Source organism: Magnolia sinica, chromosome 5, assembly GCF_029962835.1.
Source record: "Magnolia sinica isolate HGM2019 chromosome 5, MsV1, whole genome shotgun sequence".
In the NCBI taxonomy this organism is placed as follows: domain Eukaryota; kingdom Viridiplantae; phylum Streptophyta; class Magnoliopsida; order Magnoliales; family Magnoliaceae; genus Magnolia; species Magnolia sinica.
In genome coordinates, this window is record NC_080577.1 from 16,899,695 (window position 1) to 16,960,642 (window position 60,948).

General features: G+C 39.4%; 3 protein-coding genes across 4 annotated transcripts; 2 read left to right on the forward strand and 1 right to left on the reverse strand.

Annotated features, from left to right (window-relative positions):
• Positions 1–22,234: 22,234 nt before the first annotated feature.
• On the forward strand, positions 22,235–31,925 carry LOC131245584 (uncharacterized). The gene is made up of 2 exons (XM_058245140.1): positions 22,235–22,562; positions 31,347–31,925. Exons 1-2 carry the CDS (start codon positions 22,338–22,340, stop codon positions 31,767–31,769), a joined length of 648 nt encoding a protein of 215 aa, XP_058101123.1. The 5' UTR covers positions 22,235–22,337; the 3' UTR covers positions 31,770–31,925.
• A 290-nt stretch (positions 31,926–32,215) lies between these two features.
• On the forward strand, positions 32,216–57,847 carry LOC131245586 (3-ketoacyl-CoA thiolase 1, peroxisomal-like). Of its 2 annotated transcripts, XR_009170919.1 has the most exons (5): positions 32,216–35,129; positions 35,298–35,400; positions 35,758–36,002; positions 36,079–36,175; positions 37,218–37,382. XR_009170919.1 is itself a non-coding variant. In XM_058245142.1 (4 exons), the coding sequence occupies exons 1-4, from the start codon at positions 36,128–36,130 to the stop codon at positions 57,802–57,804; spliced, it is 264 nt and encodes an 87-aa protein (XP_058101125.1). In that variant the 5' UTR covers positions 36,014–36,127; the 3' UTR covers positions 57,805–57,847. The 2 variants fall into 2 exon arrangements, 1 of the variants encoding a protein (XP_058101125.1); XM_058245142.1 differs by lacking the exons at positions 32,216–35,129; positions 35,298–35,400; positions 35,758–36,002 and adding exons at positions 52,764–52,833; positions 57,716–57,847 and having other exon boundaries at positions 36,014–36,175; positions 37,218–37,274.
• On the reverse strand, positions 53,308–54,373 carry LOC131245585 (secreted RxLR effector protein 161-like). The gene has a single exon (XM_058245141.1). The coding sequence runs from the start codon at positions 54,302–54,304 to the stop codon at positions 53,546–53,548; it is 759 nt and encodes a 252-aa protein (XP_058101124.1). The 5' UTR covers positions 54,305–54,373; the 3' UTR covers positions 53,308–53,545.
• Positions 57,848–60,948: the final 3,101 nt, after the last annotated feature.

Below are 60,948 nucleotides of genomic sequence, written 5' to 3' on the forward strand. Positions count from 1 at the left end.
CTAAAAAAATTGCGCTCAATAATTTGGCTATATAATTGGTGGATTATTACTGGACCGTTAAGAATGAAAAATATCAATGGTCTGTTTCAAAAAACCATTGGCCTAGAATCAAAACTTAGGATTGTTGCTTAAACAGTCTGGTTTTAGGTTTTTGGGTTTTTTCTTATCATTTACCAACAGTGGATTTCACAGTTCAATCAATTTGATTTGAGTAAATGTATGCTATGTTTATAATTTTTTAGTGTTGCGTATCCGTGGAACTCAGTCCACACACGTGGGGGTGAAACGACTCACTGTGGCTCTTCCCTCGTTATGCTATCCAGCTTGGATTTGTGTTACTTGGGGTGGTAATGGTTATAAAATGATTAATTATTCATTTTGAAATCTTCTCTAAGTTAGATATCATAAAATCGCCCGCAAAATAAGAAATGCAAAAATCTTTAAATCCAATTGATTCATTAGTTGATTTGAGGACTTGCCAGCAAATATTCACTGCGCCAAAAATGCCGGGTCACTTGAGGTGGCTTCCAAGGTTTGCTAAGTCACGTGCCAAGGTAATTCATGCACGTGCCACGACATGTACAATGTGACAGCAGGCATACAGGCACAGGATTCAAGCAGTCCGTTAGGTGGGTCCCACCTGAAGTTCCTGTGAGCTTGAAATCAAGCCAATCCACCGATGATAGAAATAGGCCAAGGGCTTAAAAAAGCTTGCCTGATGGTTGTTCATATGTTGTAATTGGAAGCGGAAGCCTACTGAGTAATCTCTGTGGGGCTCACCGTGATGTAAGTCTCTAATCCACACCATCCATTCGTTTGATCATCTCATTTCATGGCATGAGCCCAAAAATAAATCATATACAAAGCTCAAGTGGACCACGTCATTGTCCCCATTGTTTCCAGTTGTGGGGTCCACTTGAGGTTTGGATAAGCTTTAATTTTGGGCTCAACCCTAAAATGAACTGATAAAAACGGATGGACCATGTGGATAAGATGTATACATCACGGTGGGGCCCCACAGAGTTTACTCAGCAAGCCATAGGCAGTCCGCTTTCCGTTGATTTCTTTTTCAAAATTTGAGAAACATGATGAGCTGATGGACGGATCAGAATGCAAGACCATACTTCAGGATTTCAGTATTAATCAACAAACAAAAGCTGTCAGTTCAATTATCTCTTCCCTTTGATGATTTCGCTGCTTTCCTTTGAACATGAACGGTCACGGAGAGTTTGTACAAGAAAAGGATTGAAATATTCAATGCTATGGATTTTTTGGGCATCCATCTATGGTGAACCCTATTAGAGTAATAAAAGTCTTTTGATGTACATTGATACACCACACTCTGATAACTTAAGCTTCTGGAGTAAATGGTTGTTTGACATGATATCAGAATGTAAGGTCGTATATTCGAATCTTGAGAACAGTAAATATGCTTTACTAATATTTTATTCTCCCATGAAATTAGGAAAAATCAAACCCGGCCTATTTATGGTGTAAGTGTCCCTCCACCCTCGTCAGTATATTCCCATGCGGAATTCCCACCCCATACTTGTAGGAGATGTTAGAGTAAGAAAAGTCCCTCAATATACATTGATACACCACACTCTGACCGTTTAAGCTTCTAAAGTAAATAGTTATTTGTCAAACCCATCAGTTCCCACCCCGCACGTGCCTGTGTCAGCTCGTGTGCTCATGTGCATGTCACCGGAAGTGGCCGCATAACTGACCGGTGCAATATACAAGCCGTCCATCAGGTGAGGCAGATGGTATAGATGTCACCCAAAAATAAATCTGGTCCATTCATAAGGTTAACACGATGTTACGATCGTTAAGACTGGTAGGCCAAGTTCTTTAAGCGGCACGTGTACATAAACTTTGTACACGGGTGTGGGGTTGAACTGGCGATTGAACCAAAAGTGGGCTCTGGGTTTTCTTACAGTATTTTGGATAACTGAATTTCAGCCACTAAATCAGGACCATTAACACGTCTTTCTGACCGTCCATTTGATTGGGCGCACTTTTCTCGTACCCCCTAACACGTGCCAATTCATCATGCGTGTCCATGATCCAAGCCCCTTATCAGGTGAGACCCACTATATAGATGCCGTCTGTAAAAAAGCACGCCAGCATGCTTCTCTAATGGGCCACACCTGAGCAATGAATATGGACCACTAGTCAATTTCTTTCACCCATCCAACTATTTCCTACACATCTCCCACATGATGAGCGGACCTGCCTGATCGTAGGGTAAAAGTATCTACGCGATAGGGTCCAACTGATGAATTACTTCCATCTCACAGCCGTGCCACGTGACACTTGAGGAGAGTGACAGAATCACTTCCAAATCCAAACGGAAGCGGATGGGCTGGTGTAACACACACCACTAACCTAGATGGTGTGTTGACGTCACCAAGTTCTATGGGTCCCATCATGATGTAGGTTTTATATCCAAACCGTCCGTCCATTTGGAGATCTCGTCCTAAGGATTGAGCCAAAAAATAAGACAGATAGAAAGATCAAGTGGACCACACTTTAAAAAGTAGTGGGGGATTGAACATATACCATTGAGACCCATTTAGGGATCACAGAAATTTTGGATCAATATGATATTTACTACTCCTCTTCATTCAGCTATTTATGACCTTATGAATAGATTGGATGGAAAATAAACGTTATGGTGGGCCTACAAATATTTTAACGGTGAGAATCACTGGCTCCACTGCTTTTGTAGTGTGGTCAAGTTGAGCTTTGGATATGAATTATTTTTGGGCTCGTGGTAGAAAATCATCTCGCCAAATGGATGAACGGTATGGATATCACAAATACATCATTGTGATGCACATATAACTTTTATTTCCTTTGAACGTTCGTACAACTTGAAGCTCGAGGAGTGTCAGCGCTCTTCCCATCCAAACCAGGTTAGGGTGGGGTCCACGAGAAGAAGTGTTGGATAATTTGATAAGCTGTTTTTCCAGTACCAAGTAGAAGTAGAGAACCGTGGAAACATACGGTTTTAGCAAATGGGTCTGGCAACTAAATTTTAGGCCCAGATCATGTTATCAATTACATGGACGGTTGTGATGAATGATTATTACCGTTTGTGGTCTGCATATGCTAGGGTCTCCATTAAAGACTACAGCTACAACATGAAATTGGTTCTAGGCCCAGTATCTAACTTAAAATTTAAAAGGGCTAGGCCCAAAACACTTAATGCAAACCCAGTTTTTTCACTTGAGAAGCCCACACAATCTGAAAGGTTTTAATTGGGAGTGTCATTATCCCAACCGTTCCTTGTGGTGTGGTCCACCTGACCTACTTTTGGATCGACTTGAACTTTGGGTGCCAAGGATAACACGAAGGATGAATTGGTTGTGTTACAACATCAAAGTGTACTATTCACATGTTTCTGAGTAAACCGTACTGTAATTAGATGATCAAAAGGGAATGATCACATGCACCAAAATCCTGTTTTAATTAGCTTTAATCGTGTGGGACCCACCGTTTTAGTCCATCCAACCGTCCATTAACCTCACCTGACTTTTGGATTGGCCTGATCTTTGGGCACTAAGGTTAACACTTTAGATGAATTGGTAATTAGAGCATTAATTAAGGTGTGTGTTCACACGTTTTAGAGTGAATCGACATTAAGGACTAATCACACACATCTGATTAATTTGTATGTAATTAGATGATCCAAGGGAATGATCACATGCATCCAAATCCTATTGTAATTAGCTTTAATCGTGTGGGACCCACCGTGTAAGTCCAGCCAACCGTTCATTAACCTGACCTGAATTTAATTTGGAACAGCTTGATCTTTGGGCACTATGGTTAACACGATGGATGAATTGGTAGTTAGAACATGAAGGTGTGTTCACACGTTTCAGAGTAAATCGTATTAGGGAATAATAACATGCATAGGAATCGAATATAATAAATTGATTTAAGGGAATACGATCACATGCATCCTAATCTTATTGTAATTACCTACAATTTTGTGGGACCCACTATGTGTAAGTCTATTTACCCGTCCATTAGATGTACAACAGAACAAAATTCAAGTTGTTCAAAAGCTCTAGTGGGCCGCAACAGGTGATGTACAAGTTTTGGAGGTGAATATATAATGCTCCATATGATATCTACAAATTGCCTGAAAAGAGGCCTTCCCAATGAGTCCCTGCGCTTGGAAGCTATGAGGGGCTTATGTGTGTGTTTGTGAGGAATCCACTCCGTCCATCCATTTTTTAAAGATCATTTTAAGACTTGAGAGAAAAAAAAAAACCGAAAGCGGACTAATGTTGCTGCCAATTCAATTAAATAAGGCCACATGTGTAAGTGAGAGATTGGATTGGTTGTTTGTGTGAGGATAAGATGCACATGTGTGCTAAAGTTTATTCCACTTGAAGGTTTTGATTGAATCACTGGTGTCCATGCATCGAGATGGACAAATTGGAAACTAGAATAGGATTCAATTATGCTCTCAACTACTGGTTTGCGATCCATTCAGTCAATTTGTAAAAGGATACAGATTAGTCATTCTTAATAAGCTTGTTTTGCTTTGTGATAATAGACATTACGATTTTTTGCTTTCACCCTTTTTTAGGTTTATATGTCTTTCAAATGAACAATAATATAAAAATAAACAAAATAAGGCTAAGCAATGCCGATCTTTATTAATATTTAAATGTATGTTCATTACAATCGACATAGTAACAATCAACCAAAGAAACAAACGAAAAGAAAAATAAATACTTGATGTGTTTATTAGAACAAATGATCAAGGCGGGCGGGCGGTTAGCGGGATATGACTAGAATGGTATGATCAATCAAATCGAAACTCAATTGATTATGATTCTACAACTTAATGTTGAAGATATTTAAAATTGTATAGATTGTCTACCACGGTACACGGAGATTACAATTACGGCTAAGTCCTGTAGGGAGAACGAAAAGAGGGGGTTTAATATGACCACTTAAAAATCTTTACCTAATTAAACTAATTTACCAATTAAATGCAATTATGACATAAGAGTCCAATTTTCCTATACTATAAAAGATTCAACTAATTGAGATATTAGTATATGGGTTAGAGATATTGATCTTTTGTATGCTTAAAGTGTCTAGCATACAATTCAATTCAAGCATTCATATAATTTAACTAATTAAACACAGAAGTATAAATAGAATTGCAAACATTAACAATCGCAAACGTAAGGATGTATAGTAGTTCGGTTAATTGCCTACTCTACTCTCAACGGACACACTCTACTCGAGTTTACTAAATTTCAATATATTAAAAGTTTTCAATGGGTTCACTTCTAACCTTTACAACCCTACACCAGGACTTATAATGGAACATGTTAATCAATAACCCTAGGCCTAATCCAATGACCTACATTTTACTGTCATCGGAGGCTCCCATGGATACTAACACGTATGCACCTGTGTCGAGTGAATACGGTCCTATATAAGAACCTATTCAAGTTTAAATCTCAAACCCTATACTCAATCCTACATAAGGAATGCGTATACATAGACTCTAGAAAATGACCCTTACTTGGTGGTCGAATTGAGTTCATTGTTACATCTTTTTGAGATGCTTCTTCAAAGCTCTCCCCTACTTGAATCAATTTCTCATTTGCTCTTACGATCATTGATACAGATGGTTCATCTCCACGATCAAACACCTTGCATACAGTATACCTATAAGATGACCAAGGTAATGAGAGTTAGGTTGAATATTCTACAACTAATGGTTTCAGTTGATTCCTAGTATGGATTCTTCTAAATGGGTGTTCTAGAGAATTTAAACAATGATTTCTATATAGGGAGAGTTCATCCACATCTTCAAATGGAGCTTATAATGCTTATTAGAGTGATTAATCACAAGAAGATTGTCATGAAACTCTTTGATATAAAGTCTAGAAGAGATATTAAGAGTGAGCAATCACCTATGCTTTATTTGCACAAAAAATTCATCAAAAAGCCTAAATAACAAATGCCATTTATAAAAGAGGTGAGTTCCAACAGCTATAAAACGGGTAAATAATGGCTACTGTCAATCAATCAATTGAAAGTAATTCTACATTTTCTTGCTTAGCTCGTTGAATGCTTTTGAGCGATCTTGATCGATTGAAGATTCACTCAATTGATCGAGGATCAACCGAACTCACCCAGAGTTTTGCTGTTTTTAGGCTATATGATTTACAACAGCTTTGAACCTTCATAGCTTATTTAAGCATATTCCAATGAAGCTCTTAAGGTTAAAAGATGGTTAATCTCTTAGACATTAGCCAAGCTCTTGGTGTTCGGAACCTTCTTGAATGTCGCTGGTTCTTCGAACGTATCTAAAAAGATCTCAAATTTTGGAAGGATTGTGAGAGACGACATCACTGAGAATATCGTAGCCAGATACATTATTATATTCATTCTCTCGACGAGTCTTTTATAGTTATGCCGAATACACTGCCTCATTAATTAGGCACGATAAACATGGCCACGTGGCATGCGACAATTCATTTCCTTAATAGCATATGATAATTTAGTTCCTTAATAGCATATGTAAGGGTTGGTGACATCACATTAATAACGAAATGCGTAACGTCATAAGAAGATCAACCAAAGATCTCTTCAGGTATAAGTATGACTTTCGTGTGTGTCAAACATGTAATGTTACCACACGACTGTTTTCTATTGGACCACGTCAGGACACCAAAAATGAGTGTAAAGACCTAAAACTCAAGTGGCTACATGAGACGAATAGTGGAGAAAGAAATGACTATAGTTAAAACCTTCCTAAAGTTCATTTGAATGTTTATATGCCATCCAAACTATTTATAAGCTTAGATACAAAACTTTTTATGGCCATAAGAATGTTTCAACGTTGGTTGTCTCATGTGGCTCACTTGAGTTTTGAATTGGTCACAATTTTTTGTCTCATATTTTAAAATGATCTGACGAAACGAATAGATGGGTGGATACGCGACATATATCATTTAGGCCCCACCTAGCTTACTAGTGCAGTGCGGGGACTTCTTGTGAACTCCTTTTGCAGGCAATCCACGTCCCTGAGTTTTGGATCAAAGTGATTGTTGGGACTTCCTAAAACGCGTGGAGGGGGGTGCAGATTGGCTAGTCCCCCCACCAGTAGCTCCTGGGCTATGTTCCTACCTGGCGCGATAGCATTAGTGCGTCAGAGTGGGTCTCATCACGCCTACCGAGATAAGTGAAATGATGTAAAGCAAAAAGGGCAAATGGCGTTAGAGACCATTTCACCGAAGTAATTACTCGATACTAGAAAAACCCATCCGAATTCTCTCTCGCTCTCCCTCTCTTAAATCCAACAAAAACTGGTATGTCTTTGCCGCATCTCACGGCGTGCTAACTCTTACGCATGAATCAGAGATCGAATCCAAAGCCTCTCTCAAGCATACCATAGGAGCCCTCCATTGTTTGAGAGAAACTCAAACCCTCCATATCAGGTCTGTCTGATTCTCTTTATCTCTCTCAATCTTATTTGCAACAGCCCGGGGATTTTGGAGATTTCTCATTTTTAAGTGTGGATTTGGTCATTTTTTAGCTTTGTATGTGGATTTTTAGGATTTGGAGATTTTTCAACTTCAGAATTACATTTTAGAATTTGGAGATTTTCCAACTTGAATGTGAAAATTGATGTGAGGAATTTAGTATCTTCTTCTTTTTTCTTTTTTTTTTCTTTTTTTTCCTTTTTCTTTCCATTTTTTTTTTCAAATTGAATTTTGGAGGGCTGTTCAAAGTGGCACCTACCTGATGAGTAGCCTGGATTTTGGGGCTTGGGAGCATAATGTTATCATAAAATTCGGGTAGGGAAGGGGTTCAAAACATGTGACATGTTGGTGGGAAGGAGAAGGCTGCACATGAATTTTCATTTGCATGGTATGATGTGATAGGTTTTCATGTGTGAATATTTACCGATTTTTTTTTTTTGGACTATTTTATTATATGAGATTGAAGTGTTGTAACTAATCTCTCATTTTTATCTACAGTACATGTGAAGGAACTCGAGATAACAAAAATGAACAAGGCATCGTGCCCCTTTCCCAAACTAAAAATTACATGGGGAAGGGAAATTCAACAAGAATGGGCAATTGTATAGTTCTACAATACCAATGAGGTGGTAAGTTTCATTTTCCTCTGTAAAATCTTCTTCCTTTTCTTTTCCCTTCTTTTAAGGTGCATTTGGTAGTAAAAAAAAGCTAGAGATGATATTGATTTGTAAAAAATGTAGGAACAAAAAATAAGGTATAAAATGTTCCCATTTGCTTGCTTGTGATATATAACCATAAATAACAAGCTTATTTCTATTAGATAGATGAAATAGAGAGCAAGAGAGATGTTACTGTTGTTTTTCCTTTTCTTTTTCTTTTTCCTCCCCTCTCTCCCTTTCCCCCCTCTATAGATAGATGAACATTTATAAAAATGTTGAGGCTTGCCAGTTCCTACAATGCAATCATTTAGAATTCCCCACTGTATGTAGGTCACATGGCAAAACTTTTATCCCAGTTTGTGAGACTCAATGCAGAAGTTGGTTAGAAATGTTAGAATTACATATGAGCAATTCTTTTGAATGGTTAACATCTTTACTCGTTGAGATTCCTTCACAATGGTAAAGAAGAAACTGGTTAAGGAAGAACATGAACTGGGGCATAAGGTTTCTGCACCTACTCTCAGTGGTAAAGAACGAATTCACTTGCCATTGTTTTTCTTGCTTTTTTTTTTTTTTTTTTTCAAGAACAGGATTTCACTTCTCTCTCTCTCTCTCTCTCTCTCTCTCTCTCACACACACACACACACACACACACATGCACACATATATATATATATGAATGGGAATATTTATTTCTTACAAGTTTGCTCATTTGATGATCACAACTGTCTCAATTTTCTTTTTCTTCTTCTTACAAGTTTGCTTATCAATAGTTGTTATTATATTCACGAGTTTACTATTTTACTATTGTAGATCATTTGAAAGAGACACTAGAACATCTTAACATGATGTAAAAAGTGAGAATTCAACCCAACAAGATGATCTTTTTTTTTTTTTTTTTTTGTGGAAATATATATGTAACAAGCGATGATCCACAAATTCAAGCTTGGTGAATGTCTTTTTTTACTTTGAAGGTTGATTGGTAAAATGGATGGTAATTCATTGGAGAGTCAAGCATTTGATAAACCACGTCGAAGGTTAGATTTTGACACCGAAATAGGTGTTCAAAAAGTAAGCCAATAAATAGACGACCAAGAAACAAGTCAACATGTATTGGTCAATGTAGATGAGAATTTGGATGAAGAGCCAAAACTAGGTATAAAGTTTACTTCTGACGAGAGTGCATTTCAGTTTTACAATCGGTATGCTAAGAATACAAGGTTTAGTACTTATGGAAAAAGTGAATGAAAGCGATGGAAAACAGTAATGCAGAGACTGTTTTACAATACTTTCAAAAAATGCAAGTGGATAATCTATCTTTTTTTTATGCAATACAAGTGGATGAAAATGATCAGATCACGAATATATTCTAAGCAGATGCGATGTTAATAATAGACTGTAGTGTTTTTAGAGACGTAGTTTACTTTAATACCACGTACATAATAAATATTTATGGACGACCATTTGCCCCATTTATTGGGGTAAATCATCATAAGTGAACTATAATATTTGGTGGGGCCTTGCTATATAATGAAACGATTGAATCTTTCAAGTGGTTGTTCGAAATGTTTTTGAGTGCCATGTTTAGAAAACCACCAATGACAATATTTACCGACCAAGATGCTGTAATGGAAAATACAATAGCCTCAGTGATGTTAGAAATATATTATCGCCTATGTATTTAGTATATCTACCAGAATGCTGCTAAGCACCTTAGTCATGTATTTAAAGATTCAACAAGTTTCGAACATGATTTTAATAGATGCATATATGATTATGAGTACGAGGAAAAGTACTTTCTAACTGCATGGAATAACATGATTTTGAAGTATAATTTAATGGATAACAAGTAGTTACAAAATCTATTTAAGGAAAAAGAAATATGAACTTTAGTTTATGGAAGAAATAAATTTTTTGGTGGGGCCTTGCTATATGATGAAACGATTGAATCTTTCAAGTGATTATTTGAAATATTTTTGAGTGTTATCTCTGGAAAACAACCAATGACAATCCTTATCGACCAAGATGCTACAATGGCAAATGCAATAGCCTCAGTGATGCCAGGAACATATTATCGCCTATGTATTTAGCATATCTACCAGAATGCTGTTAAGCACCTTAGTCATGTATTTAAAGCTTAAACAAGTTTCAAATATGATTTTAATAGATGCATATATGATTATGAGTATAAGGAAGAGTACTTTTCAACTGCATGGAATAACATGATTTTGAAGTACAATTTAATAGATAACAAGTAGTTACAAAATCTATTTAAGGAAAAAGAAATATGGACTTTAGTTTATAGAAGAAATACATTTTTTTCAAACATAAAAAGCACACAACTGAGTGAAAGCATGCATAATTTATTGAAAAATTATTTAAACTCTAAATATGATCTTCTGCGTTTCTTCACCCATTATGAATGGGTAGTGGCTAATCGACGATACAAGGAATCTATGGATGATTTCAAAATGAGGCAAAGTACCCCAATAATGTTTTTCGATATGAAGATTTTAAATGAAATAGTAAATGCGTACACTCCAGAAGTATTTGAATGTTTTAAGAAGAGTATGGGAAACATCTTAGTTATTCAAATTCTAAATGTGGTGAATTTAGCACGGTTACAAAGTATCGTGTATATAATGATAAAGATGAACTACGTACTATTATATTCGACTTTTTAGATAGTACAGTGATGTGTAGTTGCAAGAAATTTGAGTTTGTGGGATCATATGTAGTCATGCATTGAAAGTTTTAGATTTTTATAATATAAAAGAGATTGATCTTCGATATATTATGAAAAGATGGAGAAGAGATGCAAAGGAAGGTTTTGATAGAGATCATACCAAGGTACCAACAAAAGGCGAGCGTAATATTGTTTCAGGTAAGTGGTTCAAATTTTGTGTAACAAGCTTCGTATAATTGCAGCAATGAGTAAGGAACATGATAGGTTGTTCAAATTTGCTGATAAATATACAAATAAATTTTACAATGAAATGATGGAATATATGAAATGGATAAAGGAAGCTCCACTAAAGTTGTCTAAATCTGTTGATGAAAGCATAGAGATTGAACATGCACACCATGAGCCGACTGAAAGTGAAGATACTAGATGTGTACACTCTAGACAAAATGAAAACGTTGATACTAAAGGTGCATAACATGAGCCAACTGAAAGCATGGATATAGAAACAACACACCTTGAGCCCACTGATGTTTATTTGAAGGTAAGTAGGATTGTCAGACATGTTATGGGTATGTTTATTGTTACACACGCTATGGTTATGTTCTCCCAATAAAAGGGGCCGAACTGCTCACCATATTTTGTAAGAACATTGGAATACATTCATCATTCAAGTATGCCCTACATCAACTTTGATAGTCACTGTAGAATATAGAACACTTTTGATGTGCAGCACTCTCTTCCTTAAGCTTATATTATGCACTCTCTTCCTTAAGCTTATATTATGGGACTATGTTTGGAATTCATCGATCTGGAGAATTTTTATGTACGTGCAATCTACAATAGGCCTAACATATTTGATAGTCTTTATCTTCTATCGGTCCTATTTATTAATGTATGCATTACATATTCAAACAAGTGATTTTGGAGAATCAAATGACAAAGGTCATTCCATCATCTGAAGGTTTGTTTGTTTTTTTTTTTTTTTTTTTCTTGTATAAATTTCTTCCATATTAACAAAGTTCAACTAGTGTGCTCCTCTACCTTTCCTTGAATAAAAAAAAAGACCAGCAACCAGAGTTTAAAATTGCAAAAGTCTTATTCCAAGTCCTCAACAACTACTTCACAGCTAATAAAATCAAGTTTCTCATCATGAGAGATGAACATAAAATCTTCAAACAATTCTCCATATCCATTGAAATTTGATTGTTAATCTCTACCAAATTCCAGGCATCTAAACTGCTACAGAACAGGCTCACCACAAAATATGACAAAACTTCATATTTTACCAAAAGGCCGCATTTGCCTGAATATTACATAAGATAAAATTCCCCATTAACCATAATAAATAAATCTTTTCTCAATCAATAGCATAAATAAATTGATTCTACTACTGCTAGCAAACCATGAACCTCAAAAGCGCACCCCAAAAATCAATATTTTTGAAGCCAAAATTACATTTATAGATTGTAGTTATAATGACATTGATCTAAACTATCGGACAGGTTGGAATATATCCACTTGTTCTAGGGTTGTATCATGTGATCCAAACTATTGATTAAGAATCCAAAATACAAGTGGACTAAATAAACAAAATGTTGTGCGAATCCAAGAAAATGAAACTTCCATTTCTATAATCAATCTCTGATGGCACACTCTTTCGTTAAAAAAAAGTTCAATATGTAGTTTTTTTTTTTTAACCAAGCTTGAATTTGTGGATCATCGCTTATTAAATATATATTCCCACAAAAAAAAAAAAAAAAGATCTTCATCTTGTTAGGTTGAATTTCTATTTTTTTCATCATGTTAAGACGTTCAAGTGCCTCTTTCAAATGACTTGCAACAGTAAAATAGTAAACTCATGAATATAATAACAACTATTGGATGAGCAGACTTGTAAGAAGAATTTTTTTAAAAAAAAAAAACCTGAGATGGCTGTGATCATCAAATGATCAAACCTGTAAGAAAGAAAGATTCTCATTCACACACACGTGCACGCGCACACACACACACACATATATATATATATATATATATATATATATATATATATATATGCGATTAAAGCGGTAACATATCAACTTTAGATTTCGTGCCATCCTTGATCCGAAGCCCAATTGGTGTTTTCATCTTTTAATAAAAAACGAAACAACCTACTTATTTCAGAAATGCTGAGGCTCTCCTAATTGGCCCACCATATGATGATCCGGATTCTAAAAGCTCACCCCATACATGGACCACATGGGAAGGAATCTTAACAAGCAAAGATGCTAACCATCTATAAGATCTGCTCATATGGAATTCCGACATTGCTAACCGACCTCTGTATTGAGTCTCATGGATTGAGATAAAAGTTTTGCCATGTGACCTACATATAGTGAGAAATTCTAAATGATTGCATTGTGGGAACTAGCAAGCCTCAACATCTTTATACCTGCTCATCTATCTATAGAGGGAGAAGAGGGAGGGAGGGGAGAAAAAAGAAAAAGAAAAATATAGCAGTAACCTCTCTCTCTCTCTCTCTCTCTCTCTCTCTCTCTCTCTCTCTCTTTCATCTATATAACAGAAATAGGCTTGCTATTTATGGTTATATATCATAAACAAGCAAGTGGGAAGGTTTTGCACCTTATTTTCTGTTCCTATATATTTTTTTTTACAAATCAATACCATCTCTAACTTTTGTGCTACCAAATGCACCCTAACAGAAAGGAAAGGAAAAAAGAAGAAGATTTTACAGAGGAAAATGAAACTTACCACTTCATTGGTATTGTAGAACTATACAATTGCCACTTCTTACTGAATTTTCCTTCCCCATGTAATTTTTAGTTTAGAAAGGGGGCACGATGCCTTGTTCATTTTTTCTATCTCGAGTTTTTTCACTTGTACTGCAGATAAAAACGAGAGATTGGTTACAACACTTCATTTTCATATAATAAAACAGCAAAAAAAAAAAAAAAAACAACTATAAATATTCACACATGAAAACCTATCGTATCATACCATGTAAGTGAAAATTCAAGTGCAGACTTCTCCTTTCTGCCAACATGTCACATGTTTTGAACCTCTTCTCTACCTGAATTTTATGATAACATTATGCTCCCCAGCCCCAAAATATAGGCTACTCATCAGGTAGGTGCCACTTTGAAAAGCCCTCCAACATTCAATTTGAAAAAAAAAAAAAAAAGTGGAAAGAAAAAGGAAAAAATAAAAAGAAGAAGATGTTAAATTCCCCACATCAATTTCCACATTCATGTTGAAAAATTCCCAAATTCTAAAATCTACTTCCAAAATTGAAAATTTTTCAAATCCTTAAAATCCACATAAAAAGCTGAAAAATGACCAAATCCACATTTGAAAAATGAGAAATCTCCAAATCCTCAAAATTCCTAAGCCGTTGCAAATAAAATTGAGAGAGATAGAGATAATTGGACAAACTTGATGTGGAGGGTTTGGGTTTCTCTCAAACAATGGAAGGCTCCTATGATGTGTTTGAGAGAGGCTTTGGATTCAAGCTCTGATTCATGCGTTAGGGTTAGCACACAGTGAAATGCAACAGAAACATATCAGTTTTTATTGGATTTGAGAGAGGGAGAGGGGGAGATAATTCAGATGGGATTTTCTAGTCTCGAGCAAATACTTGGGTGAAATCGGATTGCATATTAGTTACTCAGTATGCTCTTATCGTACTGAGTAAACTCAGTTGGGCCCACCTAGAATGTACATAGTCTATCCATGCTATCCATCTGTTTTTCCAAATAATTTATTAAAGAGTTAATCCTAAAATTGAAGCATATCCAAAGATCAACTAGATCATACCACAGGATAGAGTGAGAGTAATGATTTCCACCATTGAAACATTGCTAGGCCCCACTGGGATGTTTATTTGTCGTCAAACCTGTTCATAAGATCATCCTGACGTGGATGAATGGAAAACATAAAAATAAGCTTGATCCAAAACTTATGTGGCCCCAAGAATTTTTCAACGATAGATAATCAATTCACATTGTTTTCTATTCACAATGTTTTTTGCTGTGTGGTTTATTTGAGTGTTGAATATGCTTAATTTTTGGGTTCAAGCCCTGAAATTATCCGATAAAATGGATGGACGGAGTGGATCAAATACATAAATCATGGTGAAACTTATAAAGTTTACGCGGTACACAATCTACTTGCTTCACTTACCTCGATAGACGTGATAGAGCCCGATCTGAAACACCAATGCTATCGTTCGGAGTAGGAAAACCAGCGCAGGAGCTATGGGCGCGGATTACGTACTTCCCCCCCTGTTTTGAGCTCCGGACAGGCCGAGGCTCCGAGAGCAACTGAGGGTCCACCGGGATGTTTGAATTTTATCTAAACCGTTTATTTTTTTTTTTTTTCATACATTTTAAAATATTAAGAGAAAGATTGAGAAGATCAAAGGCTCAAATGGACCACAAGGTGGGGATTAGATTCCTACCATTGAAAATTTCCTGGGGACCACAAAAGTTTTGGATCAAGATGATATTTGTTTTTAAAATTCACCTAGGTGTATACGACCATATTGGATGGCAAATAAAAAATACGGTGGGCCCTAAGAAGGTTACAGTGGGCATCCTTAGAACCGCTGCTTCCTGTGGTATGATCCAATTGAGATTTGGATCTGTCTTATTTTTTATTTAGTACTTTGAAATGATATGGAAAAATGGATAGACGGTTTGGATAAAATTCAAACAACACGGTGGACCCTCAGCGGCCCTCGGAGCCTCCGCATATCGCGAGGTACCACCTAATCCGCGCACAGGAGCTACCGGGGGACTACCCAATCCGCGTCGGAAGCGGATTGTGCAGCGAGTAACTCACTAGGATTACCTTACTGAGTAAACTCTGTGAGGTCTACTATAATTAATGTGTTTTATCCGCTCCATCCATCCATTTTACCAGATAATTTTTGTCCTTTATCCCAAAAATGAATCCAATATAATGTTCAAATGAACCACATCATAGGAAACAGTTAAATTGAATTTCTACTGTTGAAAAATATTTTAGAGCCAAAGAAGTTTTGGACCAAGCTTATATATGTGTTTTCCTTTCATACATGTATGTATGATCTTATGAAAAAATTGGTTGATAGATAAACATCACTGTGAGGCCTGGAAAGGTTTCAAAGGTGGAAATCATTATCCCCATTGTTTTCTTTGGTATGATCCACTTGATCTTTGTATATGCTTCAATTTTAGGGTCAACCCCTTAAATTAGATCAAAAAATGGATGGACGGCGTGGATAGACCACATACATTTAAGGTGTGCACAACTGAGTTTACTGATACGCAGTCCGATTTCATCCGCGTCCCGTGGAGCCGTGGAGGTACCGGATGCACGGACGCGGATTTCCTGCCAAAGCCTTTCGCGTGATATTCCTGCGCAGGGATTCTATGTGGGTCCCACCGTTATTTTGTGATAAATCCACACCGTTCATCCGTTTTGGGAGGTCATTTTAGAATAATCGACCAAAACTAAGGTATAGCGTAAAGTCAAGTGGTCCGTACAAAAGGAAACAGTGTAGATTGAATGACCACTGTTTGAAACATTTGTCTGTATCCAAAGTTTTATATAAGGCGAAGTTTTTGGTGATTTAACTTCATCCGAGTGTGAATTACCTTATAAAAGGTTTGGATGGCATACAAATATCACGGTAGATCCCAGGAAGGTTTCAACGGTATGAAATTCTTTCCCGGTTTTTCCCCTAGTGCGGCCCAATTGAGTCTTGTAATTACCTAATTTTTGGTCTGATGGCCTAAAATGATCTCCCACATCGGATGAACGGTGTGGATTTGTAACACACATTCCTTTGGCCCCACCTAGAATCCCAGCGCAGGAACTTACTGCGGAAGGCTTTCCCATCACAAACATCAGTGTGGACGCCAATTGCCTTCCCCACCATTATTTTTTTGGGGGGTACCACAAATTTTTTGAATCAAGCTGGTATTTGTGCGTTCCAATCGTCCAGGTGTGTGACCTAATCCATAGGTTGGATGGCAAAGGAACATTAGGCCTTAAGAAGTTTTTAATGGTGTGAGTTCAATCACCACTGTTTATGGTGTGGTCTAGATAAGATTTTGATCTGCTTCATTTTTTGGATCATGCCCTAATATGATCTGGAAAAATGGATGGGCGGCATGGATTAAACGCACATATCATTCTGGGCCCACAGAGAACGCTACTGGCAGAGTCCGTATGTAATCTGCATCCCACGGTTTTGTAGGTGTACTCGTCCAGATTCACTGTGGCGTGGCCCACTTGAATTTTGGATTGGCCTGATATTTGGCAGCCAAGACAACATGATGGACGAGTATTAAGCATCACACTTCACCAGAGTATCAAATAACTCTTGCATCACATTTCAGAACGGCCGCGTATCAGGTATCACACTCTACCGGAGTATCAAGTAAGTCCGCATAAAAGGGGTGCTTGCGGCGTTCGTAGGGTTTTGGGTGGGTAGCGCGAAGTGAGAGACGTCGAAGCAGGTACGGCGAGCTGCGCAGGAAGATTTCCGGCCAGCTGCGCAGGTACGAACTCCATGGAGATCGAAAGCTCTTCCTCAGAGCTCAAATCCGGGCCTGGGCTTCCTCCATCGAAGCCCAAGTTCGAGCCTCTCAAAGCCCATGAGATGTCGGAAGGCCGAGTTCAGTTCCGGAAAGTCTCAGTCCCTCCGCACCGTTACGCGCCCCTGAAGAAAGCATGGATGGAAATCTACACGCCCATATACGAACAGATGAAGATCGACATCCGTATGAATCTCAAGGTACCGAAACACCTTGTCCTTTCCCCCCCTTCAATTCAGTTGCGTTTTCTTTGATTTGGAAATCAGTGTTTTTTAGATTTGGGAATTAGGGTTTGGCTTGATAGGATTTCGTTTCGAAAACTGAGAATTGGAATTTTTTTTTAATGATTTTTTATTATTATTTGGGGACTAGAGTTTTGATTGGTGTGTTTGGAAATTTTAAAAGCTGACATCTTTTACCTGAAAAATCTGGAAATTTGAGAATTAGTGCATGTATGTAGAGATTATGGATTGATTTTTGGAAAGTTGTTTATCTTATCTTGTGCACCCTGCATATTTCTACTTATAATCCTGTGCTTCAGCAATCAGCATAAAGCATAGATTTGACACCGCGATCCGATTATTCGGACCGTCCATCGAGGTCCATCGCGGGGGAAGCACTGTGGACTGGTATATCACACGAAACGATCGGTCATTGTCATCAGCGCAGCCTTTTTATCCTGTTCAATGGGAACAACTTTTGCTAGTACTTAGGGCCTGTTTGGATGCCTGTAACTTTTCTTAAATGTAACAAAGTTACAGGTGACTTTGTTACAGTTGGTGTTTGGGGGAGGAAAGTCACAGGTAACTTTCTCTCAACCTGTGACTTTCTTACAGGAGAAAGAGGCGAAAATCTTACAGGCGCTTGAGTCGTTTTTCAAGTTACCTGTATCTTTGATACAGGTAATGGTTGAAAATTTTGAAATGAAAATCGTTGGGAAGAATCACACATGCATTGAAGAAGCGTCCCTCTCTCAAGTCTCCTTCTCCCTCTCTCAGTCTACCTCTCCCTCTTCCATCAGCTTCTGCAAGTTAGGAAACCCCTTTTCTCTCTTTTTTCCTTTCTTTCCTTTCTTTCCTCTTTTTTTTTTTTTTTTTTGCTTCTGCGTTGACGGCAATGTTGTCAAATCGCATATGCGATTGCATGCGATCAGCATATGCAGCATATTTTTTTTCAAAAAAAAAAAAAACTAAAAATTCATCTAATTAGTACACATGATTGGATTGGATTATTTTACTTATTTCATTATAGTTTGAGTGTTTCATTAACTGATTTATTTAATTACTTATATTATATTATATAAATTTTAACAAAACAATCAACAAGCTACATTAAAAGATAACTAATTATTATAAACTTCAAACAAAGAAATTTTAATGATAATTGGATAACTTGAAACAACTTATAAGTTATAACTTACAACTTAATTTACAAAAAGTAAGCACAACTTATAAAATACAAAAAATAAACATAATTGAAATAATTGTAGAGAGATTAGAGTAAGAAAGAAAGAGGTGTAAGAGAGAAAGAGTAAGAGATTTAGAGCTTTGGAGTAAAGAATAGTGAAAATGGAGGGGATATGAGTGCCTAATTATAGGCAAAATTTCTCCAATTTGAAAAAATAAAAAATAAAAATAAAAATCTTCCGCTCTTGGCTATTGGGAAATATGCGATCGCATACTCGCATATGCGATCGCATGTTTATCGCATATAAAAGTATGCCATGGCATACTTGCCAGGATCGCATATGCCATCCTGGCACATGCGATTTGATCAACAGATCGCATATGCGCATATGCAATCGCATTTGATAACAATGGTTGACGAACTCAGCTTGGTGAGGTGGTGTGGATAATGGCTGATGATCTGTGGGGCCCACCATATTGTATTTGTTTTATCCATGCCTTCCATCCATTCTTTTGGATCGTTTTAGGGCTTGATTCCAAAAAGGAGGGATATCTAAATCTCAGGTGGACCAGTATGCTCTTATCGTACCGAGTAAACTCACTTAGGCCCACCTAGAATGTACGTAGTCTATCCATGCTATCCATCTGTTTTTCCAAATAATTTATTAAAGAGTTAATCCTAAAATTGAAGCATATCCAAAGATCAACTAGATCATACCACAGGATAGAGTGAGAGTAATGATTTCCACCGTTGAAACATTGCTAGGCCCCACTGGGATGTTTATTTGTCGTCAAACTGGTTCATAAGATCATCCTGACGTGGATGAATGGAAAACATAAAAATAAGCTTGATCCAAAACTTATGTGGCCCCAAGAATTTTTCAACGATAGATAATCAATTCACATTGTTTTCTATTCACAATGTTTTTTGCTGTGTGGTCTATTTGAGTGTTGGATATGCTTAATTTTTGGGTTCAAGCCCTAAAATTATCCAATAAAATGGATGGACGGAGTGGATCAAATACATAAATCATGGTGAAACTTGTAAAGTTTACGCGGTACGCAATCTACTTCCTTCACTTACCCGATAGACGTGATAGAACCCGATCTGATACACCAATGCTATCGCTCGGAGTAGGAAAACCAGCGCAGGAGCTACGGGCGCGGATTACGTACTTCCCCCCTGTTTTGAGCTCCGGACAGGCCGAGGCTCCGAGGGCAACTGAGGGTCCACCGTGATGTTTGAATTTTATCTAAACCGTTTATTCTTTTTTTTTTTTCATACATTTTAAAATATTAAGACAAAGATAGAGAAGATCAAAGGCTTAAATGGACCACAAGGTGGGGATTAGATTCCTACCATTGAAAATTTCCTGGGGACCACAAAAGTTTTTGGATCAAGATGATATTTGTTTTTAAAATTCACCTAGGTGTATATGACCGTATTGGATGGCAAATAAAAAATACGGTGGACCCTAAGAAGGTTACAATGGTGGGCATCCTTAGAACCGCTGCTTCCTGTGGTGTGATCCAATTGAGATTTGGATCTGTCTTATTTTTTATTTAGTACTTTAAAATGATATGGAAAAATGGATGGACGGTTTGGGTAAAATTCAAACAACACGGTGTACCCTCAGCGGCCCTCGGAGCCTCCGCATATCGCGAGGCGGGGTAAGTACCACCTAATCCGCGCACAGTAGCTGCCGGGGGACTACCCAATCCGCGTCGGAAGCGGATTGTGCAGCGAGAAACTCACTAGGCTTACCATACTGAGTAAACTCTGTGAGGTCTATTATAATTAATGTGTTTTATCCGCTCCATCCATCCATTTTAGCAGATAATTTTAGGGCTTTATGCCAAAAATGAATCATATACCATGTTCAAATGAACCACATCGTAGGAAACAGTTAAATTGAATTTCTACCGTTGGAAAATATCTTGGAGCCAAAGAAGTTTTGGATCAAGCTTATATCTGTGTTTTCCTTTCATCCATGTGTATATGATCTTATGAAAAGATTGGTTGATAGATAAACATTTCTATGGGGCCTAGAAAGGTTTCAAAAGTGGAAATCATTATCCCCACTGTTTTCTGTGGTATGATCCACTTGATCCTTGTATATGATTCAATTTTAGGGTCAACCCCTTAAATTAGATCAAAAAATGGATGGACGGCGTGGATAGACCACATACATTTAAGGTGGGCACAACTGAGTTTACTGATACGCAGTCCGATTTAATCCGCGTCCCGTGGAGCCGCGGAGGTACCGGATGCACGGACGCGGATTTCCTGCCAAAGCCTTTCGCATGATATTCCTGCGCAGGGATTCTATGTAGGTCCCACCGTGATTTTGTGATAAATCCACACCGTTCATCCGTTTTGGGAGGTCATTTTAGAATATTCGACCAAAACTAAGGTATAGCGTAAAGTCAGGTGTTCCGTACAAGAGGAAACAGTGTAGATTCAATGACCACCGTTTGAAACATTTATCTGTATCCAAATTTTTATATAAGGCGAAGTTTTTGGTGATTTAACTTCATCCGAGTGTGAATTACCTTACAAAAGGTTTGGATGGCATATAAATATCACGGTAGATCCTAGAAAGGTTTCATCGGTATGAAATTCTTTCCCCGGTTTTTCCCCTAGTGCGGCCCACTTGAGTCTTGTAATTACCTAATTTTTGGTCTGATATCCTAAAATGATCTCCCACATCGGATGAACGGTGTGGATTTCTAATAAACATTCCTTTGGCCCCACCTAGAATCCCAGCGCAAGAACTTACAGCGGAAGGCTTTCCCATCACAAACATCAGTGTGGACGCCAATTGCCATCCCCACCATTATTTTTTTTTTTGGAGGGACCACAAAATTTTTGAATCAAGCTGGTATTTGCGCTTTCCTATCGCCCAGGTGTGTGAGCTAATCCATAGGTTGGATGGCAAATGAACATTACACGGGCCTTAGGAAGTTTTTAATGGTGTGAGTTCAATCACCACTGTTTATGGTGTGGTCGAGAAGATTTTGATCTACTTCATTTTTTGGATCATGTCCTAATATGATCTAGAAAAATGTATGGACGGCATGGATTAAACGCACATATCATTCTGGGCCCACAGAGAACGCTACTGGCAGAGTCCGTATGTAATCCGCATCCCACGGTTTTGTAGGTGTACTCATCCAGATTCACTGTGGCGTGGCCCACTTGAATTTTGGATTGGCCTGATATTTGGCAGCCAAGACAACATGATGGACGAGTATTCAGCATCACACTTCACCAGAGTATCAAATAACTCTGGCATCACATTTCAGAGCGGCCGCGTATCAGGTATCAGACTCTGCCGGAGTATCTAGTAAGTCCGCATAAAAGGGGTGCTTGCGGCGTTCGTAGGGTTTTGGGTGGGTAGCGCGAAGTTAGAGACGTCGAAGCAGGTACGGCGAGCTGCGCAGGAAGATTTCCGGCCAGCTGCGCAGGTACGAACTCCATGGAGATCGAAAGCTCGTACTTAGAGCTCAAATCCGGGTCTGGGCTTCCTCCATCGAAGCCCAAGTTCCAACCTCTCAAAGCCCATGAGATGTCGGACGGCCGAGTTCAGTTCCGGAAAGTCTCAGTCCCTCCGCACCGTTACACGCCCCTGAAGAAAGCATGGATGGAAATCTACACGCCCATATACGAACAGATGAAGATCGACATCCGTATGAATCTCAAGGTACTGAAACATCTTGTCCTTTTTCCCTCCTTCAATTCAGTTGCGTTTTCTTTGATTTGGAAATCAGTGTTTTTTAGATTTGGGAATTAGGCTCTGGCTTGATAGGATTTCGTTTCGAAAACTGAGAATTGGAATTGTTTTAATGATTTTTTATTATTATTTGGGGACCAGAGTTTTGATTGGTGTGTTTGGAAATTTTAAAAGCTGACATCTTTTACCTGAAAAATCTGGAAATTTGAGAATTAGTGCATGTATGTAGAGATTATGGATTGATTTTTGGAAGGTAGTTTATCTTATCTTGTGCACCCTGCATATTTCTACTTCTAATCCTGTGCTTCAGCAATCAGCATAAGTCCTTACTCTTGCTCCGGTGGTAGACTCTCAGGAGTCTCAACACCGGGTCAAGGGTTCGAGTACCCATAGGTGGTGAAATCCCACTACGGCGTGAGTGTGTGGGGTGTGCGTGCGTGTAAATTTTTTTTTTAAAAGCAATCAGTATAAGTCATAGATTCGACACCACAATCGGATTATTCAGACCGTCCGTCAAGGTCCATCGCGGGGGAAGCACTGTGGACTGGTATATCACATGAAACGATCGGTCATTGTCATCAGCTCAGCCTTTTTATCCTGTTCAATGGGAACAACTTTTGCTAGTACTTATCTTTTACTGTCCATTGATTAAGTCATTGATCAATGGTTAAAATCATTCAATTGCTGACATTCTTAGGCCATGGTGGGGCCCACTAAATGAGCGTCATGATCGGAAAGCCCATCCACATACATTAGCCACCGCCGCCTCCAAGCACCTAAAAGGCAGGACTTCCAATTTACTGTTGAAACTTGAAAGAATTAAGAAAACGTCATGGTTGGAAAGCAAAATTACTTTCTCCTAATGGAAGACTTAACTCTATCAAAATCTATCTTGGGAGGAATCCCAACTTATGCCATGTCAATTTTCAACCTCCCAAATGCAACCGTTAGTTTTTCATTTCAGGAAAAAATAAGCAATCGTTGGTTCTCTTGAAAAAAAAATGGAATGCACTTATCTGTGGAATAGCTTCAACGAGAATCGCTGTAATGATGCTATTAAACAGATGCACATCTTTGCCAAACCTTGTACCTTTGGACCGGGTATGCACAACCTACCACATATACTAACAATGCCCTTAAATTGGTCTCGAAGATTCTCATGCAACCTGAAAATTTATGGGTACTTGTCCATACATCTGTCAGCAGGCAGCACAGCTGGCCAACCACCACACGTCCTACCTGTACTTCCAATACTTGGCACAAAATCTGCAAACTCCATTTCTTCTTAGAGAAGGGAATCTCTTGGGCTTGTAGGATACAGTGCCTCCATCAGTATCCTAAAGGACACATGGATAATTGATAAACTGCTGGAAACTCTCCCTCAAGACAATTCTTACCCATCAATACCGAGCGACACATCTCTCCTTCCTTATAAACCCACTTGCGCATACCTGCCGGAAAGACAGTCCTTAAAACTTTTGGAATGACCAATTGCTGTAGAAGTTCTCCAAACACCTCTTTCATTAAGCTCCACAGCAGACAAACTAATATGAAAGTTCCCTTGCTCTGGAGATTTCTCCATTAGATCTGTCCTAACTCCTAAATCAACCATCTTCCTATACCTCTAATCATCCTTTTTGTTAGAGAGAGAAAAAAGCCACTGCTCATGTGTTCCCAAACTCTAGTTCTTCCTTTGGACTACACTCCACAATATTTTATCAGCAAAGAAGAGACTCATACGACACATTTTCGACACCCCTCACATGTCCTACATTACAGTGCTATTGTAACCATCCTGCAACTCTTCTTTCAATGCCCTATTCCCTTACAATCTGGACCTTAGTTGCATGATCTTTCTAACTAGGTGCTGCTCCCGCTTCGAATCCCACTCCAACCACACTTCCTATCCATTTATTACATTCTGAAACAGATGCTTCCCTGCTCTTGCGCCTGATTCTGTTTACATTCTGCTCCTGCACCTGATTCTGTTTACATTCTGAAACAGATGCTTCCCTGCTTCTGCTTCAAATCCCGATCTTTCTAACAGATGCTTCCCTGCTCCTGCACACAATATGGAACATATGGGTTGAACGCAGTCACGAATCTACAATAATGTCCACAAAATACCAAAGTCTACTGTCCACCATATTGAACAGATGGTTACCAATGACTATGTCACATTCTCCCCAACAAAGTCTATTTTTGTCCTGAAACACCCACACAACCTTCTCGTGTTATCCCGCAATATCCCCTAATTTCCCCTAAAATATCTTCATCACGTGGAACCTAACCTCCCTTGGTATAAACTAAATATTGATGGCTCCTTATCATGACACTGTGGGTTGCTGGTGGCATCATTAGATGGTAGGGGCATTGCTGCCTTCTCTCAGCCTCCGCAGGAGTCTATGTTAACTATGCAGAAGCCACTGAGCTTTTCCTTGGCAGTTACTCTAGTCATAGAGCTTAACATTGAACAACTTGAAGTTGAGGAATATTCCCAACAAACAATTGATGGTCTCTTACATGATGACCATCAACCACACTCCAATAGAAGTTGAGTTCTTCAGCAAAATGGAAGAACCCTTCTGAGCAGAATTAGAGGATGCGTGCTCATTGTATTTACTGAGAAGCCAACATAGGAGTGGATATTTTGGCCAGGCAAGCTTCCTTGGTCTACAGGGAATTGATGTGTGATCTTCATGCTCTTTTAGGCACTTGTATATAAATAAAAATGCCAGCAGCAATGTACATATACACTTACCTTAATAAAATTTCCTTTTTTACTAAGAAAAAGAGCTGTCCTGATGACCAAAATTGGAAGTACATGATCACTAGAAATGTGTGGTTCAGAGGTTAGATTTTTCATCTGAAGTTGGGAGGTTTTGTTTTCTGTTTTCATTGGTTTCATTCCGAATGATATTGCAATTTCTTTCCAGTTTCATTTCATTGATTGATAATTCATATCATTCAATTGTTAGATTTTTTGTCCTGGACCCCCCCCCCCCCTATGGTGAGTCCTACGAAATAAGCAGTGCCAAAATTGTGGTTTTTTGTGGGGCATATAATAGGCAGCTTTCTGCATGCACGTATCAGATATCTTCTGTAGTTTCTTTTCTTCTTCTTCTTCTTCTTCTTCTTCTTCTTTTTTTAACAATATTTTGGGGATCTACATATGCGATCGCATGTTTATCGCATATAAAAGTATGCCATGGCATACTTGCCAGGATCGCATATGCCATCCTGGCACATGCGATTTGATCAACAGATCGCATATGCGCATATGCAATCGCATTTGATAACAATGGTTGACGAACTCAGCTTGGTGAGGTGGTGTGGATAATGGCTGATGATCTGTGGGGCCCACCATATTGTATTTGTTTTATCCATGCCTTCCATCCATTCTTTTGGATCGTTTTAGGGCTTGATTCCAAAAAGGAGGGATATCTAAATCTCAGGTGGACCACACCACTGAAAAAAATAATGATTGAAAGTCCACCATTAAAAAATTACTAGGGCCCACTGTAATGTTTGTTTCACATCCAAGTTGTTGATTAGGTCATAAAGACCTGGATGAAGGGAACAAAACAAATATCAGTTTGATCGAAAACATTGGTGGCCCACCAAAAGTTTTTAATGGTGGGTTTTCAGTCAACATTGTTTCCAGTGATGTGGTCCACCCGAAATTTTGATGTACCTTATTTTTGGGCTGATGACTTAAAATGATATGGAATGATGGATAGATGGTGTGGATGAAACAAATACATCATAGTGAGCCCACATAACACGTCACATAGCCTTCATGGCTTACTTATAGTGATAACATCATTTAAAAAATTTGCAAATCAAGTCACTGCTGGTTTATGGTTATACTTGTTGTATTTGGCTAGTCTCCTTTGTTAATGAAATCGTTACCCTGAGCTTTCCTAATCCCACATATGCAGCCATACATGCCAACCTGTCATGTATGGGAGAACCAGGCCGTGCATCAAGCGGGTGCCCTTGTGTAGATGTATTGGGCCAAACATAGGCCATTTTGCTCGGCAGATGGATTGTTTCAGTGGTCCACGTTCAGTGTACAAGTTGGCCTTCTGATAACTGGACCATTCTAATTTTATGGGCTAGTCATCGGACATAGTGGACCCATCTGATGGTCAGCTAGGATGTCAAACACACATGTAGCTCAAGTTTTTTGCCTACATTACTAGCATTTTGAAAACATGGGCCCACTTTTATGGCCCACCTGTTGATTAGGTTAGCCTAAGAATCGGCCAAACTATTCATTTACATGGGCTTAATAAAATGGAATAATTTTATCCCATCTTTTTTATGTGTCAATCTGATTTTTCAACGATTCCCTATTTCAACTCTATCTAGCATGAATATCCAACTTATTGCCTATAACAAAGTTACAGGTTATCCAAACACAAAAACAAAGTTACCTGTAAGTAAGTTACAACTTACATCCAAATAGGATTACATGTAACTTACTTACAACTTAAAAAAGTTACAGGCATCCACACAGGCCCTTATCTTTTACCGTCCATTGATTAAGTCATTGATTGCTGGTTAAAATCATTCGATTGCTGATCTTAGGCCATGGCGAGGCCCACTAAATGAGCTGTCATGATTGGAAAGCCCATCCACATACATTAGCCACCGCCGCCTCCAAGCACCCAAAAGGCAGGACTACCAATTTACTGTTGAAACTTGAAAGAATTAAGAGAACGTCACGGTTGGAAAGCAAAATTACTTTCTCCTAATGGAGACTTAACTCTATCAAAATCTATCTTGGCAGGAATCCCAACTTATGCCATGTCAATTTTCAAACTCCCAAATGCAACCATTAGTTTTTCATTTCAGGAAAAAATAAGCAATCGTTGGTTCTCTTGAAAAAAAAAAAAATGGAATGCACTTATCTGTGGAATAGCTTCAACGAGAATCGCTGTAATGATGCTATTAAACGGACGCACATCTCTGCCAAACCTTGTACCTTTGGACCGGGTATGCACAACCTACCACATACTAACAGTGCCCTTAAATTGGGCTAGAAGATTCTCATGCAACCTGAAAATTTATGGGTACTTGTCCATACATCTGTCAGCAGGCAGCACAGCTGGCCAACCACCACACGTCCTATCTGTACTTCCAATACTTGGCACAAAATCTGCAAACTCCATTTTTTCTTAGAGAAGGGAATCTCTTGGGCTTGTAGGATACAGTGCCTTCATCAGTATCCTAAAGGACACATGTATAATTGATAAACTGCTGGAAACTCTCCCTCAAGACAATTCTTACCCATCAATACCAAGTGGTACATTTCTCCTTCCTTATAAACCCACTTGCCCATGCCTGCCGGAAAGACAGTCCTTAAAACTTTGGGAATGACCAATTGCTGTAGAAGTTCTCCAAACACCTTCTTCTTCTTTTTTTGAACGATGACGATATTATATTAAGAAAAGAGAAAGATACAACGAGAAGAGAAGAGAATCCGCTGAGAGAGCAGACACAACTAGACTCGTAAAAAAAGAAAATCGCAATCCTTAAAGGAATCATCATTACAAGCCCATTCAATCAATAATCTCTTAGCCTTGGACGAAACAACCTCTGGGGAATTGGAAAATCCCTGAAACATCTGCCATTTCTTTCTTCCCAAACCGACCACCAAATCGCAAGGATGGCCATCCTCCAAAGCCTAGTCATAACCTTGCCAATATGAACCCCATGCCAAGCTTGAAGAAAATGATTCACCATACCAGGGACGCACCAACTAATGTTAAAGCAATAATAGAAATTAGACCAAATTGAGGAGATGAATGGGCAAAGCAGCAGCAGGTGGTCGACAGATTCTTCTTCCCGCATGCAACATAAGCTAATATTAGTAAGGATCATCCCCCATTTCCTCAAGTTATCTACTGTGAGGATTTTCTTTTTGCCAACTAACCAACCAAAGATAATATATTTAGGGGCAGCAGAATATTTCCAGATGGGATAGGATTGCTGAAAATCACTGACATCCAGATTGCAATGGAGCTGATTGTAAAGAGATCTAAGTGAGAACCTGCTGGACTTTTCCGGTCTCCAAAAAATACTAACTGAACACGACTGAGCAGGAATTGTGGCGTAAATGCACTAACAGATCCGCAAACTCGCCGATCTCCCAGTCTTGGAGATTTCTCCTGCAACCAATGTTCCACACTATCTTACCTTCTGACACGGAGTAACAATCAGCCACCGAGTTTTCTTTGATGGGAGCTAGGAGGAAGATGTTCGGAAATCTAGCTTTTAACGGAACGTCCCCCACCCAGATATCATCCCGAAAATGTATGTTCGCCCCATTGCCAAGGACAAAGCCCACACCTTTGAGCACCTCCTCTTTCATCTTCAAAATGCCCCTCCAAATAGCAGACGCCCTGTAGGAAGATGATTCTTTAGTCCACCACCCACTTGCTGATTTCCCATATTTGCTTTTAATAATAGTATTCCAAAGGTTCCCATCTTCTGACCCTAATCTCCGGATCCACTTCCCGAGGAGAGCTCGATTCATATTCTTTAGATCTTTGACCCCAGCTCCACCTAGTGAGGTATGCTTACACACCTCTTTCCAATCGAGAAGATGAAATTTCTTCTTGTCCTTCTTGCCATGCCAAAGAAAATCCCGCCTTAACTTTTCCAAGTCAGACAACACCGAACCCGGACATCTGAAAATCGACATGAAGTACAATGGGAGGTTGGAGAGGGCAGCCTTGATAAGAGTAAGACGCCCTCCCAGGGTTAAATAACGACATTTCCATCTAGCGAGATACCTCTCAAACCTGGAAGTAACCGTCTCCCAAAGGCTCTTAGGAGGAGAACCTATACACAAGGGAAGGCCAACGAAAGAGGTTGGAAGAGAACCCGAAGAACAATCAAAAACTTTCGCCAGCAAATCGATCTCCTCTTTCTCCATATTAACACCGAACATCTTGGATTTCGCCATATTGACTCTCAAACCTGAAACGGCCTTGAAACAACGGATTGTAGTACGCAGATCTTTTACCTTTATTTTCTCCAAACACCTCTTTCATTAAGCTCCACAACAGACAAACTAATATGAAAGCTCCCTTGCTTTGGAGATTTCTCCATTAGATCTGTCCTAACTCCTAAATCAACCATCCTCCCATACCTACATTCATCCTTTTGGTTAGAGAGAGAAAAAAGCGACTGCTCATGTGTTCCCAAACTCTAGTTCTTCCTTTGGACTACACTCCACAATCTTTTATCAGCAAAGAAGAGACTCATACGACACATTTTTGACACCCCTCACGTGTCCTACATTACAGTGCTATTGTAACCATCCTGCACCTCTTCTTTCAATGCCCTATTCCCTTACAATCTGGACCTTAGTAGCATGATCTTTCTAACTAGGTGCTGCTCCCGCTTCAAATCCCACTCCAACCACACTTCCTACCCATTTATACCTGTTTATATTCTGAAACAGATGCTTCCCTGCTCTTGCACCTGATTCTGTTTACATTCTGAAACAGATGCTTCCCTGCTCCTGCACCTGATTCTGTTAATGTTCTGAAACAGATGCTTCCCTGCTCCCGCTTCGAATCCTGATCTCTCTAACAGATGCTTCCCTGCTCCTGCACACAATATGGAACATATGGGTTGAACGCAGTCATGAATCTACAATAATGTCCACAAAATACCAAAATCTACCATCCACCATATTGAACAGATGGTTACCAATGACTATGTCACATTCTCCCCAACAAAGTCTTTTTTTGTCCTGAAACACCCACACAACCTATCTCGTGTTATCCCGCAATATCCCCTAATTTCCCCTAAAATATCTTCATCACGTGGAACCTAACCTCCCTTGGTATAAACTAAATATTGATGGCTCCTTATCATGACACTCTGTGGGTTGCTGGTGGCATCATTAGTTGGTAGGGGCATTGCTGCCTTCTCTCAGCCTCCGTAGGAGTCTGTTAACTTTGCAGAAGCCACTGAGCTTTTCCTTGGCAGTTACTCTAGTCATAGAGCTCAACATTGAACAACTCGAAGTTGAGGAATATTCCCAACAAACAATTGATGGTCTCTTACATGATGACCATCAACCACACTCCGATATCTTCGGCAAAAATCGAAGAACCCTTCTGAGCAGAATTAGAGGATGCGTGCTCATTGTATTTACCGAGAAGCCAACTAAGGAGTGGATATTTTGGCCAGGCAAGCTTCCTCGGTCCACAGGGAATTGATTTGTGATCTTCATGCTTTTTTAGGCACTTGTGTATAAATAAAAATGCCAGCAGCAATGTACATATACACTTACCTTAATAAAATTTCCTTTTTTACTAAGAAAAAGAGCTGTCCTGATGACCAAAATTAACCCAACCATGGTTCTTGTGGAAGTACATAATCACTAGAAATGTGCATTGTTCACAGGTGAGATTTTTCGTCTGAAGTTGGGAGGTTTTGTTTTCTGTTTTCATTGGTTTCATTTCGAATGATATTGCAATTTCTTATTCCATTTTCAGTTCATTGATTGATGATTGAAATCATTCAATTGTTAGATTCTTTGTCTGGGACCCTCCTATGGTGGGTCCCACCAAATAAGCAGTGCCAAAATTTGTGGTTTTTTGTGGGGCATATGACAGGCAGCTTTCTGTATGCACGTATCAGATATCTTCTGTGGATTCCTTTTCTTGTATTCATTTTTTTTTTTTTAAAAAACAATATTTTGGGGATCTAAATTTGTAAAATTTTCAGGCCCGGAAGGTGGAATTGAAGACAAGACAAGATACTCCAGATGTCAGCAACCTACAGAAGTGTGCAGATTTTGTCCATGCCTTCATGCTTGGATTTGATGTCATCGACGCAGTTGCACTTTTGCGTCTGGATGATCTCTATGTTGATTCTTTTGAGATCAAGGATGTCAAGACGCTTCGAGGTGAGCACCTCTCTCGCGCGATCGGGAGGCTATCTGGCAAAGGCGGTAAGACAAAGTTTGCGATTGAGAATTCCACCAGGACACGAATTGTGATTGCAGAAACAAAGATCCACATACTAGGATCCTTCTTGAACATTAAGGTTGCAAGAGATTCTCTATGTAGTCTGATATTGGGATCACCAGCAGGTAAGGTCTATTCCAAACTTCGGGCAGTTACTGCTAGATTGGCAGAGAAGTTTTGATTTTGCCATTTTCTTTCATCCACATTTTGTATCTGGTTAGTCCAATCGGATAATGTGTTGCTGTAAGATTGGAGGGCAGTTTTTTTTTTTTTGGGTCGAGGATTCCTAGGAATTTTGATACGATGTTTTGATAATATTAAAGAAGTGCTGGGGTGATATGAGTGTGTCGACCAATGAAGAAATTATATGATCTTTGGGCTTTCAGGGGGACCCATGCCGAAAAATCAGCCCGATTCACTCAGCATGTGGACGACATTACAGAGAACAGTCAAGTTGATAAGATTCAAAGTAAACGCGTGGTCTAGATGATTGGATTGGGCTGATTTTTGGGTTGGTTGGATGACATACTGGCTACTCGTGTGTTGGACAATCACTTAGCCATGCAATGAGAGACCTTGTTTATACAGCAAGGTCTCAGGTCCATTTATCAGATGTTAGCTAAGTTCCTGTGTATGATTTGCATTATGGAGGCGTGAAACTGTTTGGAGTTGCTCATCGGAAGAAAAAAACTATGGGGAATTGTTTTTAGAGTCTGGCAGAGTTTGATGGTTGATTCACATGCCAAAAACTCACAAATCGTGCCAAAGATTGATTAAAAGATCAGGACTTATTCGTTGAATCTGGACCATTGATGTTTCATTTCCACCATGCATTAAATATCCACCAATCTGCCACTAAGAAATTCAAATCCGTCTTCTGCTACGGCCACCTATGTTTCGACCTGATAGTCAGCGGTTTAAAAGTTGTAAAGAATCCGCCAGTCTATTATGGTTTTATGTTGATGATTTTGTTCATAGAGGCAGTTTGATCATTGGTGTGGATCAATTACCTAGTTGGTCTCTCAACTTGGATCGTCCATGGCTAATGCGAAATGGGGCTCACTTGAGTGCACTTGCCATTCTACAATATGGGTCAATTTATAGCTGTAGAACATCAAACTGTGGCCCTCCTACAGGGATTGGAAATAAATAGCGGAGTCCAGCTCCAGCCTAATGCAGTTACGACTCGTGCTCGGGCCTAGGCCTTCTAATACTCCAGGGTTTGGTTCCAGGCCCAAGCACATCCATTAACATCACATATGTGCCTGTTCGGATCTTGGGCTAGGCGTTGGCAAAAGGACTCTGCAAAGCGTAGACCCTGCCCAGACACGTTTGTTATTTGGGCCCGTGCTCAACCCACGGGAATCCCAGCTGTAGAAACAGTCCATCCGGCATTCGGCGAGATTCTCTTCAGCAGCATCGATTCTCCTATGGCGTGCGTGAGTTTTCTCCGCTCATCAAGTGGGACCATTCGCGGTTTGTTATTGTCCTAAAAGCCAGCCAACTCCGGTTCAGCCAACAAGCAATCAGGCCACACGTGTACATTTCATAGATGCAGCGAAAATCCTCTTCGGCCATGACGTCACGTCTGGCCAAAATAACATTGGTCCATTGCGATTTTTATGTGTGGAGAGCACAATCAATGAGGCCCACGAGATGAACGATCCAGGTCTCACGAACACTTCTCCCTTCCTGTAACTCGGATGCGGATTGGGTACTACGGACGGTCCGAGGAGAGCCCTTGTGGGACCCACCGTGATGTTTTTTTTTAAATCCACTCCGACCATCCACTTTGACAAATCAATTTTAGCTAATGATCCAAAAAATGAGGCAGATTGAAGGTTCAAGCAGACCACCTACCATTGAAACATTCATAGGGTCCATTGTGATGTTTATTTTTCATCCAACATGTTCATAAGGTCACGTAGACCTGGATGAAGTTATATGTGAAATTTTCAATGGTAAGCGATCTATCCCCCATTGTTTCCTGTGGTGTGGCCAACTTTAGCCTTCCATCTGCTTAATATTTGAGCTTATCATCTAAAATGTTCTTCCAAAATGAATGAATGGCGTGTATAAAATACATACATCACGGTGGACCCCAGAGAGTATAAAACACATGTTACAGGCTGTGTTGGAGAAGACCGGAGTGAGTTGTTGGAAATGTTATCGTGAAAGGCTCTATACGAGCAGTAGAGTGGTGCATAGCAGCCTTCTTTGCTGGTTTTCCAGTTCATTATATTCGATTGTTATAGAATAAAAGGACGTCTATATCATGTTTGATCAAAAGAAATGTTCTTCTCTTCATCCAACAAGTTGTATAAGTGAGGCCCATCCTTCGGTAATCTAAGCCTTTCATGTAGTTGGCTAATGGTGAAGCAACAACCACAATATCAACCCTATCATATGATCCTGGCCATCTGATAGTCAAATGATCCACTTGTAAGTACAAGTAGGGTCATATGATGGGGAAGATTTTTGGGTATCTTGTATACTCATCCACAATGGGGACCTACCTTGTGGATGGCTTGGGTCACCAAAAGGTCTGTCTAGTTGGGAAACCACACAAATTTCTCTTTTACGTGCAAATCAATGGGATTAACAATATAAAATGTTTAGTGGATGAAAATTACTTCTAACAAAAACAAGCAAATTATTAAACATGTAGAATTCAAGAGACTAAGATTTTTATGTGGAAAATCTTCAATGTGAAGGGAAAAATCACTCGACAAAAATCTATTATAATCAAAATAATGAAAGTACAATCATCAAAAGACCTCTCTTGGATACCCAAATTACATCACCCAAAGGTGGATTACAAGCAACATAAAAGAAATGAATTCTCATCAACTAGGGAATGTAGAAGATCCTCAACACAACCTTTGGAGAAGACGATCGAAGAAACCGGCATTGTAGATGGACCCTGATGAATCCAAACGTGAAGATTTTGATAGTAGAAAGCTTTTGATCTTCTCTTCTATAAAACTCTCTCTTTTCTCTCCTCTTTTTTCTCCGAGAAAAAAAACCTCCAATGTTGCTAACCCATTTTCTCTTATTTTACTTGCTTGACTAAAAGACCAAAATGCCCCTCACACATATGTGCCACTAGAAGTTACTTAAGCCCACAGATGAGTCCCGCCTTCACATGGAGAGGGGATCCCAACAGTTTCTGGGTAACTCGTTGGCTGAGCAAAGTGCTTGAATGAACATTGCAAAATTTCTTCCATAGGGTATATCTAACATTCTAGATATATCATTCTTAGCCATTCATGCGGAGACTCTCCCAATCAAGACGGTGAACCAGAAATACGTATCTGGACTTCAAGCACTAGCTGATGTTGTTGCTGCAATAAAGTCCATTTTTTTATGAAATCAGTCAGTGAAGTTCAATCTCTTGAATATGCATGTTTATGCTTGTGAAAATGCAAGTCTTTGAACTTTTCTCTCATGGACTTTGTTTCAAAAATTCATGGGCATAGCAGCTGGAGTTGAATCCATGTCCATTGATTCTGGTGCTCATAAACCTACTTTCAACCCTCGGGTATTGCTAATCATTTTATTATAATTTTATTAAAACTGTGTGTCTTCTCACAGATAAACATTTGTTGTCAATGACTGTGATTTACTGGATCAAAGGAGCTTCTTAATTTTCTTTCTTACAATTTCAGTTTTTACCGTTACCCATCTTATTATGCATCTGATGGGGCAGGTTCATATCCTTCTAAACCAATATCCTAAAGACTGCTTGCTTCTCATGGAATCACTTCAGAGATTGTAGTAAAGCAGTACAAAAGTTTCATGCTTCGATCAAGGTAAAGCCGCTGTGAGTTTCCACTGTTCTTCTCTTTGAAGTGAATACCTTGTACAATTTTTAGGATAATTGAGTATTCGTAATTTGAACATAATCTTTTATTGCTCTTTGGAATGCTAAGGTTATTAGACTAGTTTAAGCCTTTGGATAGGTGAGATCTGTTTCTTTTTGTGGTGCCCACCCGAATGAAATGTACATCTTATTTTCCTCATCAGTAAAGTTACAGATGGTGTGCTCTCACCCTTCTGGGAAAAAAAATTAAGAAAAGAAAAAAAGGACTACTTTTAATCCTCTTATGTATGCTTTTATTTCTTTTTCTTAGTATCTCATAAAAAGGTTGCTGAGGCCGTTACTGCAGGAAAATTCAATGATGAGATTGTCTCAGTACACAAAGATTTTTGGATGCAATGGTTTTCTTATTGGAAACATGATTTATAAACATCCAAAGCTCCAGAACAAAGATGGATATTGGGACTTCTTTGCAGGCCATTGATCATAAAAGTGGCAGTGAAAGATTGGTCAAAGTTTCAGCTGATGAAGGAATTCAGCCTGGTACATCTATGCTTAAACCTTCATTCAAAGATGGTGGAACTACCACCACAGGTACGACTCCATTCATTCACAAGAGTCATTTCTTTGTTTCAGCTGACTATCTGTTTCAATCAACTTCTAATTTCAGGCAATTCTAGTCAAGCTAGTGATGGTGCTGAAACTGTCCTGCTCATGAAATGAGAAGTTACACTGCAGAGATGTTTGCCAATACTGAGAACATTCAGGTACTCTAATACTAATGACTTATGAGAGGAATCATCGAATCATGAATGCAACAAACACAGTGTCCTGATGTGCTCATTCCCTACAGATGGGACCCATGATTTGGTTTTCCAAACTGTTGATGTGATGGGCCTCACACAGGATGTCTCATCATCATCATCATCTAAGCATTATCCCAATTAATTGGGGTCGACTACATGAATCCTGTTCCCCCATTCCACCCTATCAAGAGCCATTTGCAATGTCATGCTTTTCAGATTCATGATGGAAGTGATGCCATAAGTTTGACACTTGCTATCAACCAGACACAACCCTCCTTTTTCTGGGCTATGGAGCGGCGATGAGAGCATAGAACTCCTATAGGCGCAATGTAATAGACTATTACATAGGTTGATTACAATCAAGCATTGTCTAATAGTATATTACATATGTTGATTACAATCAACAAGTTATACTAGATGTCTGATATGTTAAAACAATTTCCAGATTGGAAGATCATAGCCATCCAGTTTTGGCCTAACATTGTTGCAGTTCTTCTTTACAAAGTTTTCGGTGGTCACCGATTACCTAGGATCTTCCAGTCTAGGAAACTTTTAGTTCATCTCCCATCCATGGTGTGGCCTGTCAAATTAACAGTCTGGATCACTTAATCATGGTCCTTGCCTAGGACACTGTTCACGTCCCTGATGCTTCAACATCTGATAATTCTTATTTTCATGTGGGTATTGGTAGTGTAAGAATCAGGAATAGACAGTTTCAATGCTTGGCTTTCGTTTACTTTTCATGGCACTGATAAGATCTTTGTGGCTACTACTATGACCATGATCTCTCCATGAGCAGGCAGTTAAAGATCTTGTGCTTATGAGAGCACAGACCAAGCTGCATAGCAAGCCTCTTGATGGCGTTAATGAAAAAACAGATTCAATAATGAATGGCTTGCATCTTCAACTTCTTTCATGATTTTAAATTCCCCAATTCGGTATTACCAGCTGCATTTAAGCTCCATTTCACCCTGTAATGACATATTATCTCTATCATGGACAGGCATTTTCATCAGAATACGTCTACTGCCTTCGAAAGCTAGGACTGGATGGAGAAAAGGTTAATGTAAATGGTGGAGCAATTGTTCTTGGACACTGTTAGAGCCACAGGATTGTCTTCTTCTTATGGTAATATAAATACCTTTTAGCTATTTATATTGAGAGTTTATGACAAGGACATGGTCTGAATGTTTCAATATAAACTGTTTGTACTCACAAAGTTTTATTAGAAACCCAAATCTCTGATAGCCGCTGGGAATTCATATGATTGCCCTTGATTGGATTTCTCTTTACCAGCATGAACCGGGTGGAAGATGTCATTTTGTATTCCTTACGATTTTCCTCATCTATTATTAAGGTCTGGACAATGTAAGGATGGTAGTTAAGCTTTTGGCACCATAAGAAGCCGCTTGCACTTTTATTATGTGTTATACTTTCACCAGAAGCCTTTATAGTAATAGCACTTCTTTTCTCTCTCTTTCAAGTGTCTTTTAAGTGTTGTTTCCTACTGTTTATAGGAGATTTGATGACTTCAAGAGTCTAGTGGCACATTTAAGTACTGATATACTAAATTATTTCCATTGGTTTCCCTAAATTTCTCCCGATTGTTGCGAGTCCTCGGAACTCCTGTTGGTACAACTTGAATTTAACCTATTGTAGCTCAAGCTTGAATTTAGCCGATCTTAGCTGCAGTACAGACCATATAACATTCTTTAGATATTTACTGGGATCAGCCTCCATCGGTTTTCTGCTTAGGATACATACACTGGTTTTCATAAGTGAGCTGCTTCTTTGTACCTCTTAGGGTGGATTGTAATTATTTGTCTTATAAAGTGAAACTAATTTATTTATTTTGATCTGTTACATATTGGAACTAATCAAACTGTAATTTCCTTCATATTCATAATACTGAGGGCTTGAGCTCCCTTTCATTACTTTCAAGTAGAACTTGAAAAGAAAGCATCTGAATCCAAAGGATATTCATCATAAACCCCTTGAAAATATCAGCAGTTTTTGTCATTTTTGTTGGACGTAGGCCAGTGGGGCCCACTTGTGAGCAATCACTAGTGGGTACGTCCCATGTTTTCTCCGGTGTCTTCCTTTGAATTAAATTTCAAATTCAAATATGAATTTGATTTTTAATTGAAGATAGGGATTTGATCGGATTATTTGGCCTCATCCCAATCCCACCCAAACTCTCCTTCCTCTGTTATAAAAAGAAATGCGCTTTTCTCATGTAAAACATTGAGTCATACGATAAATCGAGAGTATATAGAGAGATACTGTGTGCGCTATAGTCTGTCCATTTTAGCTTGTCCTTGGAACGATCTGATCCATAGATCGCAATCCGAGGCCACTTATACCGTAGGATCAGAGGTGTGAATAGTTCCATCTGCTCCAGTAGTAGATAGGCGGGCCATTGGATCGTCAATCTTCTTCTTTGTAAATGTTCCAAACATCGTGTAGACCGTCAGATCTTGAGGGCTCTTTTGAAACCCCTATGGATAATGCTACCAAGCTAGACAAAAAATCGTGTCCCCAGACTCAAGCCGAGAAATTGGTTATGTCCTCAGTACCTTATGCAAGTGCAGTAGGGAGCTTAATGTATGTTATGCTTTGCACCAGACCGGATATTAGCTATGCGGTTGGCATAGTCAGCCGTTATCAGAGTAACCCGGGACAGTCTCATTGGCAAGCCGTTAAACGTATATTTCGCTATCTCAGAAGAACAAAAGACCTAATGTTGTGTTATGAAGGAACAAGCTTCGAGCTCAAAGGATATTCTGATGATATACATGTTTCTGTACAACACGTTACATGCGCGTACAATAAACTGAAACTATGTTTTAGTTTTGCTAATTCCACATGTATAGATATGTTGATGGATGTTGGACACGTATCAAAAAAAATGTAGTTTCCTTTATAATATCTTCTTCACTGTTGATCTAGAGCTCATTAGTGAAAGAAACGATCATCAACCATGATGATCAATATTGATGAAAGGATCCATCATCAACAATGATCATGAACGGTAATGATCGGATCCATCACTAATGGTCATGATCACAGGTGAAGATAGAACTCTCCTGATATTTTAGTACTTTATTTTTCTTTCTGATGATGATATTTATATATGTGATATAATTAGGCTTGATGTGCTTAGATCTAAGCCCCCTTATTTTTCATTGGAAAATATAGAAAAACTTAGTGCTTAGATACTCCCTATACACATAAAAATAGGTTGTGCATAACCTAAGTGGGAGTTTATTCTCCTCCACCAAATGATGCATGCAACTAAGTAATGGTAAGTTGCACATTATATAAATTTATTCTTATAAAAGCATTAAATCTCATCTTAATTAGAGAACTTGATTGTTCTACACCGCCCATTCGGGTATGGGGACTTTCAGATCTCATTAAGATGTGTTAATTGCTTTTATACTTTGAAAATTTATATAACACATAGAAATGCTGATGATTAGTGTCAATACCTTAGATCTTAGCTAAGTAGTGATACTCATGCAATGTAGAGATGGCCACCAAAGCGTTAATCGCTGAACAGCTGAAAGGACAACATTTCGACGGCAATAACTATGAAGACTGGTCTCGGCAGTGTGATGCCTTGTAGACGAGGACGACATATCTCACACACTCGATGTAATTCAAGAGGAACTCATTTTGGCTGAAAATGAAAAATTACAAGAACATAGGGTTACGATGACTCGCTATAATAAGTGGCGAAAACAAAATCGTTCAGCCCGTAATACCCTTCTTAGCACTATGCACAGAGAACTCATACCTACGTATGAAGTGCATGAAACCGCTAAAGGAATCTGGGAAGCACTGACAGATGCCTATGCGCAGAAGTCAAATGCGAGAGTTAGGGCAATGGAATTAGAATTCCAGGAGTACAGGATGTCTGTCGGCTGCCCCATCAAAGATTATATTCGTAAGATGGAACAAATGATAGGTGCCCTTAGGAATGTTGGGTGTAAATTGACTGAAAATCAGAAGATTATAGCCATACACCGTTTCTTGCCTGAATCTTGGGTCCAAATCAAAAGAATTTTGAACCATACTGATTCTATCACTACGTTTAGAGACTTTTGTGGCCACTTGGTACGTGAGGTTGAAATGAATGCAATTCAGCCAGGTTCGGCCAAGGCCTTTGTAGCAGAGACCCATAAACGGAAAGCTAACAATAAACGGTCCAAAGCTCGCAAGAAGGCGAAGAAGAATAATCAAGAACAGAAGACCACAACACCTCCTCCAAATCTCAAGAAGGGGAATGGAAAAAAGAAGTAAAAAAAGACAAATATAGTCTGCTTTCTTTATGGAAATTTCAACCATTATGCTCGGCAATGTACGCATAAAAAGACGGTAATTTCTCAGTCACAAGATACTTCGTATGTAGGCGTTTGTTCTGAAATCCTTTCCGTTGATACTATATCTAACGAGTGGATTTTGGATTCAGGCGCAACAAAGCACGTGACACAGAGTCGTCGAGGACTCGAGGAATTTCAGCCTGTAGCTAAAGGAAGTTACAAGCTATACATGGGCAATAACGTTATTGAAGACATACTAGGGATTGGCGTTCTCCACCTCCGTACGCACATAGGGCAAACAATAATCCTTCGTGATACTCTTTTTACACCGGGGATGCGTCGGAATTTAATTTCTATTTCTAGGTTATTATTTGATGGTTTTGACATACAGGTAGATAAAGTTTAAAAAACTTCACAAGAAGTAATGTAGTCTCAACACATTCCGAAGTGTCAGTCTTTGGTTCAATTTTCAGTTCCTCCTCTCTTAATGGTAAACATTCAGGATCTGTGGAAGAAGGGGCTACAGAGTAAGGGTTCTCTCGGTCAGTGATGACTACCGAGATGTTGTCTTGCAAGGCAATCACTATGTCTCTTATCATGGGATCATTTGAATCTGCAAAGTGTGCCAAACAATCATCCAAAGAGTTGAAAAATTCAGTTGAGCGTGACTTATGTTCCACATTAAAGCTTGTGATGATCTGCCCAAGGAATCCATTGTCTTTAAAGGTAAACGGAGGTGTGCTCTCTTGCTCCAGCCCTACACAGATAAATTGAAAATCAATAGGGGAAGCATCGATGTGATCACTTTGTTCATTGAAACTACTCAATCGAGGCGTTGAATTGTCAAACGTGTACAGCTCAGATGGTGGCCTCAACTTAGTGGTTTCAATTTCCAAGGTCGTAGCGAGCAACTCGTCCTTCTCCCGAATCACATCATCATTTAATTTAGAGGAGTAGTCCAAACATGTTTCACAAGAGTTAAAAGGGTCGATTGTAAGGGGCTCATCCTCCACCTTAAAATCAGACATGTCAGGTGAGGGGAGTGGCTCATTATGACCGACCACTTCGTGTATGTCTGGATCATTGACCTGGACTAAAACTTGAGATTGATTCTAGGGGATTCTGGGCTGTACATTCATGATCATCATCCCAAAACGCATCATCGTCTAATTCCGTGCAGTACACACTTGGGATGGGGTTGCTCTCCTCACATTCTACACCTAAGTTCGGTTGAGGTTTGAAAAAACTAACCTCTACTTCATCATTGAGATCTTGTGTGTCATGTGAGGAAAGTGTATCATCATCACTGTATTTGAAAGATACCCCTTACTCCCTCAGCGTCTTCATCTTATGTTACGCATGACAACCTCCCGCAGTGCCAACGACTTTTACGCACATGCAATGCGGTGCATGAACATGATTACCAAGTTGTTATTAGTCCTTTTCATACAGCAGGATTGGGAAGCTAAAGTACCTTCCTCATATCAATTTTCACACGGTGATCCATTCTAGGGTCGTCAGTCCTAGGCAATCTCATACGCTCATATAGTTCTAGGTCACTGCAAAGGGCTCGTCACCAATCAATGCACGCCTATCATACCTTAGTTACTACGCTAAAACTCGTCGCCTTACTGCAGTATCAAGGTATGCTTGAGGTCACTATAAAGGGCTCGTCACCAATTAATGTAGGCCGACAGCGCGAATATAGTGTCCCATACTACCATAATCGGCTCACGAGTCTGGTGTGCTCACTGGTCACTACGGGGAGGCTCGTCACCCTAGTGTAGGCTAATAGGTCGACCACGGTGTCCCATAATACCATGCCCGGCTCATGAGTCTTAGCGGATCAAAGTACAACGGTTAACGGGATTACATCGGTAAGTTTAGTACCCTAGATTCAAACAATAGCGTCCATACATGGTGAACATACATCGGACAATCGGGTTACTTGACAAACTCGACTAGCACGAGCGCACATTGAGTTGAACGACATAGAGTGCACAAACACTCTGTGTGGCCAAACCACTGCCGACAACTCTAATACGACTTGGGTTCGTCAAACACGTCCTTCGTGGCGAAAGCAACCTCAACCACGAACTCAAGGCCGATTACCGATTTCCTGGACTATTTCATAGTCCCAAACATATTCCATTACAACAGATATTCATATCAACACTTTAGAACAGTAATAGAACAACAATCCATATCATACAGTATGTGAGCATTTGAAGAATATCAGCTTAACATGGATTTCAACATAAGTAGTGCTTAAACTTAAAGAACAAAGAATGTAAATTGAATGTAGGAAATCATACACACCAAGATGAGAGTTGAGAATCTCTTCTCAACGCCCGCAAATAGGATAATATATTACACTTAATCATTTAAACATTTCTACAAACACTTAGACTACATATTCCAACATATATGACGTATGTTGGTGAGAACACACATTTGGACAATTCATTTTGCCAAGGAGTTGCCACACGTACAACTAGCACAAGTACATGACAAATAATCATGGCAAACACATGTTCGTATTATATACGTATACGATACTTTCTACATACACATAGAATACACAAATCCAACATAACTCATATATATCAGGAACGCAATATAAACATCGTATTTAGCATGTGAAATTACACCCACAACAATAATAAATCATTATTTGACATTGAAAGCCTTGAAAACCATAATCTATACGAATATATTCCGCACCTTAAACCAGAAAAAGCACACCGAACTGATTCAGACGATATGTCTTCGTCAACGGCGACTAGATAACCTAAGGCAAGAATAGAAATGAGCCACAGCAACACATAGACTATTCTAAGCTCCAAAACAGATTAGAGTTAGATTAACTTACCCAAGAATGAACTTAGAATCGCCGGAATAACGATTCAGAAGTGATAGTTTAAGGATGCAGGGAAACAAGAAAGAATCTCCAATGATTCACCAACTTCTCTCTCACTTAGTCTCTCTCTCTTAGCTAGGGTTTAGGAAATTCGTATGGAATAGAGAGTGAGGGTTTTAAGGTTTTTATATAGGCCTAACATTGATGAAAATAGCCTCAGGGCCAAGGTATACTTAGGTTATAACCAAATCAGGCCTCTGTCGATCCAACGAAGAACTTCCGGTGGTCCTTTTTCCACGTGCGGTCGGACTTAAGCTCACTGACCATGGATCTAGGTCAGATTGAGTTTTCGTACCGATCGAATTTACAGATCAGCCGTGGCGGACCATACTCAATTCAACGGTCACCGAAACTCGATCATCTCTATAAGCACTATGACATGCCTGGGCCACCTTCCCTGATCCGAGGGTGAAATTGGGTCAGAATCCAACTATCAGATTGCTTAAAATCGTCGCGCAAGCGACACGACTCAGATTTCATAAATCATACTTAATTTCTCACCGTTCTCACCCTCTTCACTCCGGACTCAAGCAAATCGACTCAGGACATCATCTGGACTTGATTTTTGGGGTGATGGTCAAGCCCAACAAGGTGACCATAACTGTCTAAGATCATCGCTATCGGACTTTCGACGCGCGGTCCAGGTCCGATCCAAAGCTTCCAAAAATTTTCGAGAGCAACTAGATTTAGCGTTGAATCCCAGATTTCAGAGTAACATAGCGCTAATGATTCTACAGGTTTTCAGTCCTGCAGATTAAATTTAAAGTGATTGATGCTAATTTCACAGGCAATCGAGGTTAGCGCTAATTAACCACAAATAACTTTTCAAGCATTTGAGGTAGTACTCAGGTCTTTGCACGAAATTTTTTGGGTCATTACGAAGAGATAATACCTGTGCCGGTCCCCACACATCGTGTGTACAAGCTCCAACAGATGCGTCTTTGGAGCGCGTCCCGTCTTCTTGAAACTTACCCTCTTCTGCTTGCCATACACGTAGTCTTTGCAGAATTCCAAGTCAATAGACTTCAGCCTTGGTAGCTTCCCTTTTGACAATAACACTTTCATCCCTTTCTCACTCATATGTCCCAACCTCTGATGCCATAACTGCCCATTCACTCCAGTTGATGCGACTGCGAGTGAACTATACGATCCTGAAGTCACGTACAAAGTACCTTCCTTCTTACCTCGAGATATCACCAAGGTTCCTTTTGTGATCTTTTAGGAATCACTGGTGAATGTCGTCACATAACCGGTATCGGCCAACTACCCCACTGAGATCAGATTCCTTCTCAAACTTGGTACATGTTTGACATCCTTCAATTTCAATGTCATTCCATCTTTCTGATTTATATGAACTCTCCCTTTCCAACAATACTGCACGGCTCATCATCACCCAGGTAGACTCTCCCAACGATTTTCTCATTTCCGTAAGATAGGCCAGGCTACGCTGAGCTGAATCCTCTTGGATTGTTTCTGGTTGGATATCAATGGTAGGGTATCCAAGAGGATAATCATTATAACATATAGTTGGTTCATCTCCCAAATTTTGATGTTTCCCCTGGTAATAGTCATACTGGTCATACATGGGAGGATATGATGGTTGATAATAATCCTCATTTCCATAATTACGATGGTATACGACCCTATTAACCGATGGAACATAACGTTCTAGTCGGTCCTCAATGCTTGTTCTCGATGGAGAAAAATCTTGAGGTATACGTTGAATTCCACAACCCTCAAGCATTCCCCAATATCTCTTATCCATCTCGGCATATGCACATACTCACGCTTCCATGGTAGAACCCTAACTCTGAGTCTAATCCTAGAAGAAAGAAAAATCCTACAGCAATACATAAAGTAAGAGTAGAAATTAGAAAGATATTACCAGACTAGAGATTCTTATATTAAGATCCAATTTAGAAGTTTATGTCAGGATCCTACAAAACAGGAAACAAGTTAGTTCTAAAAATCAAATAGAAATAAAAATCTAAAACTAAAATTAGTAAAATCCTAATCTCAAACTAATTCTAAAACTAATTAATTTCAAAGAATCGTAACCGTCAGTCCCCGGCAACGGCGCCAAAAACTTGTTCACACCCCAAGTGCAGGGTTGTGATGTAGTAATAAACTCGGTAAGACCGAGGTCGAATCCACAGGGACTGAAACCTGTACGTTATCTGAAAATAACCAGATCTAGAACTAGGCTAAGATGAAATCTAAACCAATTATGATTTGAGGAATAATTTGTGGAATAATTATCTAATAACTTAAGGAATTCAGAGGAAAGAAACTAGGGATTCAGAGGATCCACTTGTAGGGATCAGGGAGATCTTTTGCCTGCTTCAAAAATCATGAAAATTAAACTGAACTTCTTCTGATATAATTTTAAAGAGATGAAAGGTATATGAATTAGAATAGATTCCATCACCACACCATGCCCAGGAGACAAAGTTAACAAAAGAATTAAACTAATTACCAACCAATCAACATGCCATGAAGGTCAGGAAGGGTACCGTCATCCAACCATGCCCAGGAGACGATGGCGAACAACAGGGCTTCCTGATGTCATAATCAAAATAAGGAAAAAGGAGATATTCAAGGCCATTGCAGATCCATTGTAATTTCAGTCACAACAGACCATTAAAGACAAAAAAATATTCCTTTAATTTAACTAAGAACAACATCAGTTCAGTTTAAACGAAAAAAGCATCAGTAAAAAAAAACTCCCATCAGACTACAAGCTTCACCTCTTAGCCCCAGCTAAGAGGTTTAGCCAACCCTAAACATGATTAGCCTGAACGTAAAACAAATACAAAGGAAAAGAAAAATGAAACAAAAAGAAAAGGAAAGAAGAAAACACTTAGTCTTTTTCTCCCTCTCACGTTCCAGCAGCCCTCTCAAACTAAGCTTCCAGCCAAAACCCCAACTCAGCTCCCTCTCCTTCCTCTCTTCTTTCTTATAGGCGGGCATAGGAGAGTCGGTGCTGCCCCCTGTGGAGGTGTGCGTAAAGGGCTGAAGTAGGTGGAGAACCTCCTTCACGCAGCTGGGGTCGGTGGGAGCTGCGTAAGGGCGTGCCAATGTAACTCAACTTACGTTGATGTATTGGTGGGGCCCACTTCAGCTAACATTTGGAAAATCCACGCCGTCCACCTTGTTCCCCTTGGAATTTCGGTCAGAAGGTGTATTTTTGGCCTTCTGTTAATGAGGCACACAGAACTTTTTACTTCACCGTCGGTTGTCTTGTTTGGACGGTTTAAAACCAATATTCATTAACTTCTGTCATTCTGTCATCTAGGCTAGGATTACAGGGAGCGTGGGCTTCTGATGGACGGTCCAGATCTAACCGATGAAGTACAGTGGCGGCCCACAAGATTCGCCGGCAGGCTCTGTTGCGAAACAGAGCCTACGCGTTTTACCGCTGTGATGGTCGGTGGACCCACAACTGATGTCAGTTAAAAAATCCACACCAATCATTGAACTCTACTCCAAAAACCAATTGAAAATGGCTAGTTTTTTATTAGAATCGGTGTGGCCCACGTCGTTTTCTATTCCGCCGTCCATTCTGCGATTGACAGTTGGGAACATGTATACGCTTGCATGGTGGAAGAAGGAAACCTAGGCGTTGGTCTTGGCCGTCTCCTGCAACAATTTAACGGTTCAGATCATCTAAACGGATGATGAGTGGGGTCCACAAGGATCAACCGACAGTCGGCGTGGCAGACGCTGGCTGATTTTTGAACTTCTTTTTAAAGAAGTATCGGTCAGCATCTTGCCATGCACGTCTTAGTGCAAAAAGTGTACTATGTACACTGTATGATGATTATGAGAAATTCACACCATCCATCTTGTTCCCCATTTCATTTGAGCCGTGGGGGCCGAAGTTAGAGAGCATCTGGATAGCGGGTGGGCCCCAAATCAGGGTTTTATGGACTGATCTGTTAGTTCAGCCACTTTCACGAGGATCCAATGGCTGAAATTTGACATGTACGGTTAGTTTTTGGTCCGCGAGCCATGTATAAAGTTTCGAGCCAAACAGATGATGGAAACCCAGTGATCTTGCATTCTGGCTGACTTTCAGGCCGCTTGAGCTTCAGTTTCTTAATTTTCTTGAATCCCTGGCATGCACATCCGTCGATCTTGGTCTCCTGGGGTCTGTCCCTTGCCTTGGTGCATTCCGAACGTTAATTCCATGTTTTTAGCATCCCGATCCATTCCCAGCTCGCAATTCCACCTTGCAACAGAAACATGATTAAAATGAGCTATTAAACGGTACCATGTTCATAAATCTAGGCAACAACTGGGTTTGATATGCAATATTTGACCCTCAACAGTGAACATTATGTGTCTGGGAAGACATCGAATAAACCATTTCCCAAAGCGGCTAGGTCCAGGGGCACACTAGAAATAATCCATTTAGATATCTGTGGACCCTTTAATGTACATGCCAGAAATGGATGTCAATACTTTGTCACTTTCATTGACCATTACTCGCGCTATGAATATGTGTATCTCATCTCACACAAATCTGAGGTTTTTGATTATTTTCTTGAATATAAAGCTGAGGTGGAAAATCAGCTTGAGAAAAAGATTAAAATCCTTCAATCTGATAGAGGTGGCGAGTATACATCTGAAACGTTTAAATCATATTATAAAAACGTTGGAATTGTTTGGCAGTACACAATGGCTTACACTCCACAACAAAACGGTGTTGTAGAGAGAAGGAATATGACACTATTGGACATGGTTAGATTGATGATGACACAAGTCAATCTCTCTACCACATTCTGAGGAGACGCACTGTTAACAACCATCTATATCCTTAATAGAGTCTCATCCAAATCCATTCCTAAGACTCCATATGAGATGTGGTCTGGGAGGACTCCTTCTTTAGCTAACCTACGCCCCTGGGGATCTTTGGGATATGTTTTGCTACCTACTCAGCATAGAGGTAAACTTGATAGTAAAACCATTGAATGCGTGTTCATTAGGTACCCTATGCATTCAAAGGGATACGTTCTAGTTTATGAGGACTATGGACGATGGATTGAGATAAAATCCCGAGACGTGACCTTCGTTGAAGATAGATACCCAAGCCGAATGAAGCAAAAGGTTCCAATAGAACTTTTTGAAATACCCGATGTATCTCAGAAGAGTGGGAGTTCTGCTCCTCAAGATGAAGATGCTCATATAGTTCACAAGGATAGTGGGAGGACATCTCAGCAGACTCCTGAGTTACGTCGAAGCGAAAGAGGATTGATTCCCCGAAGATACTTCGATTTTGAGGGGCAAACATTCTCTTGCGTTGCAGTTGATGATAATGAACCTGATTCGTATCAGGATGCATTATTATCTTCTAACTCGGCCGATTGGGTAAATGCTATAGACGAAGAGATCGCTTCCATGGAGAAAAATAAAGTCTGGGAACTTGTTGATCTGCCTTCTAATCGCAAAGCGATAGGTAATAAATGAGTACTTAAGATCAAAAGAAAGACAGATGGTACAGTGGACAAGTATAAAGCACGAATAGTTGCTAAAGGTTTTACACAACAAGAAGGCATTGATTACGAGGAGACCTTTTACCTGTTGCAAAGTTCTCCTTAATCCGCATGATCTTGTCCATTGTCGCAAGTTTAAACTTAGAGTTATATCAGATAGATGTAAAGACCGCATTCTTAAATGGTGACTTGGATGAAGAGATATACATGATGTGGACAAAAAGCATCTAAAGAAAGTCTGCAAGTTGTTGAAATCTATTTATGGGCTGAAGTAATCTTCAAGACAATGGTACATGAGGTTCCACTTGGCCATCACCACTTTTGGATTCATGATGAGTGAAGAAGATCATTGTGTATACATGAAATGGTCTGGAAGATCTTTTCTGATACTATCTCTATATGTGACAATATCCTGTTAGCTGGTAATGACATGCAATTATTGATATTGACTAAAGATTGGTTATTCTCGAACTTTGAGATGAAAGACCTCGGTGAAGCCAACTTTATTCTTGGGGTAAAAATCATCAGGGATCGCCCTAAGAAATTTTTAGGCTTGTCTCAAGCAACATATATACAAAAGATCTTAGAGCAATTCAGGATGAAAAATTCAAAAGCTGTTGAAACCCCTATAAATAAGCTACCAAGCTAGATAGGAAATCATGTCCCCAGACTCAAGCCGAGAAATTGGTTATGTCCTCAGTACCTTATGCAAGTGCAGTAGGGAGCTTAATGTATGCTATGCTCTGCACCAGACTGGATATTAGCTATGCAGTTGGCATAGTCAGCCATTATCAGAGTAACCCGGGACAGTCTCATTGGCAAACCGTCAAACGTATATTCCGCTATCTCAAAGGAACAAAAGACCTAATGTTGTGTTATGAAGGAACAAGCCTCGAGCTCAAAGGATATTCTGATGTTGCTTGGGGTAATGACGCCAACGAGGGAAAGTCTACTTCAGGGTATGTATTCTTACTTGGAGGAAGAGCTATCTCATGCTCGAGTAAGAAACAGACATCCACAGCTCTTTCATCTATGGAGGCCGAGTACATTGCATGTTGTGCTGCAGTTCAGGAGTATGTATAGGTTCGCAGATTTCTATTGAGTCTGAGTGTTGTACTGAGTGTTCGTCAGCATATATCGCTGAAGATAGACAATACTTCTGCCATTGACTTAGCAAAGGACCCTAAATACTACCAGAAATCTAAGCACATTGAGATCAAGTATCATTACGTCCGTGATCAAATGAGAGATAAGAAGGTCGCCCTCAGCTACATTCCTACTAAAGAGATGATGGCTGATCTCATGACGAAACCTATAGCTAGAAATTTATTTCAGGTTCACGTCAGGCAGATGAGATTGAGGAAAGCTTGACTGATGTACTTGTTTTGTAGTACCTTTGATCTTTCATTAATGAGTATTATATTCCTTTTATTCAATATTGAACATTAATATAACTAGGTATGAAGATCATCAACATTTATCTTGAAATCATGCAGGATTTCTTATTTTGTCGGCAGGCCGATCACCCACTCGCACTGGTTGACCAACCTTGAATGTACAAGAGAGGTACATTTGGGGCTATGTTTATACATTGAGTTATGAACTTCCCTTTATTGTGAATAATAAAGGATGATGATATGAGTGAGTCGTATCCGCCTATAATCTTATAAAGATTGAAGATGGGACTGATAAAGTCGAATAGCATAATCGCACCATTTCGTTACATGCGATCAATGTTATGGCCTGAAATTAAAGCCAAGTTATGAGGTTATGAGATGAGTCGTACCTCATGTAGAATGACCTGCGTATTGTAGACCTGATATTCACCTAGTATTGTTTACTTTACGACGTGGATTGTAGCCACATGCTGGGACCTATTACCTACAGATTGCTTTGATTTGATCTAATCATTGCAACGTGCGAGTAACCAGTCCCATAGGTGACTATTTGTATCCTTAGCTACCCTCCTCTTGTGTCTATGAGGATGAGATTGAGTGTCGCTACTTTAGTGTATTATAACGAAAGGTCCTTGATTCACTAGACTCAGTTACGCTAGGAAAGCGGCTTGATTAATTCCAAATTACACATTTGCGTGGGGAAGATCCCGTGACAACTACACCAAGTTTCTAGAACTATAAATACGCACTTGAAGACTTATCCGCCGGCAGTATCGAGTTGTTTTTATTAGACTTTATCGACCCTGAAGAATTGCTCACAGTAATCATCAAACCATCCCAACTGTTTGGCAAACTGGACAAGATCAATAACGCCCTGACCTCATCCTAAAAAACAATGCAAACGGATTCCAACTGGCTCGTGACTGTATTGAACTCGTTTAAATGTTCAGCCACATTCCCACCATCTGACATCTTCATGTTGAATAACTGTTTCATAAGATGAACCTTGTTAGATGCTGAGGGCTTTTCATACATGGTGGTTAGAGCTTCCATTAATTCTTTTATAGTTTTCACCTTGGATATATTGAAGGCGATGCTCTTAGACAAAGAGAGTCGGATCGTTCCTAAAGCCTTCCTATCCAGTAAAAGCCATTCATCATCTGTCATCTTTTCTGGTTTCTTCTTTTTTCCTCATAGAGGAATATAGAGGTCTTTCTGATACAGATAATCCTCCATCTGCATCTTCCAGAAGGCAAAGTTTGAACCATCAAACTTCTCAATTTTAGTTTTCACTTCTTCCGTTATCGCTCCCAATAGAACTAAACCAATAGCTCTGATACCAGTTGTTGCGCAGTACGCCAACAACGCAGTGAACCGAGATCCAATCTCAAGTCTCACCCACAAATGATAAACATGAAGAAATATAGACTAGAAAAGAATCAAAGCAAAACATACAAATCACAAGACAAGATATACGTGAAAAAACCTCAAACTAGGGAAAAAAACCACGGATGCAAACTTCCACTATGAAGAAAATGAAGATTACAAGGCAATATACTAACCTCTCCCTTGGAAGTACAGAGAAAATCCCTTGCCCAAACCTTAAAAATATTTTTCAATATTCACCTTAACCCCAGAATAGCCCTAGGGACCCCAATTTATAGTTTTGACAACTTTCCTTTCGCACCCTTGTGAAAGGCGACTCAATTTTTCGCAGTCCGCATTAGATTCGGAAATGAATCTGCGTAACCACGACCGGTCGAGTAGACTGCACGACCGGGGCCACGACCGGTTGAGCACCTCGGACCCAAAAACTAATGCTCGCTGGACTTTGAGTCGAGTCAGTCCATGACTAGTCGAGCAAGGGGCCACAACAGGTCGAGCAGGGCCCACGACCAGTTGTGCGGCCCCAGATGTGACTCCACATCTCAACACTCTCATCCGTGGTGTGGCTTGTCAAATTAACAGTCTGGATCATTAAATCATGGTCCTTGCCTAGGACACTGTTGACGTCCCTGATGCTTCAACATCTGATAATTCTTATTTTCATGTGGGTATTAGTGGTGTAGGAATCAGGAATAGACAGTTTCAATGCTTAGCTTTCATTTACTTTTCATGGCACTGATAAGATCTTTGTGGCTATTACTATGACCATGATCTCTCCATGGGCAGGCAGTTAAAGATCTTGTGCTTATGAGAGCACAGACCAAGCTGCATAACAAGCCTCTTGATAACATTAATGAAAAAACATATTCAATAATGTGTGGCATGCATCTTCAACTTCTTTCATGATTTTAAATTCCCCAATTCGGTATTGCCAGCTACATTTAAGCTCCATTTCGCCCTGTAATGACATATTATCTCTATCATGGATAGGCATTTTCATCAGAATACGTCTACTGCCTTCGAAAGGTTAATGTAAATGGTGGAGAAATTGCTCTTGGACACTTTGTTAGAGCCACAGGATTGTCTTCTTGTTATGGTAATGTAAATACCTTTAAGCTATTTATATTGAGAGTTTATGACAAGGACATGGTTTAAATGTTTCAATATAAACTATTTGTGCTCACAAAATTTTATTAGAAAACCCAAATCTGTGATAGCTGTTGGGAATTTATATGATTGCCCTTGATTGGATTTCTCTTCACCAGCATGAACTGGGTGGAAGATGTCATTGAAGAGTTGGACATGACAAGTAAATGTAATTATATTTATTACAAATACTTGTACACAACAAGGGTACACTTTACAACACTCACAAACTATCACTCTTGAATGACAACTCTCACACAAAAGGAAAAACTCTTTTGAATTCTTAATACTTGGACACCTTGCTTTCACTCTTGAACTCACTTTTTTTTGTTTGTGTATTATGTACATAATGAGGCTCTCCCCATATTTATAGAGAGCTATGAAAGATTCTAGAATCAATATAACTCTAAAGAGTTCTAGAAGCTTCTAAATATCCTATAAGGTTCTATTATATTTCGGAACATTCTAAGAGAATTCGGAAGGTTCTAGCATAGTCCGGAACATTCCGGAGGAGTCAAGAAAACTCTATCAAACTCTAGAAGTTTCCGGAAGGTTCTAGAAAATTCTAAAATTTTTCAGAAATGTTTGGAAGTTTTCGGAAGACTCCGGAATATTCAAGAGAGGTGGTGATGACATTTAACACTCCCCCTCAGCACCAACTCTCACAATTCTACCTTGGTCATCAGGCCAAGTTGTTTTCTTAATTCGGTGAACTTAGCATTGCTAAGTCCTTTCGTGAGTATGTCTGCAACTTGATCATCAGTCTTCACATGACTCATCTCAATTTCTCCTTGAAGTACCTTCTCTCTCACGAAGTGATAGTGTACCTCCACATGCTTGGTCCTGGTATGAAACACTGAATTCTCAGCCAAGTAGATTGCTGATTGATTGTCGCAGCGCAATATCATTGGATAATCATCTGGTTGATGAAGATCCCTCATTAACTGTATAAGCCATGTGCTTTCTTGTGCTGCCATTGCCATTGCTCTGTATTCAGCCTCCGTTGTTGATAAAGATACTATAGGTTGTCTCTTGCTACACCAAGAGATTGCTCCTGAGCCATAGTTGAATACGTATCCAGTAGTTGATCGTCGTGTGTCATGATCACCACCATAGTCAGCATCGCAGTATCCAACTATCTTGCATGCTCCACCTTTCTTGTACAATAAACCAAGGTCTATCATACCCTTCAAATACCTCAGTATTCGACGTACTGCTTCAAGATGCGGCTTCTTTGGTGTTTGCATGAACCGGCTAACCACACCAACTGCGTAAGCAATATTTGGTCGTGATAATGTAAAGTAGATTAGACTACCAACTATTTGTTGGTACATAGTTGCATCTTCCAAGTCTTTTCCTTCTTCCGAACATATCCTGGCGTTAGCCTCCATAGGTGTGGCAATTGGCTTGCATTCGAGCATCCCATATTTCTTTAATAGGTCTTTGGCGTACTTCTGCTGACAGAGGAATATGCCTTCGTTGCTTCGGTCAATTTCTAGCCCAAGAAAATGCTTCAGTTCTCTAAGTTCCTTCATTTGAAATCGCACGGACAAGTTCTCTCTTGTCCTTTCAATCTTACTGTCATCATCTCCAGTGATGATCAAGTCATCCACGTATACTAGCACTATTGCTAGTTTACCTTCTTAGATTTTTACAAAGAGACTGGAGTCCGCAGGTGCCACTGAGAACCCGCTTTGCACTAGAAATTCTCCTATCTTGCTGTACCATGCCCTCGATGCTTGTTTAAGTCCATACAAGGCCTTCTTTAGTTTACAGACATAATCCTGATGCCTTTTACTCTGGAAACCACTTGGCTGCTCCATGTAGATATCTCGATCAATTTCTCCATCTAGAAAGACATTCTTCACATCCATCTACCATAACTTCCAAGATTTGCTCTCTGCAAGTGCTAGTGTACTTGCACCGTTGTAATTTTTGCTACTGGGCTAAAAGTCTCATCATAGTCCAACCTATATTATTGTGAGAATCCTCTAACCACTAGTCGAGCTTTGTACCTTTCTATTGATCCATCGGGGCGAGTCTTGACTTTGTATACCCATTTGCATGATATCGACTTCACATCCTTGGGTTTTGGAACTAGTTCCCAAGTCTGATTTTGGTTCAATGCCTTAATTTCTTCTTCCATCGCCTTCTGTCATTTTATGTCTTGGGATGCTTCTTCAAATGTCGTTGGCTCTTTCACGGTCTCTTCTTCTGCTAAGGCAGCATCCACGTATCTTAGGTTAGGCTTTCTCTGTCTAGTCGTCCTCCTAAGTGGTGGGTTGTCTACCGCAACCTCCTGTTGACTTGGGCGAAGCTCTTCTAGACTACTTTGATGTACTCCAGTTTGCCATGGACTCATTGATTTATCTGGTGTTCTAGACAGATTAGGCACTTTTTCACCATCTCCTACTGTAGGTGTCAACTCCTTAGTTAAACTAGGAGATTCTTCTCCTTCCCTTGTCTCCCCCATCTTCTCATGTAGTTCATCTTTTAAGTCCTGAGAGTTTGACAGCTCCTCTTCTAGTGGCGACTACCATGATTCAACGATCCAATCATCACTGTAGTTGATAACTCCTTGATTGGAAACTGCGGCAAGGGCTATTTCACCCGTCTCTATCACTATTGAGGAAGCAGCTACTTCGTCAGTGACTATGTTAGACTACTTGAGTGGTTCATCAAAATCTATCTCCTTCTCTGAACAATCTCCTTAGGTGATGGACATTAACTCATTCTCCAAATATTGAAGTCGAGCATTATTTGTTTTTGAAAACAATGATGCAAAGGTGTCCCATGCCATCTTGGGTGTGTTGTCATCCTTGATTCGCCCGAGCAACTCATCCTCAATGGTTAACTTGAGCACGTACATCGCCTTCCCGGCCTTAATCTTCCACTTTTGGAGTGCTTCAGCATTTTCCTTAGGAGGTGGGGTAATCTCATTCCCATTAACAACCTCCCACAAGTCCTGCCCTTCAAGGTAAGACTTAATGCGACTCCTCCAACTTTGATAGTTGTGGTTGTTAAGCCTCGTAACTCTGCTTGTTGTGTTCACAAGATCCGCCATCGTGACTTGGTGTGGTTATCACTCCCTTTACCAAGCAAGCCAACAAACTTTACAGTCTCCAAACTATGCATGATCACCTTAGAAAACAGATCCCGACCAAACCTCGTTTTGATACCAAATTTAAGAGTTGGACACGACAAGTAAATGTAATTATATTTATTACAAATACTTGTACACAACAAGGGTACACTTTACAGCACTCACAAACTATCACTCTTGAATGACAACTCTCACATATAAGGAAAAACTCTTTTGAAATCTTAATACTTGGACACCTTGCTTTCACTCTTGAACTCACTTTTTGTTGTTTATGTGTATTATGTACATAATGAGGCTCTCCCCATATTTATAGAGAGCCATGGAAGATTTTAGAATCAATATAACTCCTAAGAGTTCTAGAAGCTTCCAAATATCTTATAAGGTTCTATTATATTCCGGAACATTCTAAGAGAATCCGGAAGGTTCTAGCATAGTCCGGAACATTCCGGAGGAGTCAAGAAAACTCTATCAAACTCTAGAAGTTTCCGGAAGGTTCTAAAAAATTCTAAAATTTTTCAGAAATGTCTGTAAGTTTCCGGAAGACTCCAGAATATTCAAGAGAGGTGGTGATGACATTTAACGGTCATTTTGTATTCCTTACGATTTTCCTCATCCATTATTAAGGTCTGGACAATATGTAAGGATGGTAGTTAAGCTTTTAACACCATAAGAAGCCGCTTGCACTTTTATTATGTGTTATACTTTCACCGGAAGCCTTTATAGTAATAGCACTTCTTTTCTCTCTCTTTAAAGTGTCTTTAAAGTGTTGTTTCCTACTGTTTATAGGAGATTTGATGACTTCAAGAGTCTAGTGGCACATTTAAGTACTGATATACTAAATTATTTACATTGGTTTCCCTAAATTTCTCCCGATTGTTGCGAGTCCTCAGAACTCCTATTGGTACAACTTTAAATTTAACCTATTGTAGCTCAAACTTGAATTTAGCCGATCTTAGCTGCAGTACAGACCATATAACATTCTTTAGGTATTTACTGGGGTCAGCCTCCATTGGTTTTTTGCTTAGGATACATATGCTGGTTTCCATAAGTGAGCTGCTTCTTTGTACCTCTTAGGGTGGATTGTAATTATTTGTCTTATAAAGTGAAACTTATTTATTTATTTTGATCTGTTACATATTGGAACTAATCAAACTGTAATTTCCTTCGTATTCATAATATTGAGGGCCTGCGCTCCCTTTCATTACTTTCAAGTCGAACTTGAAAAGAAAGCATCTGAATCCAAAGGATACTCATCATAAACCCCTTGAAAATATCAGCAGTTTCTGTCATTTTTTCTTGATTAAAATGAATGTTCTCAATTCAATTCCCTTGTGCATCCAAACTCGAGATTTTTACTTATTTCCAAGGGATTATCAGCCTATGACTTTAAACCGTTTAATCTCTTCGTGATTTGCAACTTCAGTGTGTTTTGAGTTCTTTATACACTTGTCTTCTTGAGATGAACTTTGGAGATCTTGGTTGAGGAAATGATTAAAGCTACTGATGTTTCTTAGTATTCGTAAGTGGAAATTTCCATGAAGTGGCAATTTTGAGTCCAGCTCATCAAAGCAAGAAATTAACAACTTGGTTATTTCCACATTGTTAGATTAACAATACCAATCCATTGTGAGTGCATCCAAAAGCATCCCAATTGTAACATATTTAAATTGATATGCCATTTTCTCCCCTCTCAATCTTTATTGTACTAAATCTTATCAATGCTTCGTAGGAGCATGTTGTGTAGCAACACTGTTACACAAAATGAAGAGACGCGGCAGAAATTGCAGATACGGAGTCATTTCCATGTGTTGTGCGTGAGTGATGAAACTAATGTAAGTCGTTGGGATTTTCTGTCTGATGCTTAACTGACCCAGTTCTGTTTGAAACTACCATATTTCAGAGAGCGGATGGAAGACGCAGCTGTTTCGTAGTCTGAATAACTTCCACCATCAGGCAAATGAACACAGGCCCTTAAACTGTATAGTAATATATACACCATCCCTAATCATACAAATGGCATTGATTTTGGGCCCTAAACAATCTTTCATGTGATAATTATACATATGTGCACGAGTATGATGATTCACGACTTGGGTTGGCTTTGTTTAGATTATATATACACATCAAAGGATGTCAGATAGCTCTGATAGATCATACTGGGAAGAGAAGATCTCCTCAGTTTGGAAGCTGTAACCATCATAGAAAGGAAATGGGTCCATCTCCATGGACCACGCATCGGGCTCCTGGTATTGGAGCTCATCCATCTGTTGGGTCATCCATGTGGTCTGGACAGCCGAAAAAGCCGGAAGGGGTGACAATGCCGGGATGTCCGAAGCCTGTGAATCATCTAACAATTGCACCCCTCCATAACTATCTTCTCCTTCAAAACTCAGTACCTCTGGCTCTCCATGCGCCTCAATGCTATTAACTGGGACATGGTCATGCAATTCTTGCATGTGAGGGGGGGATGATGATAACATGGCATGACTTCCATTCCCTGTCAGCTCTTGAACAAGCCTCTTAAAGCTTGAAGAGTCTGTGATATAGACCTTGGGTGGTATCACCTTCAACAGGCTATCTACTTGCTTCCCATAACCCTTGCATGGCTTCTGTGGCCCCTGACTGGGCCTTGAGTCAACCTTGTCCATTGATTCAAATTCAAATAGCCTTGAAATTATCTCCTGTTTCTTCTCAGCGGAGGATCCTATGCATAATGTATATATATGAAACATGAGGGAGAAGAAGATAGATAGCTATGTTTTATTATTTTTTTTCATTAAAAAAATACAAGAAGATGCTGAAAAAGATATGGATTGCAATTAGATTGGAGAAATGGAATAGGAGTCCTTAACCACTAATCTACCTTATTATTATTTCTTTCCATAATAATCCAATAAAACATATGCTGTCATTTGTTTTCTAGCTTAAATGCCTGAGAATTGATTTTATAGCTGAGGGGAATGATCACATACGGCCCATGTATGTCATCTGTCACATAAAGTCATTTATTTCCTGCTAATGTATCACATATGTAGGATATCCAATCCGTGAAAAAGGTGGGCCATGCCATGATGATCGCTTGGTGGAAAAATCAGGCTGATCCAATAGTCGAGCAGGACACAACATCCAAATCAATGGATGGACGATGGGTTGAGCTGAATGTAACGCCAGGTGATCCTCGTGGTGTGGCCCATCTTTTTCACGGATCAAAGTGGGGTTCATTACTATCAACTGTTCTAATTGCGTTCATAGTATATTTTATTCAAAAATACAATCTTATACGATTTGGCTGTAAATCCAAACATGCCCTAAGAGAAAATGTTGCATCAGTTCACATTCAACCATAAACAAGACCGAATACCATATATCTTAGATCCTCTAATCTTGTGGATTCTTGGTTCATGGACATCGAAAGTAAGGCCCGTCATATCAACAGTTTGGATCGAGGAATTGTGGGTCCCACATATACAAAAGCATTGTATTAAAATCAGATTGGGTCCATTGGGTAGGTGTGGGTCTGATGCCCATTGCAGCACTAAAAATCTTGTTCAACATAAAATATTAAAAAAATTATTTGTTATAAATTAATAAATAATTTTAAAATTTTAAAATTTGGGTGAAAATTAATTTATTAGACTTAGATATTTATATCATAAAAATTGTGATTAAGTTGCAAGAAATTAAAAAGTGTGGAGATTTTGAAAAAAATACAGTAATTTTGTATTAATGAATTTGGAGATATAACTATTCATGGGTGTGGTTGTGCGTTGACTGCACGTCGAGAGAGACCTTAGTTTGGATTGAAAGACATTGTCCCAACAAAAACCATTTGTTCGTAGCAATTTGATTTGATTGGAGGAGTGCAAATCGTCTGTTTTGAAGGAACAGCCGATTCTGGGGCCATTTACTTATTATCAGTCCACGTCACGGTGCTGACGTTAGATGACGTTAGCTAAGAAAAATTTTAAAATTTTAAAATAGAATCTCTTGAGGTGTGGATATTCTGTGGGCCCCACTCTGATGTATGTGTTAGATCCACAGCATCCATCCATTTTGTCAGATTGGTCTAGGATATGAGCCCTGAAAACATAGATCCAGTGCTCAAGTGGGCCACACTAGAGAAGGCAGTGGTAATTGAACGCCTACGGTTGAAACCTTCCTAGGGCCCACTATAACATTTATTTGCCATCCAACCTGTTCATCTGGTCACATACGGTTGCATGAAGGGAAAACACAAATATCAAATTGATCAGAGCCATCCGTGGCTTTGAGAAATTTTCACCTGTCTCTTTTCACTGCAACAGGAAGCTCAGAGGAATTCACTGTAATGTCAGCAAGACATCACCATGACATCCATGCCGCTGGTAAGTTCATTCCTACCTAGATGAACTGAAAATTAAAAATACTAGTCTACTCCAAAACCTCTCTGTGGTCCCACAACTGTTTCAACTGTGGATCTCATCACGAGGTATGTGTTATATCCAAACTCTCAATCCATTTGGTGAGCTCGTTGTAAGGCTTGAGCCGAAAAGCAAAGCAGATCTAAAGATCATGTAGACTACACTGCAAAACGCAGCGGGGGAGTAAACGTATACCATTGACACCCTTTCGGGGATCACATAAATTTTGGATCAATATGATATTTGTGCTTTCTCTGTCCTAGTCTCCGTGACCTTATGAAAATAAAGGTTATAGTGGACCTTACAATTATTTTAATGGTGAAAAATATTATCCCACTGTGATTTGTGGTGTGGTCAAGTTAAGCTTTAGATATGATTCATTTTTTGTGTCATGCTCTATAATGATCTCAAACAATGAATGAATAATGTAGATATAATAAACACATTATTTTGAGGCCACGTACCTTTGATCTCCTTTGAGCCATTCCTGCAACTCGGAGCTCAAGGAGCGTCTGTGCTTGTCTTTGCACAACACATAGCCACATCAGCTACATGGTTGGCA

What these genes read in the sequence shown, in the direction of transcription:
- LOC131245584 (XM_058245140.1), top strand. Translation starts at nt 22,338, where the DNA reads ATGGAGATCGAAAGCTCGTACTTAGAGCTCAAATCCGGGTCTGGGCTT. An exon ending in ACATCCGTATGAATCTCAAG is followed by an intron (nt 22,563 to 31,346) that starts GTACTGAAACAT and finishes TAAAATTTTCAG; the next exon opens with GCCCGGAAGGTGGAATTGAA.
- LOC131245586 (XM_058245142.1), top strand. Translation starts at nt 36,128, where the DNA reads ATGAGAAGTTACACTGCAGAGATGTTTGCCAATACTGAGAACATTCAG. An exon ending in TAGGACTGGATGGAGAAAAG is followed by an intron (nt 37,275 to 52,763) that starts GTTAATGTAAAT and finishes TGCCTTCGAAAG; the next exon opens with GTTAATGTAAATGGTGGAGA. An exon ending in AGGATTGTCTTCTTGTTATG is followed by an intron (nt 52,834 to 57,715) that starts GTAATGTAAATA and finishes AATGCTTCGTAG; the next exon opens with GAGCATGTTGTGTAGCAACA.
- LOC131245585 (XM_058245141.1), bottom strand. Translation starts at nt 54,304, where the DNA reads ATGCTCGAATGCAAGCCAATTGCCACACCTATGGAGGCTAACGCCAGG.